The sequence below is a fragment of the Moschus berezovskii genome, chromosome 8 (assembly GCF_049115385.1).
Source record: "Moschus berezovskii isolate FMDL1 chromosome 8, NW_MosBer_1.0, whole genome shotgun sequence".
NCBI lineage: Eukaryota > Metazoa > Chordata > Mammalia > Artiodactyla > Moschidae > Moschus > Moschus berezovskii.
The window spans coordinates 64691124-64762483 of NC_142467.1; the positions used below are offsets into that span (position 1 = coordinate 64691124).

General features: G+C 49.4%; 1 protein-coding gene across 1 annotated transcript; it reads right to left on the minus strand.

Annotated features, from left to right (window-relative positions):
* Positions 1-5759: 5759 nt before the first annotated feature.
* On the minus strand, positions 5760-39089 carry TGFBI (transforming growth factor beta induced). The gene is made up of 17 exons (XM_055430420.2): positions 38892-39089; positions 33769-33867; positions 23784-23848; positions 22396-22556; positions 21915-22079; positions 21539-21685; positions 19345-19486; positions 16204-16416; positions 15218-15355; positions 14476-14621; positions 13518-13654; positions 12557-12687; positions 10041-10165; positions 8468-8570; positions 7818-7897; positions 6858-6882; positions 5760-6397 (listed from the first exon to the last, which is right to left on the minus strand). The coding sequence occupies exons 1-17, from the start codon at positions 39023-39025 to the stop codon at positions 6357-6359; spliced, it is 2052 nt and encodes a 683-aa protein (XP_055286395.2). The 5' UTR covers positions 39026-39089; the 3' UTR covers positions 5760-6356.
* Positions 39090-71360: the final 32271 nt, after the last annotated feature.

Genomic DNA, 71360 nt, shown 5'->3' on the forward strand with positions numbered 1-71360 from the left:
GAGACTTTAACTTTCACTGTGTGTCTAAGCTAGGAGCTTTGGGGCAGAGGACTTGCTTGCTGCCTCAAGAAATGTGCGTTGCTGTGGAACTCAGACCCGCATCAAGGCATTTAGACTAGGACTCAAGAGGGAGTGGTCCTCAGACCTGTGCTGTAGGTCCCTGTGCATTTTTCTGGGGAGAGGGTCCCCAGCTTCTGTCAGGGGTCCCTGCTTTATGGGAGATTAGGAATCCTGGCTCTAGGCTGGAAGCAACTAGGGTCTGAATGAAGGTATTCCTTCTCAGAGTTGGGCTGGGCTTGGAAGCTGCACCTTGGCCCTTCTGGGGCTGTTCTTCCTTTGTTCTCAGGCATGTTGGGAGGAGCTGCCTGAGCACAAGGTTGGAGGGACTGAAGTCACAGGCTGTTTACACCCTGGCCCCGAGTTCCCTCCCCTTCCCCACTGGGGTGGGGCTCACCTCCTCCTCCTCCAGAACTGCTTCCCTCAACCCCACTTCTGGGAGCCCGACTGAGAGCTGGCATCAGGGAAGTGCCCTGCATGCAGATGGCTTCGTTGAACTTGAGTTCTGTATGAGCCATCATCAAGAAGCCATGGGGACTCCCCGGCCCTCCTGACAGGGGAGAAAGTGGCTTTCCATCTGTTCACTCAAAAACTCGTATCTGCTCAAATGAGGATATTTAATCAGAAGTCTTTCTCCTCTCTTTCTCTCTCTGCTGCTCCCGAATCTCAGAAGTTCTTCCTTCTGACAGAACTGGGGGAGGAAGATCCTGGAAGGAAGAGTAGCTCTCCAGGCATAACACTTCCTTCCCAAAGTTGGGAGGGGGTCAGGTCACCTGCTCAAGATGAAGTGATGGGTTCTGCAGTGTGATTAAGCAGCCATTTGTCTGTCCTCTGGACTCAGACGTTCCCACTGACCTGGGACTGCTGACACATGGGTGTGCTCTCTTATTAGGGAGCCTTCCCAGCCAAAGTGGGCTGAAGCAGCCCCATCTGCTTTTCTGAGACCCGAGGAGCATGCTATGCGGGTTTCCTTCAACCCTCATGCAGGAGAAACACCCAGGATCCCCCAAGGGTCTAGGAAGTCTCCTCTTCCTTTTCAGAGAGCAACCAGGGCCTGAGCCCTGTGTGTTGAGTGAAAGGACCATCTGAGCTCTGGGAACCAGGCTTTGGAGTAACACCTTTTGAATACTGCATGCCAGGCCCTGTGCTAGGTGCTGGGACCCTGGGTAGGACAGAGGCCCCTCTCACAGCAGCTCACTCCCTAGCAGGGGAAGCCAAAAAGCAAGTTGGGGATTATTCCAAATAAGTCCTTAGGGCTGTGATGATGGGTGCACAGAGATGGAGGCAGGGGCTTCTGATGCAAGCATAAAGGATGAGGTTGAACAAATGGATTACTTCCAGTTTCTCTCCTTTCCCTACAGGCTTCTCAGTCATTGAAATTCAAAATTCAGCATCCATTCAAAGCACTCAAGTCAGAAAATGTATCCTCTTCACCCCTCTTTCCCTCTCTAGATTTAAGTCCTCCTGCCCAGGTTATTAGGAGAAGGCAATGGCACCCCACTCCAGTACTCTTGCCTGGGAAATCCCATGGACGGAGGAGACTGGTAGGCTGCAGTCCGTGGGGTCGCAAAGGGTCGGACACGACTGAGCGACTTCACTTTCACTTTTCACTTTCATGCATTGGAGAAGGAAATGGCAACCCACTCCAGTGTTCTTGCCTGGAGAATCCCAGGGACAGAGGAGCCTGGTGGGCTGCCGTCTATGGGGTCACACAGAGTCGGACACGACTGAAGTGACTTCGCAGTGACTTAGAAGCAGCAGCCCAGGTTATCGATGACATTCATGTGGCCAGATCCAATGGACATACCAATGATTCAACGTGGTTGATGCTCCCTCCTTCTTGAAAAGCTCTCTTCTGGTGACTTCCAGTCCTCCTCACACAACTTTTCAGGCCCTTTTGCTGGTTGCTCTCCCTTTGCTGAGCCTCTAAATGCTGAGCCAACCCTGGGCTCTGTCCCAGGCACTGTGTTTTCTCTATATTCCCTCGCTAGGTGATTTCACCCGGTCAGTGTTTCTGAATAACACCTATATGATTTGATGACACCCAGCACCCCATCTCAGGCCTGACCTCCTCCCTGAGCCTGAGGCTTGAATACTTAAAAGCCTCCTTGACATCCCACTTGGCTGTTTAATGACTTCTCCTATGTAAAATACACAAAGCAGAAATCTTACTTTCCCTCCAGTGGCAGTTTTTCTTCTATTCATTTCTTGGCATATACCAAAAAGAACAGAAATCAAGGACAGACGTTGGTACACCCACATTCATAGCTATTACTCACAGTAGCCAGAAGCAATCCAACTGTCCATTGAAGAATATAAGGAATAAACAAAGTGTGGGGTATACACAATGGAATCTTATCTAGCCTTAAAAATGATGGAAGCTCTGACACACGCAACCATGAGGATGAACCTTGAAGATGTTATGCTAAGTGAAAGAAGTTGGTCACAGAAAGAAAAATGCTGTGCGATTCTATTTATATGAAGTCCCTAGAGCAGTCAAATTCATAAAGACAAAAAGTCAAACAGTCATTATCAGGGGCTGAGGGAAAAGGAGAATGAGGAGTTATTATTAAATGGATATAGTTTTAGTTCTGAAAGATGGAAAGAATCCTGGAAATTGGTTGCACAACCATGTGAATGCATTTAATGCCACTGGATTATTCACTTAAAAACAGTTAAAATGGTAAACTCCATGCTACATGTATTTTACCACAATTTAAAAAAAATCTGATCATGACACACCTCTCACCATCTCTCTCCCTCAACTAAAACCCCCCATGGCTCCTCATGGTCTGAAGGATAATGTCTAAACTCCTTACCGCAGCCCACAAGGTCAGGCATGGTCTGACTCCCAGATATCTATCTCAGCAGATGAATCTTCTCTACTCCCCTCTGGTCACATGTGCCAGGGACTTTATGCACACTGTTTTTCCAGCTCAAATGTTCTTCCCTAGCCCTTCACTCTTCAGGTCTCAGTGTCAATTCGGCCACCCCTGTGATGAATGGAGCTCTGATGGCAGGGACCTTGCAGCTGCCTGTGGGTGCAGATGGCTCTATGGAGCCTGCCTCCAACAGGCCAGAGCTGGAAGTTTCCCATGGGGAAACCATACCTCAGTTGCTCCCTTCCTCCTCACCCAGTCCTCTGACCACCCAGGGGTAGATGTGAAGAGCAAGTTATCTGTGCCTGAGGCTCTGTTTTGGGCCTCTCAGTCCATTGGGTGTGTGTGTTGTGTGTAGGGGGTTATCCCCTCCCATCCCTGCACTTATTCTCTGAACTGGCTCAGTCTGGGATGTGAACAGAGGACCCCGTTAAATGGATGTGTTCCTTTCCTTGCCAGGCAGGGACAGCCAGGGAGGCGGCCTCATTTGACTTTTCAGGGCAGGGCGTCAGGCCCAATCCTCATTTCGTGGCCTTCACTCCTGGCTTTAGAAAGCTTTCTGAGCACAAGATTCCAGGCAGCTCCACTCAGACCATGACATTGAGTTATGATTTCAAGCACAGAGGTACTCTCCTCCACAGGGGAACTCCCTCTTGTCTCCTTTCTAGGCTGACATCCACGTGGCGGGGGTGTCCACGCTGGTACTGACCCACTCCCAGCCCCCCAGCAGCAGGTAAACAAGCGATGGTCTCGGCTGTGCAAGGAGATCCCAGGCCACTGGGGCTTCTCAGGAGGCCCCCCGGCACCTGTGTCCCACTTGTCCATGGCTGCCAGGGCTCCTCCTCAGTGGACCCCAGGGTGGGTGGGGCACAAGGGGTGGTTAACTGTGTAGGGTCTGGTTTACATTTCAGCCATTCCTACGCTGTGACCTGGCAAACTACCTCACCTCTTTGAGCTTCCTTTTCCACAGCAGTAAAATAGTCTATGAGTCCTTGGCATTCTCAGGTGGCGCTAGTGGTAAAGAACCTGCCTGCCAATACAGGAGAAGCAAGAGATGTGGGTTCGATCTCCCTGGGCCCAGACGATCCCCTGGAGGAGGAAACGGGAACCCACTCCAGCATCCTTGCCTGGAGAATCCCGTGGACAGAGGAGCCTGGTGGGCTATAGTCCCTAAGGTCACAAAAGACTCGGACATGACCAAAGCAACTTAGCACACACACGAGTCCTTACCTATTTCACTGGGCTGATGTAAGAAACAGAAAAGAATGCATTTAGGAGCATAGCCATGCATTTGTCCCTTCTTTGCCCCATCACTGAGCTGGCCTCCTGTGGGGAAAGCCTGGAAAGCCCTGGGGCTTTGATCCTGAGGGTCTTTGTGTTTTCTCTCTAGCTCGGAGGCCTGGGAGCCTCAGAGTGACAGTGGGGCGTGAAGGGAACCAAGCAGAGCCCCTTTCCCTTCTCCTCTGCCTTCTTTGCCTGCTTGGGCTCAGAGTGGCCTGAGCAACCTCCTGGCTGCTCTCTTACCTTCTGACACAACACAGGGCAGCGCACACCTTCCTCTGGGGCTCACCCAGGGGCCGACCCTTTGGCCCTGGGTGTCCATCCTCAGATAGCAGCACCTAAGCTTAGCCTGAGTCTCTGGGAAATGCAGGAGTGGGGATGTTTAGGACCCAAAAGGGAACTCGATCCTCTTTGGCTGGGAGAGGGGCGGAGGGCCATGGTTGTGCACGGTTCTGTCACAAGGAGGACTATCCAGCTGGTAGAATGGACAGAGCCCCCCCCTTATGGAGGAGGCTGGAATGGGGACAAGGCTGGGGTCACAGGGACAGATGGTGGGGTTTGGACATTTTTAAGGAATTGTGTGGTGATTTTTGTTTTCCACGAAAGGCTCTTTAAAAGTTACGCTAATAGCCTCTTTGGGTTCTGATGGCATCTTGTAACAGGCAGGTGTGTGGATGTGGGTGCTCAAAGAGCAGCGCAGCCCGAGCAGGGCATCAGAGGCAGCAAGCCTGCAGGAACCCCTGGGGGAGGGTGGCCGGACCAAGCATGTACAGAAAGCTAACCCTCATCTTTTGGGACATCTCCCCAACCTCCTGCAGCTTGACCTCCTCCCCACCACCCCCAGGTCAGCTCCTTCAATTCCTCCTACTTCCTCTACTTCCTGGAGCCCCCACTTGCTCAGATTCCTTCCCGCCTGTCACAGAGTCTTTCAGAGTCCACGTGGATGGGCAGGCAACAGGCAGTGCCATCAATGAGTCTCTTCCCCATGAGAACAGGGCCCTGTCTGCTGGCCAAGCCTAACACTCATATCTAAGGAATGAAGGCATGGATGACTGTATTGGATGACGTGTAACGGCTGTCTTTCCCCAGACGTGGAGCCACACTGGGGAGGGGCTGGGTCTGCTCCTCCACGGCTCTGTCCCTGGCAGCACCATCTGTGGGTTGTTGGGTCCCTTAAGTCAGCCTTGACCGAGTGAAACGAGGGAGGGTAGGACTGTCCCAGTCTCCAGGAAAGCGGGATGCCTTTGGGAAAGACACTACAAAAAGGCTTCCGGTTGCCCCAGTCCTGAGCAGTTCCAGATAGCATGGTAAGAATAAGGAAACTTAATGCTATGCTGAGTATTTTATAAGAACTATGTCCTTTCATTCTCACGGTGGGTCTCTGAAGTCGATGCCATGGTCATCCCCATAGACCATCTCTCAGGACTTCTCGCCTAGCTGCTCCTGGTGGAATTTCAGTGGGAGGAACGTCACAGCCCCAGGAGAAAGAATCCCAACCCTGTGAATACCCAGGCCGGCACACTGGTCCCATCCACGTACGCGTATGTTTCTGTGGTTTTATTATTACAAACACACCATGGCTCTGCCACACCTGGGGACTCCTGAGCTGCGCGTGCTCACCGACCCTCTCTTTTGTAACTGGACAGGGTCACACAGAAGGGTCCAAGCCACATGGAGGTGTGAAAAACATTTGACAGAGCCATTCAGCTCATAGCTTATAAGGATGCCATTTCTCCAACCATGAAAGAGCTTTACAAACACCGTGCCACATCTTCCTCATGATGCTGGATGGCCAGATTCATGTTTTGTGAGCTTCAGAAACTTTGGCTCCGTTTTCCAGTGTACGTGGCACAGGCAGGAAATTCCAACAGGTCCTTGCTGGAAGTCAACGTCAGGCAGTGACATCCAGGACCCTGCACTGCAGTGGGCTAACTGCGATGTTTAGGGGGCAAAAATGAAAAGTCTCTCTCTCTCCCTCCTCCCCCCGCTCCCACCCTCCCAAGGCTCAGATCTCGTTACGGTGTGACCCATGGACATCAAAGTGTGATAATTTGGTTTCAAAAGCATTCAGTCTCTTTGGCAAAGTGAGAGAAAGTGGCAGGGAGCTGCTGAAATGCATTCCTCCTGCGGGCCTCCTCACTAGTGCTTCATCCTCTCTAATAGCCGCTGATAGACCGGGGCTGAAAAAGAGACATTGGACAGGTGAGAAAGGGGCAGACTTCCCACGTCTGCCTAGGACACTGTCACGAGGACCAGCGGCCTTCCTCTGCCCCCCTCTCCTGCACAGAGCAGACGCTTTCTGCTTTGTAAAACTTCCGATCTGACTCAGTGACGATCGGAACTGAGGTATCCTCCATTTCCCAGCTTGGGACCACATCCTCATCATGGGCTCCTGCCAAGCCTCTGTGCAATATTCCCAGGTTCCCAAAGCCAAAAACTCATATCTACCCTAAAAAGCTGGTACTCTTATCATCTCCATCTTATGGAGGAGCAAACCAGGGGTTCTGTGTCTGACCCCAAAGGCCGTGTTTTATGGCACCATGATATTCTTTCTACAGACAGCAGATGGCAGGTTTAGCCCTGTTTAGCGGTAAGACTTACATTAAGTCTATGAGAACGTCAAACCCAGACCAGACTTACCTAGTTTCACAGAGCTCTGCGTAGCCTGAAAGAAAACACAAGGTGTCAAGGTTTCTAGTGGCAGTTACACCTACACTTGCTCATGGCAGTGGCTTTGCTTATGGCCATCCGTACTCAGAAAAAAATGGTGGGGAAGAGGAAGGGGAATTGTGGAACTGCTGGGCCCTGTGGAGCCCCAGAGCCAGGCGTCCCCCAGACTATCATCTGGACCTTGGGGAGCTAGGACCACACAGGGGGTGGCAATCACAAACAGGAACTCTGGGCCAAGAACCCTCCTCAGGGAGCACTAAGGAGACCCCCTCTGTCCAATGTAAACTGACATATTCCAGTTCCAGATCTTTGGGTTAAGGACCACCTTCTGCAGCCTTGTGTGTTAAAATGCAAACTTCCTGCAACACATCCCATATTCCCAAGGGACTCCACCTGACCCAAAGCAGCAGGAGAGCCTGCATGGGATCCCTGGACAAGCTGGGGAGCAAGAGAAGCAGCACAGAAAGTTAGAGCAGCTCTGAGAGGGAGGTGGGGCTGAGGGAAAGAAGGCAGGTTTTTTGAGCTCGCCCAGAATCCAGAACCCACACCACTGCCCAGCAGAGTGTGCTGGGCCGTGTCACAGAAGATGGAAGAGTGACCTGGGGGCCCAGGTTCAGAGCAGGCCAGCCCACTATCAGGAAAATTCAGGATGGGCTATCCTTCTTGGTCAGATAGATTCTTACCAGCTGCGGCTTCCCCACAGATAGAGGCTTGAAGGCCTGGGCTGTCACCCACAAAGGAAACAGGCTGCCTGGGTTTTTATTCCAAACGCCCCACAGGCCAGAGCTAAGGATACTCCGATGGGAGTGGGAAGAAATGACGGGAGAGCCCTGGGATGACAGCCAAAGGAGACAGGAGAGTCCCCTCCACAGGCCCAAGCACAGGACCCACAGCTACTCAGGCCAGGGGCCCACATGGCTGGCATCATACCCTGGAGAATGCAGATGCCTGTTTGAAGATTTCTAGTGCAGAGTCTGCAAGTTCGTCACCTCGTTCCTGAGGTCGGTTGGCTGGAGATAAAAGAAAAGGCAGCTTGGATGAGAAAGATATGATTAGCATGTCATTCATAACTGCCAGGACTGAGGGGCACTGTCGGGTTTTCTGGTTTACATCCTCAGATGAAGTCTGCCTTCATAAAGTTCCTTAACTCGTGGAGGAATTTAGCCCATGGGGAGAGGTGGATGCACAAGTGAGGCGAGAGGCCGGGCTCCACTGTAACTTAGTTGGAGGTTCAGAGAGCTCAGCCTGGGTGGGATGCTGTGGGAGGCGCGTGCTCCGACCCACGTTCACAGCACCAACATGTGAAAAACAACTGGGCTCTGTTCGCGTGGGGCTGGGAGCGTGAGCAGTTCAGCGGAGAGCTACCTCTCCTTCAGTTACTCGTGTAGCGCATCCGAGCCGAGAGTTTCTAAGTTGCTTTTCAACCAGCCCCAGCCATGCTATTCACGGATGCTCAGTCTGCATGTTCCACACTCATTCTCATCTTTGCCGACAGCAGTATTTCTACTGAGCGCTAACAACCATGTGCAGAGACAGACAAGCGGTAGGCTGAGTGGGGATGTGGTCCTTTAGCGCCTTACCTGGAGGCTGCAGGACACTGGAGATGGTGTGGACCACGCCATTGGTGGCCATGATGTCCACCTCAGCAACAGGTTCCTTATTGACACTCACCACGTTGTTTTTCTGGGAGAAATAGAGACAACAATTGTTGAACGTGGAGCCTGTTTATCCCATCCAATCTTCAACTGAGCAAACCTTTACTGAGCATTTCTGGATGCCAGATCCTATGCAAATCGCTGAGAACACTCTGGTAACTGGAACAGACCCTGCCAGTGATAGACCACCACTGGTCTAGTGGGTTCAATGTAGTTATTTATTTTAAACTTTTAATCTGGTTTCTGAAGCATAGCTGGTTAACAATGCTGCGATAGTTTCAAGTAGACAGCAAAGGGACTCACCCATACACATACGTATCTATTCTCCTGCAAACTCCCCACCCACCCAGGCTGCCGCCTAACACTGAGCAGAGTTCCCTGTGCTACAGAGTAGGTCCTTGTTGTGGTGGGTTCAATTTAATCCCTTATGTGCACTCAGCACGTTGCAATTCACAAACGCTCTTTTGTATGACTCATTTAGTCCTCACGGCAGTGCATGGTGAAGAGGGAGATATTAAGGCCCCACCTGACCGAATGGGAAACTCGAGAGAGGCCAAGGGCCACCTTTAAGCTGAGGAGGAGAACAGCTGGGGACAGAAGCCAGGTGTCCAGCTCTGGGGGCAGGGCTCTTTCCACTTTTCCTCCATGTCTGACTTCAGATTTTCTCACAGGGTAAATCTGTCTCAGGCTTTCCTGAAAGACCCACGAATCAGACCCAAGGGGGACAGGGAAAGTGAAGCCAAAGACCGACAGGACCCCGACACCCCAAACCAGGTGCTGAGAGACTCTCAGATAGCCTGCAGAAGTCACAGGTCAGCCCATCCCTGCCCCCTGCCTGCCTTCCCACGCTCCCGAGAGAAGCTGATGAGCACAGGGATGGCTGGAGGTGAGGAGAGAGGCACGAGGAGCAGAAGCTAAGCTGACCACACGCTGCAAGGTGGTCTGTCCACCGGGTGGGGCAGGGCGGGGCGGTCAGTGGCCTTGGCCAGTGTAGGCAGGGAGGCCCCAGCAGCTTCACTTTGAGGTAGGGGCTCTCTGAGGTGGCTCCAAAGGGGAATGGGTATCATCAATGTGCAGAGTGAGGCAAGGGGCACAGATCAAGTATCAGAATAAAAAGCCTCTTGTGTTTTCCTTCTGGGCTGGTTTGGTTCATGGTACAGCTCAGTGAGGCCCTGGATTTGGGGGCGATGGAGTGGGAACGGATCTTTCAAGACATGTAAGTATTGCTTATCAGTTCCTTAAGCGGTGGTTATATTTAATAGCTTCTCTCAGATGCCAATCAGATGCTTTATTCCCCTGCGAATCTGGAAGTGCTTATTCATGTCTAAGCACAATCTCCCTTAATTTCTTCGGAAGACTCTTTTTTCTTTTCTGATAAAATGCACTCAGAGATTCAAGATGCACACAGTGTGTGTCTAATGTCAACCTAGGGATGAGCTGTGTCCTGGAGCCCCAGTGGCAGGGCACTGCCAGCCTTTTAAATGTTACACACACTCACTGAGCTGACTTCCAGCTTGTCGCCTTGGAGAGACTTCAGCCGCACCAGGGCCCCAATGCCTCCGCTGACCAGGATTTCATCGCCAACGTGGTATTTCAGGATATTGGCAAGCTCCTTGGCATTGCCTGCAGGTGTGTGGGAAAAGAAAGCAGAGTGAATCCTAAGGCTGGTAACTGGTGTGGTCAAGAGGCCCCAAAGGAGAAGATGCAGGTGGTCACCCCTGTAGCAGAGAACCCCCTGCCCAGGTAATAAGTACTTATTGAGCACCTACTGTTTGCTCAGCCCTCTACCCCATCGTTTGTATAATGATCAGGGAACAAGTCACATGACGGTGGCCATGAAGCTACCTGTGCATTTGACAGGCTGCTAGGTTAAGTACACGCTTCTGCGATGCTGAGAAGGAGTTAATCCATACTCCTCTGTGACTATGACTCATGTTTCCATGACTAAATAGTTGCTTGGAAAGCCAGGGGTCTTTCCAGCACAGGCATCTGAGACGTTTCATCATCAGCATGGCTCCCAACAGTTATAACACAGTAGTGAAATGTTTACACATTCTGCCCTCAAATGCATATTCTGAGACGGCTGTTTCCTGAAGGGAGAACTTAAAAAGAGTCGACAGCTGCAGTCTGGAGGAGCTATGGAGCCGATGAGGTCAGGGCCGAGGGGGGTATCCCTCCACGGCGTCCCTCCTCATCACGTCTCAGCATTCTTTCCAGCCCACATCAGCTTCTCCACCAACTGGGGAAAGCAGCCAATTGCTCATAAAGGTGCACAGGCATTTCCCCAATTAAGTGTGGGAGGCAATTCTTAAAGCCGCCAGCTGCCCTTGCAGCTTCGTCATGGCCTCCCCAATACTCATATTACCAGCCAAGTGGCTGGATACCCCCAGGGCTCAGGGATGGCTATTTCCAGCATCTTGAAACTGAGAACAGAGGAAGCTTGAAAGCACTGTGGGGAGTTCACTTGGTTATTGACGAATTCACATGAGTGCCATGGGATGGAGCCATCAGGTACCAAGTGATTTCCAAACACCCGCAACTTGGAGCTGACAAGTTACTCTTCCACAAAAATACAGCCTGGAGGTGCCGAGCCGAGTTGGCTCCTGGGGTGGGAAGGGTCTCCTTCTTTCGAGATCGCTAACATCTGGGTCAACCTCGGACACCTGGCTGGGTGCCATCACCCCTCGGCATGCTGGGGCCTAATCCTGCCTGAAAGCCTGGGGGAGGGCATGTTTGGGGAGCCTTGCCCAAGCCCTCTCTCAGCTCCTGTACAACTGAAAATGAAAGGCAAGCCGAGCAGGCTGGGCTGCCTGGGGAATATTCCATCCCTGCCGAACAGAGAGAGAACGGGCAGCTCATGTTCAGAACGAACTCCTCTCTCCTCTGGAACACATGTCAGCACTGTAGACACAGGCGTTCATTTAGCAGGAAAGAAAATTGAACGGGACACAAACTCAGTTACAGCTGCCAGAGCTTTCTGTTCTCCACTCAGGAGTGTGGGGGGGAGCTACAGATGATGTGGGCCCCAAAGTTCGGCTGAGGTCCTTCCTCGTCTCCCTCCTCCTCCTCGGGCTCACCTTTCCATGGTGGAGGGGAGGTCTGCTTCCCAGGCACGCATCAGCGTTCACACCGCAAGCCCACCCACCTCCCATCCTCAGGGCCGTGATGCCGTTACTGATGGGGGACGCGTGCTCAACACCACAAGCAATGTTTATTTAATCCTCACAACACTCTCAGCAAGGTATTCTTACCACTCTTACTTTTCTAATGGGAAAACTGAGGCCCCGAGAGGCTAAGCAACTTGTTAGAGGTCACTTAGCTGGTAAATGCCAGAGCCAGGGTTTGACCTGCTTTCGGATAATCCGGGAACCCAAACTCTTAACCACTAGGTTGTCTCTCAAACATCCCAACTCAACTGCTCCGGGCCCTGACTAGCTTCTTGGTAAAGCTTTCATCTCGAGGATGGGTACATGGTATAGGGCAATGGCTTCATGAGCAGGTTCTCCCAGATCCTCAGGGGAAGGCATGCCCTGCTGATTGGGCTGGTTGTCACCTATCCTCAGTTCCTTTCTACTCTTCTCCATCGTATTTGCTGCCCAGACAGGCTGACCGCTGTGAAATGCATCATTCAGGCTCCCTTGTCCTCATGCAACCAGCTGCCAGGAGGTTGCTGAGGGAGGCCGTGGCACCTAGAGGCCCCCTTGCATGGCTCTGACCCCAGCAGCATGAGGCTCCAATCACTGTCCTGTGCCCCTCATCCTGGGATCTCCGGGTCATGCCCTCCCCTAGTCACCCTCTTCCTTAAGCACCCCCAGGTCTGCAGTGATAAACATCAAAAGCTATCATCACCCCTTTGTATCATCACCCTTTCCTGGTTCCTTAACCCTGCCCACACCTCTGCAAATAATCTTAAATTCCTTTCTGTCAAACCCTTTGCCAGTGGTTTCCTGCTGGAATCCTGACCGATATAATTCCTTTAGAGAAGTTGACAAATGTACTTAGGTGTGTCTTTACCCATGAGTTTGTTCAGTTCTCCACGGGGCAAGGCTTGGAAGGCTTCATTGGTAGGAGCGAAGACCGTGTAGACGCCTTCCCGGTTGAGGGTCTCGGTCAAGCCTGCAGACTGGATGGCAGCCACCAGCATGCTGTGGACACACACAAGGAACACGTCACCTGCCGGCGGGTGGGGGGGTCATCACGCACCCAAATCCCGCACCACTGCGGGCAGGTGGAGCCCAGAGCACTGGCACTCGCACCCTTGCTGGCTTTTGTACAAACAGGGAGAAATCCCAGTCTGCATCTCCTCTCCATAAATGCAAAGCTCAGTGAAAAGCCATAAGTCATCAGCTAGAGGGGGAAGGAGGAAGGAAGAGGTCAGAGCAGGACTGACCTACAGACTGATCGAGCCACAAGGGCCCTGGGGGATGTGATTCTGGGGCTGGGGGTTGCGGCAAAGGGGGGGTGGTCTCCCAGGTTCTTAAGCAGATGGCTGAACTCGGTGGCAGGAACCACTCAATGTCACGGCACCCAGTGGTGAGTGAACAGGTCAGAAATTGAGGGAGCAGGGCAAGAAACAGAGTGTCGCTGGGAGTCCGAGGAGAGGCCAGGAAACTGCCAGGGCCTGGAAGCTGACACTTCACAGGGCGACTTATTACGGGCGCAGAGCCAGGCATGCTCGGCTTCCCTGGGACTTTAAAAGAAGAGTGGGAAGCTTTCCTTAAACTTGGGAATAAAATGAAGCCCCTCCCTGTTCCCATGGACTTGAAGATTACCCTCCAGAAGCAACCCTTCTCAACCTAAGCTTTCAAGGTGACCCTCATCCTTTCTGAATCCCTAGCCAGGGAGGTCACATCAGTGTACGGCCAGTGTTCATTAAACCCCCGAGGAAGTGGGAAGCTTGACGGACAACTGGCACCCAGCATCCTGCCCTAGCGTGACCACGTGGCAGAAATCCCCTGGGGATAGGGCCAGTTACCTGAAGCGATTGTCCCCCTTCAGGACGTCCATGACAGTCCCCATTGGGGGGGTCAGCACCCGGTCCATGGTGAACAGGGTCCCGTATCTCCCCCTCTTGTCATGGGCTGCAATGCAGCTGTTCTCAATGCACAGGCTCTGTAAAAGGGGCAGAGAAAGGCCAGGTTACCCCCCCATCCAAAGCAGGGGCCTCTCGATTTGTTCAGGGCATATGCTGGTGGCTTCATCCACAGAGATCAGTGAATATATATGGGGGGCAGCCTTAAGACTAGGATAAAAGGATGTGCTTTCTCCAAGAAAGAAAAAATTAAAAATGGTGTTCCTTAAGGTAAGTATAGCCATCGAGGCCCCAAGAAATTTACAGACAGGGTTCATAATGAGATTATTGTGTGATACGAGAGGGCCATTGACAATTATCAAATGAAGTGACAGAGTCTACTGATCTATTCATTTAACAAATGACAACCATCTTTAGCCAAATGGTGCTGGCTCGTCCTGAGCAAGGGCTGTTGTATTGTACTTCCTGTTTGCTAGGCTGGGGTAATAGGTGGGTTTAAAGAGGGAGAAGAAATAGTTGAAGAGAGAAGAGAAGCTTTTGGATCAAGAAGGGCTGTATGGTTAGTTCAGGTGACCTCTTCACAAAAGCTAAGAAGGATCCAAACCCTCCATACCTCCTCCCTTCGTTCATCACTCTGGGGTCAGGGTGGACAGCTGCTTACCCAGCCAGGCCAGTCAGATGTGCATTTCTTTCCACAAACGGGGGTTAGACATTTTTGGCAAAACCCCATACTGATACTTTGATATCAGATATTCTTTCTAAAATTCCTCTCTTCCTTATTAGAAACTAGTTCTCAGGCAAGCTCCTACTTATTAAGCACTTTTTTTTTTAAACAGTAATATAGCTTCCATTGCTTGGAGCTGAGATAAAGAAAGAGTATGATTTAGGACCCAGAATTTACATTACGATAAACGAAAACTCTCAGTTTCTTGCCACCCAGAGTGTCCAGGGTCTGTCCATGGTACAGATACTTGGAGGCCAACTGATCTTTAATCATGTGGTTCAGAAGCAAATTCTTTGTCCGGGCATTAATCGGAGGGGTTCCATCTGCAAGAAAAGGCGTTGTCAGGTCCAGAAACTGACTCTGGAAACGAAGAGAATCAGAGACCATGCTGCAGAAAGCCTGACCCCCCTTTTGGAAATGGAGATTGAGAAACCCAGCAAGGCTGCCAATATTCCTTAACATCTGGCATCTTCTGCGAATTAAAAAAAGAAAAAAAAAAGTTTGAGATCATCAAGTGTGTTTGGAATTTTGCCCTAAGAGGGAAGGGAAGGCCTGGACACAACCTGGCCCTTCTCTGCCTTCCCCATGGCCATGGTTCAGCTGTATCTTCACTATGGCCTCCCGACTGTCACACTGGCAATCGACCTCACAAAGAGAATGACAAGGGAGCACTCTGCTCTCCCGACAGACGCACACTTCAATTCTGAGGACCAGATCCCCACACGCATCCTCTGCTCTGCAAACGAAACAGCAGTGCCTCTTCACTTTCTAGTGAAGTCACATTTGCTTTCGGCTGAGCTGGGTGGAAGCACGAACGGTCCACGGGGAGCTATAAATCGGGCAGAGTGCCACGGAGGTTGACAGCAAAGGGGCGGCTGCCCCCAGGGACACATGTGCCAGGATGCCTTCCCAATGATACCTTTGAAGACAGAATTCATGGGGGCCAGGAGGGTCAACCGCTCATTTCCAGAGAGATGAGAGCTGAGGCCAGCTTGTCGGAAAAGGTCAATGGCTGTGGAAACATCGGAGTCTGCCGCCAACTCAAATAGCGTCTTGGCTACAAGAAAGGAGAAAGTGGGTTCAAAAGTTAAAAGTGCTGTTTTCATTTACCATTCATCCACCCCAGAGTATGACACACACCAGCAGGAATGTCATCTCGAGTCAACAGCCCCTCTAAAACACTGCTGGGGCGCAGAATGTTTGTGACATCAGGGGAATGGTCCCCCAGAAACCTTGCTGGATGGGGAAGTGCGATGAGGCTCAGGTGGGCAGGGGGCCTCTGTCCCAGCCCTTGGTCAGGGTCCTGTCTGCTGCTGGGGAGGAAGAAAGCACATGGTCTGTGCCAAGGCTTCTGAAGAGCTGACAATGCCAGTGACCACACCCATGGAAAGCTTTCTTCTGGGTTGGTTTTTCCCCTGTGAAATCCTCTCACTTCTTAGGAGTAGAACTCCCTGGAAATCCAAGATGGCACGAAGAGGCTGAATGGAACCCAAACCAAAGTCCACTCGCTCTTTTCTCCCTGGGCCAGTGACCCTAGGATGCTTGAGCACAACTGCGAAAGCAAATGGTCTAAGGTCAGCAAATGGCCCTCTGTGCCCAACCAGGACAGGCAGAACTTCTGAAAGGCTCCTGTGGCTGAGCCTCCCTACTGAAATGAACTGAGACACCTTCCATGGCTCTCCCCTGCTCACAAGATAAAACCTGGACTCCCAAACCTGCAGCTCTAGATTCTTCACAATCAGGCAAAACCTGCCAGGTGCCCAGGCCATCTCTCCTGGGATGCTGTGAGCCAGGTGCAGACAGGGAACAGCTCCCAAGATCCCTGAATTCCCCCAGGCACACCACCATGGGTGGCACAGGGGACAGCGGACCAGGCAGTTCCAAGGCCCCCGAGGCCTGGCTCACCTGAGTCAGGGATGAGCAGCTCGTCGATGAAGTGGATCACCCCGTTGGTGGCCAGGACGTCTTTGTTGGAGATGATGGGCTTCCCGTTGATTGTGAGCATGTCCCCGCTGCAGCCCACCTCCAATGTGGTGCCCTCCAGGGTCTCCAAGGACAACCCTGCCACAATGGCTTCGGCACACATGGCCGACTTCAGGATGTGGTTGTTGAGCAGGTCTGGGGGCCGAACAGGACACAGGTCAAGTCAGTGCCGGCCAGGCTGACCTCAGGCGTCACCTCGCCACCTGCCCACAGCTGGGAGGACTCATTCATCTCTGAGGCTAACAATCAGATGAGCCTGGGGCACCACATGGACTGGATCCTTCTCCTCCTCGCTTCCTAGCCTAGCCTCTAAAACTCACCAGGACTCTGCGGTCAGACTGCCTGAGTTCGAATCTCCCCTCAGCCACTTAGCAGCTGTGGGACCCTGGGCGAGTCACTGAGCCTCTCTGAGGCTCAACTTCCTTACTGGTCAAGAGGAAGCAAGCACAGCATTCATCTCTCAGGGCTGGCGGAAGGATGACATGAAGCTGAATCTGAGCACCCAGCACAGTGCCTGACGACAGAGTAAATGCCCAGCAAATGCTAGTGATTAGCTTCTTAGGTGGAGCTAGTGGTAAAGAACCTGCCTGCAAAGGCAGGAGATGTAAGAGACGTGGATTTGATCCCTGGGTCGGGAAGATCTGCTGGATGAGGGCACGGCAACCCACTCCAGTATTCTTGCCTGGAGAATTCTATGGACAGAGGAGGCTGGCGGGCTGCAGTCCACAGGGTCACAACAGTCGGATGTGATGGAAGCAACTTAAGACACAGCACACACCTGAACTTCAGGGTGAGTTCTCTTATGTGTATCTGAACCACCCGGATGGAAAACCGCAAATGTGTTTACCCTGGGATTTTTTAATCTACTGATCTTTCATAAAAATGAAGTGTGGTAGGAAAAGATGAAAAACTGTAGCATATGAAAGTTCTGAATTATCTGAAGATCTTGTTTTTGTTTGTTTGAACCCAATTCCCTGGTAGTTCACACGGTAAAGAGTTTGCCTGTGATATGGAAGCCCCGGGTTTGATTCCTGGGTCACAAGGATCCCCAGGAGAAGGGCATGGCAACCCACCACAGTATTTCTGCCTGGAAAACCCCATGGACAGAGGAGCTTAGCAGGCTGCAGTTCATGGAGGTACAAAGAGTCAGACACGACTGAATGACAAACTCAAACATGAGAGTCTACTTAGCTGCTGTGATCTGTGAGAGGCTGGGGATGGTGATCAGTGAGCCATGATCTCTGCTGCCCCACTCACCCCACCCGTAAATCAAAAATAGAATCGTGCTTGTTCAAGTGCCGCGTTGGCAGCGGAGGGCGATGTGCCGCAGCCCTGCCAGGCAGAGCTCGTTCCGGGACTGAGGGTCACGGAGGCCCTCTGTCTTGTGTTCTCAACACAGAGGCAAGTTTCAATGTGTCCTGAGTGTGGAAACCAAAACCACACTGTCACACACAGGAGGAAGCTCTGAGACCCAGCACAAGTGTTGAAGACCATGACGGCCAGCACGGACCTGCTTCAGCCAGTGGGGAAGACAAAGGACTGCAAGACTGCTATGGGAATGAGGCCTCGGGGATTGAGTTTCTCCAAAAAGGAAGGGTGGGGTGGGGGGACGTGACGAGAGGGTGAGCCAGGCCAAGGCTGGAAGCCAGTCTGCCAATGGGCACACCAACCCAGGGCCACTTCTCACCAGTCTGCTAACCTGCTAGTAACCAGCCTTCTGTAAGGTGGGCCAGGACTGCCTGCCTCCCCGCTTGCCACCACAGCCCCTCACATGGGCCCTGGCTTTGAGCAAACAGTTTCCTGAGTGGGAAAAGGCAGGAGTGCAAAAGGGATAAACCTGGGGTGTTTTCTCACTTTATAATAAGGTGTTCTGATACTTACAAAAATAAAAAGGTACTTGGTACAAAACATGTTTTAGGGGGAAAACAGTTCTAAATAAAAAGCTAAAATGCTGCAATGAACCCAAGTCCCATCTCCTTGGAAGCCTTCAGGACCCCCAGGTTGTGGGAGCCACCCCACCCCCACCCCCCTCCGTCCTCATCCCCGTGACCTTGGGAGCATCCCCGTCATTGCACTCAGCACATCAGATCCCAACGACTTGCTTTTAAGCCGTCACGCCAACTAGGCTTAACCTTCCCTGACCTGGACCTCATTCACTTTGGCAGCCTGGATTCCTGGCCCCACAGTGTCTGGACACAACAGCTCCCCATCTGTGCTTTCAGAAATGTGCCCTTTCCCATCCCTATAGAGCTGCAAGGAGAACGTTTTACATTTATGGGATGTCTGAAATGCATTAGGCATTTTATATAGCACATTTCAAAGGTAGGTTTAAATAGATTCAAAAGAAGTGAAGTCATCCCTGGATTATATTCAGGAGGAGTAAGTGTGGTTGGAGAGCTGGGGTGCAGAGGGGACTGGGGGCCTACTTCTCTTTGCAGGGAACTCGAGGACCCTCAGGCAGCATCTCAGGAGTCCTGGAGTTGGGGGAGGGTGGCAGAGCCTGGCCTCCCCTCCCAATCTCCCACACAAGCTTGGTCCTTCACTCTTCTCTAGGAGTAACCAATGCTCCAGCTAACTTACCAGCCTGAGAAGGTGAGCAAGGACTGAGCAATGAAGAATCAAGAGCTGACTGTCAGTGGTTTTTAATGACAATCTTGGACTATCCCTGAGGCCCTTGGCCAGACACAGCAAGAGTTCAAGGGTCAGCACGATGATTCCGTTTCAAGGATGCCAGGACAGGCCACCCTCTCCCCACACCTCCAACCTGCTGCCCACGCTGGCAGTCTCACCCTGGCTTTGATCATCTGGGCCTTTAACTGTTCCTGACTCTGACCAGACCTTACTTTGGACCTCCAGCAATGCATCCTTCCTCAGCCCAGCTGTCCCCCTAGACAAGGCTGCTGGACTCCTTAAGGGTTCTGCTCTGACCTCTGTGGAGACAGGGCCAGCCGCGAGCAATGGGACAGGATGGCAGGCAGCATGTCTTCTTGGACAAGAACCAGCCTGGGGCTCAGTCTGGCTACTCTAATGAGGCAGCTGCGGCAGCAGCCCAGGGGTGCTCACCTCTCAGGGCCTCTGGGTCCCCCAGGATCCGGTTCAGGGTCTCAGCGGGGATCTTCTCAAAGGCTTCATTGGTCGGGGCCAAGAGTGTGTACTGGCCATCACCTTCGAGCAGGGTGTTGAGCCCTGATGCAGCCACAGCAGCCTGTGGGCAGGGAGAGATGGTGCATTCCCTGAGGGCTCTGGGAATCTCCGCACACCAGAGACACACGAGGTCTCACCAGTGCACCTCTGGAGGGCTCCCGGCTTTTGGAGAAGCCCCAGATGTAAAGACAAGCCGAACCAAGGCTCGCTTCTTCCCATCCCTCCAGTGAGCTCTGCCCACTCTGGTCATCCTTAGCTGCTGCCCTGTTTTCCTCCTTTCCAATCCTGGGCCTTGGCCCTGAAGTGTTCTCTCTGCCCTTTCCTTGCTTTTCTGACTCCTATGTCTTCTTTGGGCTTTGACTGAAATGTCATTTCTCTAGATAGTCAACTTGGCATTGCCCTCCATCCCTACCCCAGCCTGCCCCGCCTACTACCCCCTGATGAAAACAAGTACCTTTCTATTAGACACACTTTCACAGCTTGCTGTCTTCATGTTGCAGTTCAGTCGTTGGGTGATGATTATTTGTGTGAGCTCTGTGAGCTTAAGGATGACATAACCCCTTCTCTACAGAGCAACCAGATGGCTCTTCCAAAAGCATCCTACAGCCATCAGGATAAGCCACAGTCCTCGCTCAGTCTCCAAGGCCCCACAGGGTTTGGCGCCTCCAGGCTGGCCGCTCCTACCTCACCTGTTGGCTCCCGAGTGCTCTTCACTTGGTCCTGCAGGCCTCCTTGCTCGCCCTGCTCTGAGCCTTCCTCCCCCTCTCCCTTCTGCCAACTTAGCTCTTGCCCCCATGTCTCGTATAACTGGCCATTCCCAATATTCAGGCCTCAGCTCAAAAGTCACCTCTTCCAGACAGACCTTCCTGGACCAACTAGACCCTATGGGTCTCCCCTGCTCATCACTCACTGCCTGACTTCATAGCACTTAGCACCATCTGTGATGGCCTTGAATGTTTCTTGTCTGTGTCCCCCAAGAATATAAGTGCCAGTGAAGACAGAACTTTGACTTATTCTCCTCTAGTCCTCTGAACACACTAGGGAAGTAGCAGGGGCTTAATGAGTACATGTCAGCAGAAGGAAAGACGGGTATTAGAGAGAGCCAAAGGGAAGAAGAAAGCAAGGAATATTTGCAAAACCTGAACAGTAAGAGGAGGTTACTCAGTGGGGATCAGCCACCACTCATCAAAAGCTGTGCCACCAAGTTTGTGGGAACAGCAGCCCCCTGCAGACCCCCAAACTTTGAGTGACCCAGAAGGAAGGCAGGGGAAGAAGGTGGACAGTGGGGTCCCCAGGAACCCCCAGAGCCTCGTCCTGAGTCTGCTCAAGTGCCAGCCCAGCCTGGGGTGTTTGTCTCTCTGTCTTAGAGATCTCCAGGGGAGGAACCACCCCACTCCCACTTGGCATCCTTTGTGGTCAGGAAGTTCTCCTTGAATCAGGGCAAAAACCCTGACGGGGCAGCCTGTAATAACTTCCTCTGGGCAGCTGTGGCTAAGAGGAACGCCCGCCTGCCACCATAATTGTTAGATAAATGCCTGCTGGGTAGGGGGGCTGGAGCAGCATTCTGAGACCCAGAGCAGGCAGAAGCCAAGTCAGATGTCAGTTCCCAGGCTCCCATGTCTATACTCATGGCCTCTCTGCTGGTCTGGGCTCCAAGGAAACAGGGGGTATGAATGGAACAAGGATCCCATGGTGGGGCCATGTGATCCAGAAGACCATGGAGCCTGAAAGGCCATTTCTCTAGTCCCACAGGTAAGCACCGGCACCTGGCAGGAGGAGACTTCCCACTCCGGAACACACCATGCATGCCCAGGCTGCAGTGCTGCTGCAGCCACAACCTTGGAACTTTCCAGCGGAGTCAAGGAAAAGAAACTTTACAAGGTGGAAGTCCGGCAGGGGAACGTTCCCAGCACAAGATTATGATGTCTTCCTGTGGTCAACCTGACTGCCTGATTAGTGAATTCACCATGTTTACGGGCATCACAGGAACTTGCTCCATGGTCACCTAAATGCCCATGAGCATAGAGACATCCTCCACCCCTCCCACAGAAGAACGCCCTCATGGGAGGTGGCGTATCCCCAGGCCTCCCCCCACCGCGGGGTGGTGCCTTACCCGCAGGGTCTCGAAGGTGTCCTCGATTTCAATGATCTGCTGGATGTTGTTGGTGACGGTGGAGATGACCTTATCAATGAGGTGCACCACGCCGTTGGTTGCGTGGTGGTCCGCTTTCAGCAGGCGGGCACAGTTGACGGTCACGATCTGCCCAGAAAAGGAATGAGCGTGAGCGGTTAATACCCTGGAGGCACAGCCTGTGAGCCCCAGGAAGGGAATCCACAGGACGGAATGTGGAGAAGCAGGTGCAGGAGCCAGAGGACTGTCCACAGGTGACCTCGCCTGCAGGACACGATGCCAGAAACCCGCCCACGCATGGGCCAGGTGCGGGCTCAGGGTGGGCACGGGGCAGAGCCGTGGAAGCGGGACTCCCTACCCCGTTGGGATAGTGGTGGATCTGGATGTTGGAATTCTGGTACATGGAGGTGAGGGCCATGCCGTGTTTCAGCTCGTCCGTGAGCACCCGCCTGTCCACCATGTGATAGCGGAGGGCGTTGAGCAGCTCGATGTTGACGTTGCTCACCAGGGAGTCCAGCACTTCCTAGAAGGAGGGTCAGCGTTGCCATGAGGGGGTTGCAGGCCCCACACTCAACAGATGGGTCCCTGCCACCCTGGGAAAGGTGCCCCGGGGACTCCCATTTCTCCAGAGACCTCTCCTCTGTGAGCACTGAGACCTGTCTGGCCACTTAAATGGATGGAGCATTGGTAGCCACCTAGGGAGGCATATTTTAGCTCAAGTGCCATGGCTTTATCTGAGGGCTTAAGGAAGATGTGTCCTGAGACGGTAGAAACCACCACAGAGTCTCAGTAAGATGGTCCCCGGGATAAGAGCCCTGGGCACAAGGAGGTCATCTCACAGCTGGCAAGGAGGACCAGGCCTCGTTGCTGGGGGCGAAGATGGTGAAGCTGCCGGGTCCTTCCATCTCGGGCCTCAGCTTCTCCGTGCGGTCCGTGTACAGCTGAGTGGTGGTCGCGCCGACGACTCCCAGGGTCTCGTACAGGTTAGAGAGCGGCAGGGCTGCAGAGGCAGACGATAGAGCAGGGACGGCCTGAGGGACTCCCCCGGCCAGACCACACCCTTCCTCGTCTGAGCACATCCACCAGAGGAGGCCAGACACAGCCTGCTATGGGGAACCAGAGGGGCCAGTCACCTGCTTCTTAGAAGAGCTCCGCAGCCAAGGGCTTCCCTATGTGAGCTCAAGGGATCGGTCATTTTTAACTACAGCAGAGCAAAGCTTTTGTTCATAGACAATCAGATAACACAGGTAGGAACATACACCAGAAACAGATAGCCCAATTACAAGCTAGTCTTACGGACTTATCTAGTTGTTTTTGAAACTGGTTCCCTAATGGCTTCCACTGGAATGAAAGAGATCTCGGAAGTGCTTTGGGTATTTGCAAGTAATAAAATGTTATTTCCTGAAATAGCCTGAAGCTCTGGAGGACCTTCCTCTCACACCCAGAGTTTCTCCTGTTCCTTTTAAAGGAGCTGAAACTAAGGCCCTGAGGCACCCCACCCCCTCCAGCTCCTTCTCTTCCCCATCCCACGCTTCCTGACTGTCCTGCTACTCAGAAGGAAGGCCGTGGCCCCTGCCCATGCCACCCTCCTTGTGACCTTGGTACCAACGAAATCACCCCCTACCTCTTAAACCTCACTCTCATACTCTCAACTAATGAACTAGCAAAGATTTCAAAGTTAAAAAAAAAAATCTTCCTTGCACAGTCCCCAGAGGTGTGCAGGACTAAAGGAAGGGATCTGATTTCACACAGGTGAATTCACAGGTACCACACTGTTTGTGGGCCCAGATGGCCATTCATGGTACCCTTGGCTGACTCTGGGAAAGCCAGCCTGCTACTTCCATCCCTACAAGTTTCAACAGGCCAGGTTCCGACAGTTAGGTGGGGTGGCCTGATGTGCCTGGCCCAGTCGGAGGCCTGGCCGGCCCTGTCTGCTCTCCAGCAGGGCTGTTCAGCAATGCCAGATGTATTTAGAATCTCTTGCAGCCAGAAACAACAAAGGCAGGAGCCTGTGCCTGGTGTAGAAGGCACAGGCAGGTCAGGACCAGAGTCTGTTCCCCCAGCATGTTAAGGAGGTCGGCTAGCACAGGAAGGACAGCGTGGGAAACTTGTTGTTTCCAGCCTTCATCCTCTGGATCCCCATTCAGACTCTGTTGCCCCTCACATGGGTGCTCCTCTCTCCTTCCCTCCTCCCCTCCATCTGCGCCAACAGGCAAGGCTTATTCACCTGCAGGACAGCCCTTCTCTCCCGGGACCTTCTCATATCCGGGACAGCACTCGTAGCTGATGACTCTGCAATGAGACACATGTGTATTAGGCAGGGCTTCCCTCCCCTCCTGTGTCATTGGTCCTCGCTCTGGGAAGGGACATGATGGGGTGAGCACAGAGCATGCTCCTGGAGGAGATCACACGCTCGGTCATCTCTGCACCTCTCATTGGCAAGGAGCTTGTCACACCTCCTCAGCTTTGTACACGGTACCAGCAATGCTGTCACTTACAGTCCGGCAACTGGGATACAGCCAGAGGACTGTGGCAGCATATTCACAGTGGCATTAATAAACATCCTCACCTAAAATTTATCTCCAGCATAACTGACGAGGAACCCAGTGGGAAGAATTGCTGAGAGGCAGCAGGAAGGAGGAGGAGCTCTGGAGCTTTCTGGTTCTGAGTCTGCCACTAACTAACCAACCCAGGCCTCGCCAGCCAGTCCTGTCTCCTCTCTGGGCCTCAGTTTCCTCATCTGCAAGACGCAGACACGTACCGTGTGATGGTCATTGAACTAAATAGCCTATGAACTTCTAGCTCTCTGACTTAGTAACCAAGAAGGGTAGCATATTTATGATCAAGTTTTATTCCATCTTCATGACCAAACTTTACAATAAAAACAAAGCTCTTTAAGATGCTTACTGTTTCCTTAAATTAAAAACAAAACTTTAATCAATGAAAACCTTTATATGGTTTCAAAATCTACAAAGGATTCGATAGTAAAGTGTTCCCCGTCCACCCTCATCCCTCAATCTTCCTTCCAGGAGGCAACTGATATTGCCAGTTTGTGAGATGCTTTGTATTTGGATGAACAAGACTGGCAGTTTATAGTTCTAAACTTTGATGTCACCTGACATTAAAACTCAGACCAGCCCATCATGGCATACTCACCACCACCTTCTGGAGGTCTGAAACGTAAAGCTTCAGTCAACCCAACATCCCAGGGAAACCCAAAAGACTGAGGATTTCAAAGAGCAACACAAGGAAGTAAGTGTTCCAAGAAAGTCTAGCTTCGTATCAAACACCCCTGTCCCATCGGAGGCCACTCCTGCACCAACGCTGTGAGCACAGCCTCTTCCTTGGCAACCCTGGGACTTGAAGCCAACAGCCATGTCCAACCTCTTCCTTTCTTGCCCATTTGTCCTTCAGGACAGGAGAGAACACAGCCTTGAATCACAGCGGGTTTACTACAGAACTGTTCACCACGGCCTCTCACAGGCCGTTTAATGACATTATAGATAGAAGAGGAGCAGGCAGATGGGGCAGAAGTCTGGGCTTTGGGGGTAGGAGGCAGCGGGTGCAGCTCTCGATGAGCCGGGAAATTCTACTCTCACTAATTCCACTGGAGTTGTCTAGGGGAAGCCCGGGGAGTCATGTGAACAGGAAGCCTGGTTCATCTGTCCCAGGGGGCTGTCTCAGAGACAGACTAGGACACTCAGGCTGCCAGGGAGCTACAGGTGCCACTGTGCCAGAAACAAGCCCCTAGGACATTTCTGAGCAGTGACATCACACGCACTCTTCTCTGCCCTTCTTTCTCCACCCTTCTGACTCCTTCCCCACTTGTCTCTCAGCCCTGCCCCCACCCCGTTCCTCTTGAACCTTTCAGCCCTGCTTAAAAGGGTGAGACAGGCTGGTGGTCTCAGGACTGATCTCGACTGACTCACAGTTTTATTTTTGGAAACCAGTCATTGTCTGCAACAAAAGTGAGATCTGACTGCTTTTCAAAGGCAACTAAATAGGATTAGGAGACTAGGCTTGTCATCTATCAGTAACTCGCAGGGAAGCCTTGAAAGTTAATTTCTCTCTCTGGGTCTCAGTTTCCTGATTAACAAAATAAGGTGAAGCTAAACTAGATGATCCCCAAGGTTCCTTAAATCTCACACTCACAATTCTAACCAACGGGATAATTTCCAGGGAGCAGAAAAGCAGTCTTTCAAAGAAGGAGAGTGTCTGCCAGCATCTCGTAGTTAAACGTAGGGAGAGCCTCAAGCCCACAGGACTGGGGACACGCATGCATGGACTCTCAGGCTTTGTCTGATAAATACCGGGGCTCTGTGGTGGGTGTTGAGGAAGTGGGATGGGGCCAAGCCTCACAAAGCTTAGCTTCTTTCTAAAAGTGCGTGGGTGACACCCCCTGCAGTTGGAGGAGGAGTCTTCTCCTCAAAGGATTCCTCATCTCTGGGATCCCCTGAGTGCACAGGGCTGACACTCCATGCCTTGGCACCTTCAGTCATGCTGGTCAAAGACTCTCTTTCCACGGGGTCGGCATCGGAGTTCCATCCGAAAACACCACAGGAGAGCTCAATGGCTCACCGGGATTTCACTGAGGACAACAGAAAACCAGCTCCCCAAGAGTGAACTTACCGGTGGCCACATATGTGTGGAGGGGAAGGAGGGTGACAGTGACAGGAGAAATGGAGGCTGCCGGGCAGGTGGGGGAGCAGGGACAGATGGAAGCAGGGACATCTCAGCATGAAGGAGGCAATGAGGGATGGAGTCAGAAAGCTGCAAATGTTTTGGGGGTGAAGGCACTTCCAAGGCTTCAGATCTAGGACTCTCCTCACATTTCACCAAGTCAAGACCCTCTCCATCGCGGCTGACAGCGCACACATTAGGGGGGAAGTGGACTAACTGGAAAAGTCTAACATTAAAAGGACACTGGGGGTCTCTCCGATGTGATGAAAGCTAACCCCTGGCAGCACTCACTGCCTCTCCTCTCCAGGTGGGCTTTCTGGACATGGGGGACACACCAACCCTTGTGGGGGCACAGCCCCCCAATCCCCCGCACCCTCCAGCCAAAGGCTCTCTCCTGGTTAGCCCAGCGTGGGTGGCTCCTGCCAGGACATCTTCTGACCGTCTCCTCACCCTCTCATGCTGCTGGCCTCTCCCTCCTCTTCCTGAGTGCCACCCACAGCCTGGCATCCCCAGCACTTTCTGGGTGCATGGGGTGAGCAAGCCTCTCACCTCAGCCTAGTGGCCTTCTGGGTTGAAACACCTCCATAGCTGGCCGGTTCCTTGCTGAACCATCCCAACAACACAAGCTCTTAGAACCAGCCTGCCTGGCCCTGGAGAGGAAGGGGGCAGCTGGAAACTGCAGCCCAAGAAGACAGCCCATTGAGATGATCCTGACCAAATCTTTCAGGACTGGCACACCCTCTTCTGAGCCCCGTGTGTCACCTTCCTGGGGCTCTGGCCCTGGGAACACACATGCTATGAACACACACGCTGTGCTGTGGGAGGCAGGGCTGGGATAGTCACACAGTTGTGGGTCTGAGGGTGAGTGCAGGAAAGCATGAGAACTGCAGGGAGCCCCTATCCGTGTCTCCCCAGTTCCCTGGCTTTCCAGGATAGAGGGGACCAATCTGCTGGTTTCTGACTTGAATCTTATCAGCAAAAGCTGCTCTGACTAAAGACTCCTGGCTTCTCCTTGGCTTGACACAGTCCAATAAGCAGAAACCTCAGAAAAAGCATATCCTCTAGGGCAATGAGACACGAATTTTCTTGTTCCAGCTTCCCAGGTCAGAAGAGCAATTTGAGGAATAAAATCAGACAAGGTGCATGACTTAGAAGGAAATTTGAGGGAGGCAGCGGGTGTGGGTACAAAAAGTAGTGCCAATCCAAGGTCTAAGAGTTGAAATAGAGTTTGAGAGTTCTCCTTCATTCCCCCCCAAAGTTTTACTCACAACTGGATAAAGAGAGAAGCATTATTTTTTTTTTTCTGTTCTCAGAATAACTGTCCAAGGAGTTAACACAATAAGTTAAAACAATCACTCTCTCCCAAGCATGCTGCACAGTTTTGGCGGCTGGGAAGGCTGTAAATGCCCAGGGACTGACGAAACTCTGAAGCAGTGGAATAAGGAATGGGGCCTGAGAGCCAGCTTCCTGTGACCGAAGGTAAACCATCCAGCACGTCATGATTTCCGAGGGACTCGCAGAGCAAATGCATACTGAGGTCGTCTAGATATGCGTCTGTCTGGACGGGGGTTCATTTTCTGCACTCAACTGAGCTCTCTTAAGCCTCCCAGGAGAAAATTAAACTCTTGAACTCCTGGTAAGAAAGGGTTTGTTTTAACCTGCTGTCCAGCAACAAAGACTCCACTACCACCCCATTTGCCAGGGTCCAGAGTGAGTGATGAGATGGAGCCGCTGGAAAATACACTTATATATTTGGTGACAGTCTGTATGTGGCATGCGAGGGTCTTTGGGGGGATCCTGGCTGCTGGCTGTGTCTCTTCAGCTCCCATGTTCTCCATCTGATTAGAGAGGGAGCACCCTTGCAACAGGGCTTCAGAATGACTGCCAGGCTGGGGGTGAGTAACCAGGAAAAGGTGGGTGGCTCTGGGCCAGAGGACCTCTGCGAACTCCAAGGAGGCCTTCTCTTCTCCCTGTGACCCAGAGTCATAGGTTTCAGGGCTGAAGAGACAGACCGGGGCAGGTGACCCAGGTCCTCCAGGGCTGCTCACTTGACCACTTGACTTCTCCCCATGTCACCAACGCTAGCTGCTGTGCTCCTTGGGGGCAGCACATATCAATAGAATAACTGGGCCGCCTCCACATGCCAGCAGATGACTTAGGCTTTCTGAGCCTCAGTCTTCCCCTCTGTAAATGGGCTAATGATCACACTGATCTTAAAGGGTGACTGTGAGAACCAAACAAGCTAACCTATGAAAAACACTTACCAGATGCTTGCTACTTACTGGGCGATCAGTCGCTGAGCTGCTTCTTAAAAAATCCCAGGTATAAACTTTAAAGTTAGGTTAATAACTTCATTGAAAGCCATGCCTGGCATGAAACCACTGATCAAATCACATGGAATAAATAAATTCCCCATAACACAGCTATCTAAGTTAATAGATAGGGCCCATCTGGAGAATCCCATGGACAGAAGAGCCTAGTGGGCTACATACAGTCCATGGGGTTGCAAAGAATCAGACACAACTGAGCAACTAAGCACATTGCGGTTATAACAAATTATCACAAGTTTAGTGACAGTGACTTAAAACCACAAAAATTTATTATCTTATAATTCTGGATGATAGTGTCAAAAGCTGGCCTTATGAGACTAAAATCAAAGGCCGTATTCCTTCCTGAGATTCTAGGGGAAAATCTATTTTTGTCTTCTCCACATCTGAGAGGATGCCTACAGTTCTTGGCTTGTGGTTACACCACTCCAACTTCAGTTTTCACTGTCATATCACCTTCTCTGACTCTCCCTCTCCTGCTTTCATCTCATAAGGACCCTTATTATTAGTCTCATCAGATAATTCAGGATAATCTGCCTCCTGTCACAACACCACCCAGTGCCTTCACTTAATCAGATCTGTAAAGCCTCTTTTCCCTTGTAAGGTAACATCTTCACACATTCAGGGTGAGGATGTAGACAGTATTAGCGTGACATCATTCCACCTACCATAGGGCCTTACCCAAATGGTACATGGACTCATGTACATACTCAAGAGAACAAGGTTTCCTGTCAGCTAACCTGCCTCCGAAGAATTGATGCCTTCCAACTGTGGTGCTGGAGAAGACTCTTAGAAGTCCCATGGACAGCAAGGAGATCCAATCAGTCAGCCCCTAAAGGAAATCAGTCCGGAATAGTTATTGGAAGGACTGATGCTGAAGCTGAAGCTCCAATACTTTGGCCATCTGATACGAAGAGCTGACTCATTAGAAAAGACCCTGATGCTGGGAAAGATTGAAGGCAGGAGGAGAAGGGGATGACAGAGGATGAGATGGTTGGATGGCATCACTGACTCAATGAACATGAGTTTGAGCAAACTCTGGGAGATGGTGAAGGACAGAAAAGCCTGGTGAGCTGCAGTCCATGGAGTCACAAAGAGTCAGACATGACTAAGTGACTGAACAAGAACAACAAAGCTGCCTGCTAGGAGTGTACAGAATGGGATAGAACCATCAGGAAACCCTGCACAGTAGAGGCATTTAGTAAAACCCTGGTGTTTGGTGTATGTCAAATCTCAGTTATTTCAAAGCAGGTTGGCCATGGAGATCCAGGGGGGTGCACAGGGAACAGGAAGCAGGGGAGGGATGATGCTGTGGGTCTGGGCAACAGCTTGCCATCCCTAGATGGCTTCTCACCATCCTCTTGTTTTTCCTTTTGGGACCAAGGCTGTGGGATACAGGAGGGCAAGGAAAGGAAGGGTCTTGCTCAGCTTCATCACAGATGTCCCTGGGTGCCCTGCCCGAATGAGATCAATAGGAAATAGCTCTGCTGTTTTCTATAGACTGATGGAAAAGTTAGACCATACACTGGCTGGCTTCAGTAGAAGTGAAATGTCTAAGCCTGAACACAGTATTGAAGAAGTGTTACTATTTCAGCCTTTGGGCAAAGCCATGCTTGCTACTGGGGAAACGGGAGTGTCCTGCCAGCTCATCTTGGCTCTAGAGAATGGCTACCGTTGCCTGTGAATGATGTTGCCTGTGACACAGTGGCAAGCTGTTGGAATGGAGAACGGCCACCCCCACCTGCTGGCTCCTGTGCTGGCCCTCCCTGTGCCACGTCAAGGATGCCTGGGCTTCTGCTGTGATTATTACATCTCCATGATGTCAGCTCTGACCTGGCTGTTAAATGGGCCTCGCTTTCATGGGGGTTCATACAAAGGAGAATTGTTGGGCTTCCTGAGCACCATTTCCTGCACCATTGCTTCAGCTGCTGGATATAAAAATGTTACGGTTACTGATCAGATGGAGACCCCAAATCACCCTCTTTGCTTGATGAGCTGCTGTATCACACTGGTGCTCTTTAGGATCTGACATAAAATGAGTTTCTAAGAAATAAAATTCACTTGCATCACTGAAGAGGGGCCCACTGGTAACTACTTACTGTAATAAAACCCATGCACCAGGCTTGACAAGTAGCACCAGGACTCTTTTGGGACAATGCAGACAAGCTATAGTCTGCAGACGATGGATGCAGTGGCCTGACAGGAGTGCTGAGCACACACGTGACTATGCCCCTCTCTCCTCTATTGGAGGTGAAGTCAGGGCCTCCCAGCGGCAGACACTTGGCTCCAGCTCCTGGGTCCCTGTGTGACCTGAAATGGCAAAGTCTTCACGCCTTGATCCTGTACTTAGTGCTACTTATCTGCTTCCAAGTTTACGCTCTCCTGTGGGTCCCCTGGGGACCTGTGCAACCCGTTTCCTGTGACACTTGGCTCCCTTTCACGCCCACACACACCCCTGGCTGCAGCCTTGCCCCTGAGAAAATTCCCACTGCCCAGGCTGGCCCCATGCTGGGATGGCCCTCTTTGCTCCAACCACCACCGTGTTTCCCATTTCAAAGTTTGGTCCTCACCCAGGCAAATGTACCATAGGGCCCATTCTCACCAGGATGACATCATCTGCAGCCTGCACAGCCCTCTCTCCTCCCCTGTTGACCGCCTGTGGGCACTGAATTCCCAGGACCCAGATGGCAGCTCCTTCATGAGTTTCGGCCCTGGGGCACAAGCAAACGGCAAGGTTGCTTCTCCTTAGCTCTCTCGGGGACAACAGAGATGAGTCCATCCACTTCCCCTTTCCCTCCCCAAGTTCTCTGCCCTTCCCCCTCAGTCAGCTTCACCTTCCTGCTGCTGCACATGATGTTCCAGGGAGGGATGTTCTTATCCTGGATCATAAGTTTTTTTAATCAACTCATGATTTTCTATCCCCATTTCCTCTTTTTAAAGCTGCCCAAAGCAACAGCACGTGGTAGAGTGGTGGGTTCAGATTATCCCCTGTGGGTTTGTAAGATCAGCTCTAAGGCTGGGGCGGGCCTTGGGCCGCACTCTGCACTGACTTTCCCACCCACACCTACTGTCTCTTCCTCCCCCTGCAGCCCTGGGCTCTATGGTGCTGCACCATCACGTCTTCAAAAACGTGATGACCCGTCAGCAAGAACATTTGGCCAACACACAGCCGTGCTGCCTGCGCCCATCCTGATACATCAGTGGAGGAGGAGGTAGGTGCCAAGAGCCAATCAGCCAAGGCGACTCAGACCAGTGTCAGCCGGGGAATGCTGAAAATGTCCCCACGCTACTGTTAACTGGTCAGGCAAACGCTTCAACACGGGGCCACGCTGAAATACCATGGCCAATGCCATCCCACTGTCAGCTTGACATTACAAGTGGGTCCCATTTTTTCAGGGAAATCAGGACAAACAAAATGTCCTGATCAGAGCTCTGGTCATCTTCCAAGATGCAATTATTTGGGGCCTGGCTCTGTGTTTAATTAAGTGTTTATTTTAGTTGATAATATACCCACATGGGAAAAGTCAAAAAGCACTGAAAATTTTCTTTTTTTTTTTTTTAACTTGGGTACCAGAGGAGGACATATAATTTGCATAATCTCTTCTTGTCCACAACAGCAAGAATTCTGGCTGGGGGTTTGTTCCCTCCCTCAATCTGGGAGGTGGATCCTCTTAGCTCACTTAACTCTTGGCTTTGGGGCTGGGCTTGGTCAAGCAGGGAACCAACTGTCATTGCCCTGCCCTTGACAGGCTAATGGGATGCTACTGGTCTTGCCCCACCTCTGCCTGATCCACAGTTTCCCTGATCCATACTAGGATTGACAACTGTGTCACAAGTTGGGATATTTATTTCCATGTGCATTTCACGGAAAGAGTGTTTTCCCTTCCTTCAGTTAGAGGAGACATCTGCTCCAAAGCGAGTCACAAGCCATACGTTTAAAAACCCCTAATATGGGAAAGGGTTCAAGACAGTGGCTTAGTATCTCTTAATCCTCTTATTACACAGACAAGAGGAAGGCCAGGTCCTCATGAGTGTCTCAGGGAGCTCTGCGCAGCACATTTTTCCATCTGTAGGAGAGAGACAGCTTTGCGATCTTTTGATGGTTGGTGCCAAAACAGATTAGGCTTCCCTGGAATTCTGTCAGAACATGCAGGCTGCAGGGCAGTCATGGTGAATGCCACCTCCCTCCATGCTGTTCATGATGCTAGAGGCACCAGAAGGCTCTACTGTAACCACAGGGGGTCACAAACCCTGGCGTCTCACTTCTGTTTATGCCACTGAGATTTGCAAATAACAGCAAGTAGCATTTACTGAGCACTTACTGTGTGCCAGCCTCCAAATTTAGCCTCTTCTGTGTATTATTTCATTCAGTCCTCAGAGTAATCCCATAAGGTAGTCCTATTGTTATACCCACTTTATGGATGAGGCAATTGAGGGTTCCAAAAGTGAAGCCAACCGCCCAGGTAGGTGGCAGAGCCAACCTTTGAATCAGAGAGTCTGAGCCTGGGTTCTTAATATGTTATGCTGCCTCATTATGTGCATATCTCTATGCACTCTCAGTCTTTTGGGGAGTATTTACTTTGAATGTTAGTGGTAAATAACCTACCTGCCAATGCAGGAGACATAAGAGATATGGGTTTGATCCCTGGGTCGGTTAGACCCCTTGGAGTGGGGCACGGTAACCCACTCCAGTATTCTTGCCTGAAGAATCCCAAGGACAGAGAAGCCTGGTGGGCTTCAGTCCACAGGGTTGCACAGAGTCAGACATGACTGAAGCGACTTAGCATGCACGCACTTTGAAACGCAGAGCAGGAACCCTGTATAAGTTCAACAATGGGTTTTCTTTCCCAGAGTCAGAGGCTGGTGGCCTCTACAATGAATCATTGTATTTGTATCATTTAGTGAGGATTAAGAAGCATGCACGCACACACAGTTTCATGTTTCTTGCGATCCCAAGTCGGCCCTAAAAAACATATCCAAGTCTTGTTAGGTGTCTTAAAAGTGTAAAACAAAATCGGCCAGCTTACTGAAAATGCCACTCCCAAGCACACAGTTCTCTGACATGTGTGCACACGCATCTTCGTGGCTCTGCACACGGTGCCACCTTCCAAAAGGCTGGCCCATGCCCAGGGGCACCTGCAACCCACGCATACCAAGGGTAGCCTCCTGGGTGGCTGGTGGTCATCAGTGGTTACAGATACTCACGTTGATTTGCCACAGATCTTCCTCTGGTACCACTGCTTGCAGTTGGTGAAGTACTTCTTGTTGGTACCAATGAGCTTCTGCACAGCACACACATTGGGGCTGAAAACAAAAGCTGCAGTGTTAGCAAAACGGTCGGCATGTCACCTGCCTCCTCATCCTTCCCACCACATGGGCCCTCCTGGGTCACCAGAATGTTCTAGATATGGAGAAGATACAGTCATTTCGGTCAGCTTGGGGATACATTCTGGTCCTCGTGATCCAGACTTTCAACATCCCTCCCAAAAATATCCCCTGAATTTCAAAAACTGTCAAAGTAGAGATCATACAGTGACATCATTTCATTTAAACATTCTTCTTTGACACTGACATTTAGTAAGTATAAATAAAAACATTAAAAAATTTTTAGGCTACATGTTATATAGATGGAAAACACCAGTTTAAAAAGAAAGTGGTGTTTGCTAAGAACAGCAGAAGCTTTGAGAGAGGCCCCCAGACTTTCTTTGTAGCCCCACTCCGCACTGAGCCCAAACACCCACAGGATTTAACCTGGCCTCCCAGCAGGCATTGCTGGTCCTGTGGTCCGGGCCCCAGCACTCCCCCAGGCAGCTCCACACACAGACATCCTCTGCATCCCTAGGCAGATGCCTGGCTCCCAAACACAGCCTATCTGGGGTGCCCACCCTGGAAACTAGCAGGCATGGCCACGCTAGCTGCTGTCAGGACCTCAGAAGGAGACAGTCACTCACTGAACTAGGTCGTTTATTACTCAGGCCCCAGTTTGCATCCCACTCCCCCCAGAAAGCCCTCTTTCGGCGTCCCAGGTGATACGCTTCTGTCCACCACTGACCTGTGTGTGATACAGCCCTTGTTTGATGTTGGGTACCGAACACAACCCAAAATTAATCAGGGTGTGTGTGACCTCCCTTCAGGTACCCTCCAAAGAACCCTGACGGCAGGTGTTCTGATTTGTTGTTTCTTTTATATTCTAGGGGGACTAAGCACCAGATTGGATGCAGAGGAACTCGGTATAGCCTTGTCAAAAATACTGCTCCCAGGACTTCCCTAGTGGCTCAGTGGATAAGAATCTATCTGCCAATGCAAGGGACATGGGTTCAATCCCCGGTACAGGAAGATCCCAACATGACACGGAGGAGCAGCTGGGTCCATGCACCACAACTACTGAGCCTGGCTTTAGACTCCTCGAGCCGCAGCTGAACCCGCCTGCTGCAACTGCTGAAGCATGCAAGCTCCAGGGCCCGTGAGTTACAACTAATGAGTCCCTGTGTCACAACTACTGAAGCCCACGTGCCCTCGAGCCAGCGACTTGCAGCTAAGTCTGCCTGCTGCAGCTACTGAAGCCTGTGTGCCCAGAGCCTGAGCTCCACGACAAGGAAAGCACCACAGTGAGAAGCCCATGCACCGCAACGAGGCGCCGCCCCCCGCCGTTTGCAGCTACAGAAAGCCTGCGTGCAGCAACGGAGACCAGAGAACTGCAGGTGTATCAATTCTAAATGTCAATTCCTCTGATACTTTACAAATATAATCAAGAGCCATCATTTGAGATGCACGGTCTTTTCCAGGAACTTGGTCAACTCTCAAATACTCAGAGTCAGCTTACTGGGTGGGAGTGAGGGCACACGGACCCTTTAATTCTCTGCCCTGTCTCTTCCACCATGTGGATGTCACCTCTTGTCCAGTCTGTGGTTCACCCCAGGAAAAGCTGAGTGGGCCAAGGAGGCAGAGCAAATATCTGTGAGTTACTCCAGGGACCTGAGGGCAAGAGAAGCTGAGGCTGGAGAGGAAACCTCAAGCCAAGGGGGAGGACAGCTCCGACCTGCTTACTCCCTGCTGGATCTGACCAAATGCCCACAGCCTCCAGAGGATTTTTACAGAAGCCACCTTGTTTCTCAGTTTGCTGCCTGGTATTCATAGGTTACAGCAGTCCCCAAATAACCCTGAGAGAGTCCCTGCTGGCCACACTCCAGCTGGAGGTGCTGTTTATTTCTGTACAATTTCAGAAGTTCTATCTGACCAAGCAGGAAATAATTACTGTCGATGAATTCTCCGCAACTCTCTGTAGGCGTCTGGCGAACCTTCAGAGTCTCTAGTGGATGTGGTTCCAACATTCCTCTGCGGACTGAGTTTCCACTGCTGCTGCCCTCTGAGACAGGAGCGGAGGCTGGGGGTCTCTGTGACCCACTCCCTCTCACATCAGGGTGGGAGGGGTGGGCTGTGTACATAGGAAATTTATACTGAAGTTTAACTGACATGAGCACCCGGTTTCTGGGCCTTCTGCCTCAAGCACAACAGCTCTGCTATTCAACTTGGATTTGAAAACCAAGTGCTTCAGAAAATGCAGTCCAGTTCTGGTTGCTGACATTTGGAAGTGTGACTGCATTTTTACTTCTCTTTCAGTATTGCTGTTTTCCTTCGCTATAGCAACACAGATAACAACCGGGAGTTAAAAGACAGCGTCACAGTCTCCACTCTCCCAACAGCTTTCTGCCTCTGGACTATGTCACTCGGCGTCACTAAGCCACAGTTTCTCTATCTGTAAAATGGGAACAGCTACCACAGAGCTCGCTGTGTTGCAGTGAAGATGAAAGCAAAAGCGGTGATGGACAAAGGATGAGCATGCCCGCTACGTCACTTCCGTCGTGTCTGACTCTGTGTGACCCCGTGGACTATAGCCCGCCAGGCTCCTCTCTCCATGGGGTTCTCCAGGCAAGAATAGGAGTGGGTTGCCATGCCCTTCTCCAGGAGATCTTCACAACCCAGGAATCAAACCCATATTTCTTACGTCTCCTGCATTGGCAGGCAGGTTCTTGACCACTAGTGCCACCTGGGAAGCCAAGTGGTGAGCAGGACCCACTTGTTATTTCTTCCTTCACATCTTGTGAAGCACACACACTACATTTCCTTAACAAAAGAGTTTCCCTTTCCCGTCCCACCAGTTCTCACTTTGAAAGAGGGCTGGAGTTTGAACAAGGTTATCCATTTTGCACAGGGTACCACCCCCATGGGCTAAGCCAGGCAGCCTGTGAGTTTTCAGGGACCGTTAGATCAGAGTAAATGCAACTGCATCTGCAACCGTTTGTCACAGTCCACCTGCCTATGTGTCCAGACTTTACGGGGTGGGGGGAGGGAGCACACCTGGGACTGCTTAGCCCATCCTGCCCATCACAGACCACTATAGGCTTTTCCAGTAGCCCTGCAAGCCTGCAGGGTGGGGGAAGGGAGGAGAGGGAGAAAGTTGATCTAATAGCTGAAACGTATAATAAAGAGCATTTGCATTAAAAAAAAAAAAAAAAGCAACAACTATTTTCCAGCTGGTCCATGACTTTTCTGGGCTTCAAAGGGAAGGAGGTTTGTTACAGAGGTGGTTCCTGCTGCAGACCCATCAACACCTTTGGGAAGCTTCACTGTGGAGTGCCGGGAGTCACCATTCTAGGTGACAAGAGAATGCTATGGATGCCTTTTCCTGGCTGAGTGCCTAGGAAGGTACAGAGCGAACAGAAACTTCCCAGGAGGGACTGTGGCACCCAAACAGGACACACTCCATTGGTAGGAAAGGCAGGACAACAGTGAGCTGGGCAGAGACAATGAACATGCCAGTGGCTCATTGACTCGATGCTTCGTTCCCTCCTTGTCTTTCTATCCTGCCCCCCTCACCTTTCTGTACCCAGCAGAAGTCAAAGGGGAGTCTCTCACTTCCTGAAAGACCTTGGGACATCCCCTGTGCTCTCCTCTGTCCTGCAGGGTATGAGGCTGCAGCATGACCCGAATGGCTTTCACTCTGCAGAGGGGCCAGACTCACTGCCAAGACAGTCCCCTCCCCACAGCCCTGGGCATCTGAAAGGCCAAGTACGACCACAGGCACACACAGGCAGAGGAACAAGGACGCTACTCCCAACAAGGGGCCACTTCTAAGGGCAGGGAGTCAAGGCTCTGTAGAACCCTATGAAGTCAACTCCAATCACTTCCAACACTGAGTTCTGATCTAAGTACAGATCTGCCCAGTCAAAGGGTGGTCTGGACACTAATTTGGAGCAAATGCCAGACCCAAGGGCATTTGGGCTGTGACACAACTCTATCCACATATGCACTAAGTCGCTTCAGTTATGTGACCCCATGAACTGTAGCCCACCTGGTTCCTCTGTCCATGGGATTTTCTAGGCAAGGATACTGGAGTGGGTTGCCATTTCCTTCCTATCCACATAGAGTTCTACCTGCCACAGAGGAGTTGGTGCACCCAGGTAGGCAGCAAACCCTGGCTACATGTCAAGCAGGATGGTTGAATTTGGGATATAGATACAAGCCCACCTATGCCTGGGTCTGGGCCAGGGTCTTTACCAGGTCAGACCTGCTGCCTGCGTTTGCCCCTGGAAAACCAACACATCTTCAGTGTCTCAGAGGAATATATGCAATGATAATGTCCCAAATTTACAAACTCAGCCAGGGTTTTAAGAGCGGTTCCAATCCCAGCTCCCATACACACTGCAGGGCCATGAGGAAGTGATGTGTCTGCTCCAGACTCAGTTTCCCTATCTGTACAGTGTGTGTGACTCCCAGCACATTCTCCTCTCTTCATCCAGCAGGGGAGCACACGCTGCCCTTGCTGTGCCTGGAGGACCCTGTCTGGTGCTGGGAGGTGGGTTTAGGGCCTGGCAGGGTGACCAGGGGCCTGAGGGCCTTGGATGCTGCCAGCTTGTGTGGTCCCAGATACGAAGGTGCTGGACAAGGACCTGGCTGGACTGGAACCCGTGCCCTGCTGGGTGGGCTCCCTGTCTGCCCTGGCCACCTTCCCACGGTGATTCTGCACAGACAGCCGCGAACTCCTATCCGCCTGGAGAGAAGTTCCAAGCCCGGGATTCCGCTCACGCTCTCGGCCTGAGCCGAGGTCCCGGGTCAACTCTTCCATCCGTTTCCTCCGCACATTGCCTCCTGCTGACTTTCCTCCACCTTCCCCACTTCCCTCCCTCCATCTTCTGCAGGGCTGGTCCCTCCAAGCGTCCCACGCATTGGCCTGCTTTTGATTCGGCCTTTGTCCCCTACGCCCCCAGTCAGCTCCGACTGTCCCCCCGACGCCCGGTCCCTCCGATCCCGTCTGGGCGCCCGCTTACCCATGCTGCCGGCCCCGGAGGCGGCTGTGCTGCAGCACGAGCTGGTAGGGCGACCTGGCGGGGCCCGCTGGGGTGGCCGCGGGGCCCAGGGCCAGCGCCAGAGCGAGGGGCAACAGCCGCCCGAGGAGCGCCATGGAGAGAGAGGACGCGCGGACCCGACGGGCAGGCGAGCGGTGGGGGAGTGCGGGCGCCGCGGCGGCCGCGGGCAGGTTAAGTAAGCGCAGCGCGGGGAGCCGCCCGAGGGGAGGGGCGGGAGCCGAGGAGGGCGGGCCGCGGGCTCCCCACGCCCCGCCCCTGCCGCCCCGCCCTCCCCCGGGCGCGGGCCCTTCCAACCAGCCCCTCTTTCCCTAGTTCCCGGCGTTCCCCTACGGGTTCCGGCAGCCAGGACTACGGGGCCGCACTATTTCACTCCCTCCTCGAGGTCTGTAAGGTCCCGAGCTCAAAGCTGCCTCACCGGTCTCAGGCCATGCTGATTTCCACAACAGTCTATCCATCACATCTGCTTCTGCATTCCACAAGCACCCCTATTCTCCCCCAGGCCTGCTAACTTTAAGATGGATAAGGAGTAAGTCTTATGACTGACAGAAGCCAAAGCAAAACAAACAAACAAAAAAGACAGGTTTTGCCAGACTTCAACTGGAAACTGTGCTGGGGGCGCGGGGCCGCGGGGCGGGGGGAGCGGGAATGCCACCTTAGTACACACTCATTGTCTGTTTTATTAAACATCTGTATAGCACTATATGCGAGAAAGATGCTGCAAAGAGATAGCAAAGATTTTTGTCCTGGAGGAACTCAGAGCAAGTAAACAAATAGTCACCTGGGAGGGAGGTAATTCACTCAAGCGCCTATTAATCACCCACCAATTATCTGGCACTGCTAGCCCCAGGAGACAAAGATGGATGAGTGAATGAGATCCAGTTTCTTTTCTTAAAACGTTCACAGTTGGGAGAACTGCGGGCCAGACAACAAAGTACTCTGCAGAGGGGCATCTACGGCTTTGGGTGGAGGGGCAGGAAGTGACACCTGTTCCTCTCTCGGCTGGAGTGGCGAGAAGGAACCAGGCAAAAGGGGGACATTCTGGGTTCTCAAGGTGTCCTATTGGCTGAAGCCTGGGGAGTCAGAGATGGAGAGAAGGGAAGGCATGTCACAGGACGCAGACCTGAGCTCAGAGTCCTGCAGGGGTGATAGAGGAGCAGGTCAGTGTCAGGAGCAGGCTGGAGAGGATGACATAAAATGAGGCAGGAGGTGGAGGTGGGCGTGAAGAGGTGGGCACACTGGGGTGTGTCTAGGAGGTACCAGCCTTGGCAGAGCTTGGAGGCTGTACCCAGGGAGTGTGGGAGGAGGAGGATTCACGGACGACTAAGGTGCTGTTGGCAGGGGCCTCTTGGTGGCTGGTGGTATCCTTCTCAAAATGAGAGCTATGGAGCAGGGCATAGACTCACCAGGAGAAGGTAAGTGGCTCTGGACACACTGAGTTTGAGTGCTTGTAGTTCATCCAGGTGTCCTGTGGGCAGCCGGATAGAAAGATCTGGGGCTAGAGTGAGGGTTCTGGGGTGGCAATCCAGACATGGGAGTCCTGTGGGAGTGGGTGGATCCTCTGGGTAGGCATGTGGGAGCAAGAGGTGGGTGATGACAGATGATGGAAGGGAGGCAAGGCAGAGAGCAGCCAGCAAGGAGGGGAAGGGGTGCTGACAGAGAGCCCCAGAAAGAGGGGGCTGTGAGCAGTGAGTACCGCTGGATACCAGAGAGATCTGAAGGCAGTGCTGTGAGGCAGACAGGCACTGAGGACTTGGCTGTGGGGAGCAGGAGGAACAGAACCAGATGATGGTGGTTTGATGGAGGGGTGGGGTTGTGGAGAGTGTGGACGACTCTTCTAAGAAGACTGTGTGAGAAAGGAAGGGGAGAGTCAGGGTGGAAGGCAAGGGACACCGTCCACAGAGGCTTGGACATGTTAGGATGTTGATGGAAAGGAGGGATAAAGGAGGGATAAAGCAATGGAAAAATAGAGATAATCAGAGTGGGGAGAGGGTAAGCAAGGAGGGGCTGGAGCAGAGCCGTTTGGGGCTGGAGGAGGGCAGAGTACAGAGGGAGTAGAAGCTATGGAAGCCCTGACTTGGGGGGATGGTAGAGGGAGAGAAGAGGATGGGTCAGGTTTCAGGGCAATTACAGTGGGCAGCAGGACTGGGAAGCCCCAGGGCAAGGAGGGGAAAGGGGGAGTCAGGGCCAGCAGAGGGCCACCAGCTGGGATGATCAGATGCAGGACGGGCTAGCTGCCTGGGGCTGCCCAAGACTAGCTGCCTGGGGCGGCAAGCTGATCTCCAGGTGTGTTCACATGTCCTTGACAGGCCGTCCCAGGGGAGATGTGCCGGCGCGCGCTGTCTTCAAAGGTCTTGAGTTCAGAAGAGAGGTGAGCACTGGGGATGCGGGTTGGAGTCACCACCCTAGCCGGTGGTGGCTGAAGTCCTGGACTTGGGCAGGTTCCCTTGAGCACGTGTGTGGGAGAAAAGAAGGAGGAGATGGCAGGCCCTGGGAAGCACCCATCTGGAGAGACTGAGGGGAGACAGAGGAAAAACCCTGCCAGGACGGAGGCCCAGGGAGACCCCGAGGGGCCACCGGAGAGGAGGCTTTCAGAGAGCCGCCAGCACCACCAGGTGGGCACAGAGCCCAAGCTGGGCCCCGTCACTGAGTGATTCCTAGGCCACGGTGGGTGCTCAGGAAACTAAAGACCACGAGACTAGGGAATGTTTTCTGGAACATTCTAATTCCAGCTTGTGTCTTCCTCCTTGAAGACGAGGAGGTGTTCTGGGGTGGTTTGACCTTGGAGAGAACCAGGTCCTTTCCTGATAGTCTCCCTCTTTCCTCCCCTCCCCTGTCTCCCCTGGAGGGAGGGCTGGAATAGTCCCTCCCCTGGCCACCTATGGAGGCTGCTCCCTGGCTGCAACTTCCACCACTTTGGGAGAGACGTTCCCTTTGCTTGTCTCTGTTCAGACAGGCTCATTCTGCTGGCCGAAGAGGACTGTCAACCACATCCTTCAGTCTGCAATGAGGGGACTTCCCTGGAAACAACTTTCTGAGGGAGCAGGATGTCTCTCTTGTGGCTTTCAGTGCAGCATCCAGGCGCCCAGGATTTAACTCCACTTTATCTATGAGTCCTTTTCTTCATTGTGGGGTTTATCATCATTTTCTGTTTTTCTGGAGCCTCACAAAGCAAAGCCAGGGATAGGAAAAGCTGTTTTGATGATTTCTACATCAAAAATCCTATCTGCTGACTTTGTTCTCAGACAGTGATCTAACTGTGCAAAGAAAGAGGTGCCTTTATAATGACTCCTCAGTGAGTCAAGGTGGATGGCTGTTAAGATCATAAGCTGGGAAGTCAGGCTGAGGTCTAAGAACGCAGCAGCCCCCACGAATGGTCTAGTCAAAGCTGCTGTGAAAGAACTCCTTTATAAAATCGAGGTGATCACAACCAGGGTAAGGAAAGAAAGGAAGCTTTTGGGAAGGATACATGCTGAGAACTGAGGAAGCAGCCTTTAGCAACTTTGCTTAATGGTTTTGCTTCAACTTGGGTCCCCCTGTCAGGGTCCATCAAGTAGACTGTCAGCCTTGCTTGAGTGATGGCATTGGTAAAACGAAGTTGCCAAGTATAGGCTCTGGAGGCAAAGGACCAAATCCTAGTCCTCTTACTTACAAGCTGTGTGGCCTCAGGCAAGTTGTTCAACCCCTCTGAGCCTCAACTGCTAGTTTTCTCATAGAATTGATAATAAAACCTACCTCACAGGACTCTAGGGTAGATTACATGATATAATTCAAGTAAAGTGGCCAACAGATATGAGTCGCTTACCTCTTCCACTATTAACTACACTATTTAATAAAGATCACTGAGATGATGTGACAGGTTAGCAGCTACAGAAGTGTAATTGTCTGAAAATAATCATTTAAATGAAAGCAAAACATTTCTCCGTTTCAACACGACTATTTGGCATAGGACATTGGGAAGAGCTCAAAGAGGTTCAAGCTCAGGCTTGATGTCTCCCTTGAGGATAGAGCTCTGGCAGCAGCACAGTTTTAGGAAAGATGCCCCTGTGTGTAAAAGCCTGGGAGCCGAGCATTCTCCAGCCCAGCTCTCCCTCTAGCAAGATTTACAGGCTTCAGGGCAAGTCAGGTAATCTTGTTATAAAACCTCCCTCATCTGTAAAACTAACATTCTGATGACTTGAGTTTTTCCACGAGCTCAGGAAAGAGATTACAGTCAGACTTCATTTACTATTTAGATGTTTAAAAAAAAAAAAAATTCCACCTCTGCATCCCACCACTCACTCCCCTCCAAAACCAGAAAATGCAGAGCCCTGTGAACATAAACACATTCTTCCACCAGAGGCCGCTTCTGGGGGTTGTTTTTCCATAGGAAAAATGGCTGCCGGGGGAAGGAACAGGGGTCCCCCATCTCAGATGGCTTGCCACCAGCCAGGGCTAGCCCCGCTCACTCATTTAGGAAAGGTTTCCCTTCTCTTTCCATGTTAGACCAACTAAAGAGAAAGAGAGTCTTGTCTGGAACAATAATTACTAGACTTTTTCAGACACTTTATAAATAGGACTCCTTTCTCGTCTTGTGGCTCATACGAGATCACCACGAACAGTTTAGTTTTTGAAAATAACCCTGTTGTGCTTGACAACAGGGCTTCAACCTCAAGATGAGTGAGTAGTTCCAGCAAGTTCTCCACAAAGGAAATGCGGAAAGAAATTGCTTCTGGGTCTGAGGGCAGGACAGCTGGCATTTGCAGCCTGAACGACTTCAGGCCTCCCTTGTGCCATCCTCCCCAAAGTTGTGGGTGATGTTGGGCATCAGTGAAGATATATGACATGGTTGAAATAATTTCCAGAGGACACTCAGACTTTCTAACCTGCCACCACATAGTAAATCAGAGAGCTTTTACAATTCAGTTCCCTACTACTTGCCAGGGAGAAAGAAGGGGGAGTTTTGGCACAAGATATCCAATTTTTAAGAGTACTTAGATTAAAACTGGGGGGAAATTTCCCATTCCTTGCACAACATACAGCACGTAGAACATTACTTTACACACTGCAATTATTCTATCCAGCTAACAAACAAGTACAAGAAATATCCCTGCTTACTAAAATTAAGGAATGATTATAGGGGATTCAGATTTGGCTTTTCAAGGATTCCCCATAACCTTGACACTCAATGTGGTTTGCAAACAGGAGCATCAGTGGCAACCTGGAACTTACTAGTAATGCAGAATCTTAGACGATGCCTCCTGTGGCCCCCACTAAATCAGACCCTGCATTTTAAATTGGCTTCCCTGGTGGGTCAGACAGTAAAGAATTTGCCTGCAATGCCGAAGACCTGGGTTCGATCCCTGGGTTGGGAAGACCCGCTGGAGAAGGGAATAGCTACCCACTCCAGTATTCTTACACAGAGACTCCCCATGGACAGAGGAGCCCAGTGGGTTATATAGTCCATGGGGTCACAGAGACTTGCTAAGTCATCTGTGGGCACTTCAAAGTTTGAGAAGCACAGGCCTATAGGTTTCGGTTAAATAGCTAAAGCTCAGATGAGTTTAAAATAGGATCCAATTTATGTAAAGCTTTTTAAGAAATATAGCCATTGACAAAAAAAAAAAAAAAAAAATCTGAAAATTTGTACCAGCAACCACACTGGAAATCTCTGTTCTCACAGAAGCCCAGCTCACCCTGTGGATGGCAGTCAAGATGCCTGGGTGACTGGCAAGTGGCTTTTTCTCTAGGTCTAGCTGCTGGGTGCTTTGTGGCTTCCACACACTGACCTGGGAAAGGAAACCGTGTTCAGTCCAGGTCACCTTCATCTCCCCTTTCAAAGTCCTCAAAAAGGTCATGTGTGATCTACAGGTTTATAACAGTAAGAACTTAAAATAAACCTGCGTTTTCAGACTCTACAATCGATGGAGGCAGAACTACTGTCATAGCCTGAAAATGCCATTAGGGGCCCCAATGTTTACTTTCCTCAATGACTTGCTATTTTTCACAACTTCTCTAAACACTGGCTTACTTAATCAGGGCTTGCCAAGTGCTACTTGCTGGCCAGAACCCAACTTTATTTTCCAGGGAAATTGATTTTTCACAAGAGAGTTGCATTGATTTGGCTCATATAAAATATCTTAAGAGAGAAGAAATCAGAGGCACTTTTGAGGTTACTTCAATTGCCTGACCGCAGATACTTTCACGGAGTGATGCCCACTGTAGGGAACTGACTAGACGCTTGTTGACTTGAGAAGCGAAGCTCACCCATGCCTTTCCTCTGCTCCCCTCATTTTCCAGCATGGAGGGCAAAGGCCTCAGAGAAGCACCACCTTCCCAAATTCACTGGCCCTCGTGCCTCTTCTGTCCAGCTCCTTTCATTTCTTTCTTCTTGCTAGTGGCTGTGCCGAAGGTTGGAAAGCCTGCCTCCAGTTTTGCCTCTCCCCTAACCCCGCCCTTAACCCGCACGCACAACTGGTCACCAAAACCCTTTCCAAATTGCTCCTAGACGCTTCTGTTCCCCCATCGAGCACTCAGATCCCACCAGCAGCCCCCAGCCAGTCTCCGTGACATCAGCTCCCACCCCTCCTCTGACCCCCAGCCATCCATCTATCCCAACACTGCTGTCTCATCTTCCCCAAACACCACTTCCACAAAAACAGTGCTTTCCATGGACACTCCCAAAGGTTTCTGTTGTTTATGAAAGAAAATCCAGACATCTCTATTTTCTTTTTTTTTAATGAACATCTTTCTTCTCCTGATTTAAACAGAAATACACACACATTAAACAAAGCTTAGAATACACTGAAAATGCTACATGAGAGCATAAACTTGATCTGCCCATAATCCCTACACCAAAACATTTCCCATGTGTTGCCCTCCCTCTGCTGTGCCTGGGCTCTAAGTCCTCAGTAGAATTCCTCTTTGTCATCCCTCTCTCCTGTGTCCCAGGGTTGGCTCTGGCTCCAGCAGAGCACATGATTCCTCCAGCCTCCCCACACACAGCTCACACAGCCCCTTTCTACATCCTCTGTGCAAAGCCCTGGACTCCTCTTTTACTCTCCTGACCCATATAATTCTCCTCCTTCTAGACCAGCTTTGTTACTGTGAAGCTGTGTGTCCTTAGGCAAACTCCTTAACCTTTCTGGGCTACTGTTCTTTCAGCTGGTTGCCTTTCCATGACCTTCCCACTTCACAGAGACTCTCTTTTGCCATGTCCAATACCTCTAGCTTTTAGCCCTTGGGTCTGCCATCAAAAGTTGGCCCGCGCATTTACGTCTGTGTTTCTTTTATAACCTCATTATAACTCAGCAAGGAGCCCAGTTAACATTTACAGATTCATTAAGGTTGTGTTTTGAAAAGTCTAGCCTAAATCCCTGCTGGTACAATTCACACCTCTTCTAGTGGATTCTAGACAGAAACTAGCATTGCCTTAGGTGACTTCTCCACCCCACACCCTGGGCTAGACTGACTTGTGTGGCCCTCTGGGTCAGGCAGAGACTCTGATGGGCCTTAAACGATGTTGGTCCTGGGTCATCTCCCCACCTTCCCTAGCCAGTCGTTCAGTTCCCTAGCAGTAAAGCATCAGCGTCTCTGGGGCTGGTGCGCTTCAGTTCACAGAACGTTCCCCCATGTCAGTTGACAAGAAAGCCTCTGCTTCCTCAGCTGCAGAGTTGCGCCGGCATCAGAGGGCAGAAAGAGGAACCTGCTGGCTGTGTAGCAGCCATTCTGAGAGTCACATTGAAAGTGCCTAAGAAACTTCTCTGAATCTGACACCACCCAGCCCCCACCAAAAAGCCCAGACATTTGAATCCATGGTACAGAAAGCAATCTGTGCAGGCTGGGCAGCTTGTGAGGCGACAGCCACACAATTGAGACTGCTGGTTTTAACATTTTGGGACAAACTCACTCTCCTCTACCCTGGAGTGAAAGGACAAAATTACACCCCATACATATGTCCCATGATACAGACCTCAACTCCTTCACACCCTCTGTACACCCTCGCCCAGCAGGCAGGGTCTAGGCCCTCTAACAGGACAGGCCCAAGGGCATGCCTTGCAGCATCAGCAAGTGCCAGCACTTCTTCCCCAGCCTCTCAGCATTTTCCTCCTCATTCTTTCATTCAGAGGGCTCCTGATATTTCACCGATATCAATGGGGTGTGTGCTAAAAGGAGGCACATCAAGGGGCTTGGATGGCTTTTTTGTAAGGACAGCAAAAGCAGAGAGATCTCTGGCTCTGAGCTCCCCCAAGGTAAGGCTGTGTCCAGAATGTCTGTGAGCTTGACAGTGAAGCAGGGACGCAATCAGAGGAGGGTGGACACGTGCCTACAGGTGCACACAGAATCTGAGCCTCGAGCTTACCAATGGCAGGTGTTCTTCTAAGAACTTTTCATACATTAAATCATTCCATCCTGAAAATAATCCTGTGGGTTGGGTATCATTATTTCCCGTTACAGATGAGGAAGGCAAGGCCAGGAGAGGTGAAACAGCTTTCCAGAGCAGTGAGGAAGACAGGATTCAAGTGGAAACAGCCCAGCTCCCAGCACCTGCCCCAGCTCGCAGCACTGCATCACGCCCCTCTCCAGGTACTGTAGTCGCACATGTTCAGAAAACCCTGGAACCTTCTCTCCCTTGCACAGATGTTCATTAAGCAAACCCCTGCAAGTCCCCAGAAGCCGCTCTGGTGGAGGAGGAGGCAGCCTTGGTGAGGGAAGCAGTGGGCACAGACACTCCCCACTCTCCTAGACAGGCAGGGGAACCGAGCTGCTGGAACCGCGACTTATTTTCACCAGGAAGTCAGTATTCCTTGGAACAGATCTGCTAGAGTTATTTAGTAATCCTTAACAATCTTGCCACGCCACTCCCAGCCTGCAAAAATGGTGCTCTGTATCTACCGCTCAGTGAATTTGAGGGGCCAGTGCTTCTCAGGCACAGAGGAGGGAGGGATGGGGAGTCCAACTACTGATGTTCTGGCAGCCTTGACTTTCAGCTCCTACAAATCAGCCAGTTGCAGGGTCGCCCGGTGATGAAGTCTCTAGGATTTGAGTTAAACTGATAACAAATGCTCCTCAGCTAGTCTTGGCAAGAGGGGAAATTTTTCCTTGAATGTATGGGAAGTGCAGCCCTGTCTTATCCCAGAGATACCCGAGGAAGCCTGCAGCACTGACCCTCGTCCCCCCAGCCACACCCCATTCAGGTCTCCTCTGGGCTCCAAGGGCTCATTTATGCTCTCAGCTCACATGGGAGTCTTAAACCTACTGCAGCAGGAGCTGGCAAGTTCCCACCCTTCTGCCTTAACTATCTAGACCTCTCTTACAGCCATCTATGCTTCCACAGAGACCCCTGTCTGACTCTGGTGGGCAAGATGAGTCACTGTCTTTCTCTTTTAGTTTTTTGACTGTGAGGTCTTTGACTCCAGAGCTCATGGGCTCAGCAGCTATGTCTCTCGGGCTCAGTTGCCCTGAGTCACATGGGACCTTAGTTCTCTGACCAGGGATTGAACCCAAGTCCCTTGAAATAGAAGGCAGATTCTTTTTTTGTTTTTCTTTTTATTGAGTATAGCCAATTAACAATGTTGTGATAGTTTCAGGTGAACAGCGAAGTGACTCAACTATACATATGGAAGGTGGATTCTTAAGCAATGGACCACCAGGGAAGCACCCACGGGTCAATTTCTTTCCTAATCTATTTCACTTTGGTGATGGACTAATGTGGACTAAGGTGTTATTGTTTATCTTAAAGCACCCTGAAAATGTGTAAAATAAGAAGTGAAAGGTAATTTTCTTCTGGTAATTTGGCACAACTCCATGTGACAACACTTTGGCAAGACACATTAAAAAAAACTTTCCTTTTATTCCCTTTTAAATTACTGATCAAATATTAATTATCTGTACCCAAGAATTCTTTAAACAAATGATATGATTGCTTTAATTATTATAACATTTAATACAACAAAATCCCAGGATGACAAAAGAATTAAAATGACCCCTAGGCTCTGTAGAAAAGATTTGCCTACATTAATTAGCACATTTCTGAAGTCACAGTTGAACTACAGTGTGAGTTAGTCCTACTGGTTTACATCATATAGAAAAATACCTCTGACAATGTACGGACAACCAAATCACTCTAAGACAGTGGTTCTGGACGTAGTCTACAAACACTCCCTAAACACACGCTATGAGCTCGGCATAGATGAGTCAGGCATTCATTCTCTAAACACGAGGCACTCAGTCTGGTCCGGGAGCCAGGCGCACATACAATGAAATAAGTGCTTAATACATGGCTCTATATGGAAGGAACTTCAAAGGGAAGTACCCAACCACAGGGAGGGGGGAGGGGTGCAGACGGCAGAAGGGGACGGGGAAGCGGAGGGCGGGAGGGGTGGCAGGGGATCGGAGACTCTTCCCAGAAGAGGTGATTCATCATCTGGTTGAAACAGAGGCCAAGTCATCAAGGTGGACTGCAACTCATCAAACCAGAAACCGGAGACGGCGTTAGTACCAGAGACATACTTGCTGGTCTGAGTTTCTGGTTCTCGTTAGGGCTTTCCAGGTCCCGAGACAGAAGAGCCTGAAAGAACTGCTCTTCTGTGGGCCCATTCTTAGTGGCCAAGAAAAATGCCATCTTGATTATTCTATTCAAGCTCATCCTGGGGTTTTTTTCCTCCGTTACTGAGAAATCGACTAAATATCCTAAGGCTCAATGTTTGGTCCCTCTCAGAAACAAACCAGGTCTTCTTTGTGAGCCTTTTCCACATTTCAAAACCGATAAGCACAGGAGTGGGCCCCTAGGCCTTTTGGGCTCTATTTCACCTCCAGGGCACCGTCAGCAGCGACTGGCACTGGTGACGTGCAAACATGTTCAGGCTCCTTCCAAACCTTCTACTTGCTTACATTTTAAAGGAAGCGGGGTGGGACGGAGGGCAGGACAAGAAGTGTGAATCTCTGAGTGTGTTTTTGTGATGTGCAAACAGCGGGCTGTGTGTGTCCAGACCCACGAGGTACAAATCCTATGGAGTCCTTGAGACGGATATGGCCAAGTTGTGCCGAGGTGGGGAGAGGGACACCAGGCTTAAGACAGAGTTGATAAAGGCTTGGCTTGATGATTGAAGTCCAACACAACACGCAACTTCAAAAACATTTTTATTTAGATATAAAGTTCATCCAAGACCCCATAAAAAGACCTTGGCCTGTTTTCATAGAGCTTGGAGACAGTCGTGGCCTCTTTTTAACTTTGGTTCCTATAATTTATACAGGGGACCCAAGCTAATCATTCCAAACCAGTAAATTAATAAATAGAGCAGCAGAAAGGAAGACTGCAGGGTCATGAGGCCTGGGCTTTCATGCTTCTTCTTTCTTCGTAACTGTTTCCAGATGTGGGGGCTGGCATAGTGTCAGCTCGATGACAGTAACTAATGAAAGTCCTCCCTCCCCAGCTCACAGCAGGCAGCTACTGGTCCCGGCAAAATGGCCTATTAGTGTTTTCCTTTCAGAGGACTTGCTGGGCTGGAAGCATGGCCCTTGCGGGGTGTTTAGTGGGCACAGACCATGGAGTTTATTACCGTCAAACATGAGAACCTCAGGGCAAGGCGTCTCTTGAAAGAACTGCATCCTTATCACAGTACCCTAAATGATGGAGAAAGATGGGAGCTGGATTCGGGACAAACATCTCATCACTAGGGAAATGGCATACATGTAGTCGTCAGCTCAAGACCCTTTCCTTATCATTGATGAAATGTTTCCTCTGTAGCTACTGAGAAGAGAGTAAGAAAGCAGGCTTGCTCCTGACTTCAGGGTGCTTACAGTCTGAGGCGAGGGCTTCCCAGGTGGCACTAGTGGTAAAGAACCCACCTGCCAATGCGGGAGATGTAAAGAGATGCGGTTTGATCCCTGGGTCGGGAAGATCCCCTGGAGGAGGGAAGGCAACCCACTCCAGTGTTCTTGCCTGGAGAATCCCATGGACAGAGCAGCCTGGTGGACTACAGTCTATGGGGTCGCAAAGAGTCGGACACAACTGAAGCGACTTAGCACGCAGCATGCACACACCATGAAACTAAGTCAGAAGTGACTAGGCCAGTTGAGATTTAACAAGGAGGACATCCTAAAGAGCATGCTCATGGAAGGACTCATAATGGACAGCTGGGCCTCTTTCAGCAGCAAAAAGAGGTGTTCTTAGGAAATGGCAGGTTCTGGCTTAGTCCAAGTGGCCCGTCTCCACACACGGGGAACTTCGCCTTGGACCTCAGATCATGGTCAAGGTACCAGTCAGGCTCCAAGAGGCACAAGGCAGTGAGGCCAGTGGAGCCCAGGCTTCTCACATCTTGTTTCCATCGTCCTCTTTGACCTTTTGGGGAAAGCCTCCTTCTTCTGTTGATTTTTACCTGCCAACCTTGCTCATCCAACCACAGGGAAAGTCAACTCTGAATATTTTAAGCTGGAAGCATATAAATTGGTTTGACATCCCATTGGCCTTCTCCTGCAGGCAGATAGGGAGTAAGCTGGACTGCGTGGTCATTGACCACCTTGGGAGACAACTGTAAGAATGAAGTTCATTGCTTTCTAGACCACAAGTAGCACTTACTTGTGGGTTTCCAGGAAAATCCATGACTGGGAATCCTCCAAAAGATCACAGAAAATCCTTGCTTTCATGCCTCAAAAGATATATCTGTTCTCAGTTGGCTTTGATTTGTCAGTGACCTAGAACTTCTTTCCCTGAGTCATCAGCAGGAGTAAATTGTGAGGACTTGAACAGAAAGCCCTGAAGCGTGTGAGGCAGCAGGGGGAGAGTGTGTGTCCAGGGCCAGTGTGGGGAAGCAGGAAAGGCTGAGACTGTCTGCTGGTAATGGGCTCAGACCTGCCAGGGAAGGAGCCAGAGAGTAAATGGATGATCCTGCTCCCCCGTCCCTGCTGCTGTCTCTCTGCCCTTCCCTGTTTCTGACATGAATGGCAAGTTGACTCAAGCCACACATTTCATCCACCACCCAGGCCCCTGGCCTGAGTCCCAGGACCACAGGGGTGCATACTCCCTGAAGATGAAATGTACCTATATCATTCCTATCTTGGACTAATGCATGAAAAGATATTTCACAGCATGACTTCCTAGGGGTTCAAGTCTTAGAGGCCAGTGCATGGGGCTCTGTTAGCCCATTTCCTGGTTAGACTGGGTTCCATGCACTGCCACTCAGGCTCAAGGAGGTATGAGAAGACCTCCAAAGAAGGTCCAGGAGGCCTACTCTTCTAGTCATTTCTGTGCCCAGTGAGCACTTACTCAAGTGTCAGCAGTGGTGTTGCAGAGTGGAGCAAATGTGGAATAAACACAAAAGATGTAGAAGATCCTTTGTGTTTTCCAGAGCATTCCATCATATGGGTGGGCCAACAAAAGGGAAGAAAACACTGTGCAAGCTTCACTTCCACAGCCAAGTGTACTAAGCCTTTTCTGTTCTGAGTTTGGCGTGCTCTTTCTTGCCTCCAGGCCCATGACCCGCTGCTCAGAAATCAAGCCTGCTGTCTGGCTTCCTCTTTCCCGTTAGATTTTAGTTTATACCACACTTCCTCCAAGAAGCCTTCCCTTCCTTCATGCCTATTCTGTGGGCTTGAACAGCCTCTATTTTTTTTTTTTTACTACTGTGGCATGTGTTGGTGTTTTAATTGTCTGGTGACATCTAGACCGTGAGTTCGGTGAGGGCGGGGGAAATGCCTGCTCATTCACTCCCCTGTTTCCAGTACTCACTCACTGATGCATTGACTTATTTATGGTGTACCTAGAGTGAGCCTGTCAAATGATTAAAACGGAGAAAGGTCCATCACGAGGCTTCCTTACTTGAGGGGAGGCCTGTTGGGGGAGATGCCTTGTGAGGTCTTCTTGGAGAAAGTTTGAAAAGGGAAGACCAGAGAGGTTGGAACCTTCCTGCCTTGCACTCCCAACCTCCATGAGACAGCTGGGCTCCATGGGGATAAAATCTGGCAGCCATTAATAAGGGGGAAGGGCGCTCATATTCAAGGAGCCCTGACCACATGCCAAGATGGTTTTCCAGATGCCAACCATGCAAATAACATCCGCCATTCACCCAGAGCTGGCTGCAGGCCAGGCCACTTCTGGGGCTCCCTCATTTGATCTTTCAGCCACCCTGCAGAGCAGAGCTGGTTGGCCCCGTTTTTACAGAGGAGGGACTGAACCTCAGAAAGGGTGGGATAGGGCCAAGACCACAGAGTCACAGAGCCAAATTTTGAAGTTGATATTTAAAGGTTTCTTTTTATCATACGTTTAAGTAACTGCCAAAGATGCAGAATACTGTATTTTGAGGATGTGCAAGGCAGTGGGAGCGGGGAAGCGGATGGGAGAATCAGTATTGTGTAGGAGGGCGCTCAGGCAGGCCTGTGTTGGAGAGTGTACACACAGAAGCTGAGAAAATTGATTGCGCTAACACTCTGTGTGCCCACACACCCCCTGAAGGGCTTCCTGGGGACCCACGGGTCTGTATGTTTCAGCTTAAAGTCCTCATTTGCCCTTGAAGGTCAACGACCAATCAGTGAGCGTGACTGTCCTCCCTCAGCAGGAACCCAGCATCCCAGAGCAAAATGGTGAAAGAGGCAAAAGGTTTCCTCATTTTTTCCTCACAGGAGGGGTAAGCTGCAGGCAGGTGCTCTGCTGATGTGGTGTGGCCAAGTTCTACAGACCACAGATTCAGCCCCACCTCACTGAATCACCATCTGCCACAATCCAGGGGTTCTTCACCTTGGCAGCATCTCTGAATCACTTCTCAGGGGGTGCTTTTCACAAATCCTACTGCCTGGGGCCAGTTAAACCAGAGCTCTGGTCCTGTGGTCCCAGCACAGCTTCGAAGCTCCCAGGGTGACCCCGTGTGTGGCCCATGCTGAGAGTCACTGTCGCGGATGCATTGGTGGGCCTCACTTCTGCACACTCACCTCCTCTCCCCAGGGCTACAGTGGTGGCCACAGCCCTTTCCCTAAGCCAGACTCTCCCAACCTGGCCCTGACTCCTCCATCCAGCCTTTGCTCCAAAGGATCCCCATCTTCCAACAAAACTGGGGACTTGCTCTTTCCCAGGCACACCTCAAAGTTTCCCACATGCTCACCCACTTTAATCTATCCTCTGTACTATTTCTCGCCCAAATCGTGCCCATCTTTTGAGGCACATCTGAAATAGACCTCCTCCAGTTGTCTCCCTGTGTGTGGTGGTTATCTCCCCAATGTTTTATATGGCTTTCACATGGCCTGAATTATTTTCTACTTTGGATTCACACTGAGCTATCTTCTTTACCCTTTCCAAGCCGCCCCCTTAGGCTGAAGGCTTCAAGGGCAGATTGGGGTCGCATGCATCCTTGTTTATCCTGGCTCTCGGCTCGGCACGAGAACCTCTGGTCCACAACTGCACCCCCTGCCCTGCTCCTTTCCCAGGCAGAGGGCAAGCCCAGGACAACTCCAGAGCATGGAAAATTCAGACTGGGCCTGAGAGCTTTTCTAGCATTGCGGGGCATCTCCATCACAGCTGGGGATGATCCGGTGAGCCAATTTGTTCCATTTAATTCAAGCTCTTTAAAATTACTACTGTAAAAAGAGTGGACAAAACCCATATTAGGCAAGCTGCTTTGGTCTCTGCAACATAAAAGTTGCCTAGAAACAAAAAGTTTTCTATCATTTGTAGCAATGTTAATACAGAACTTCAAATGTGGGCTCCCTTCCTTCTAAATAACAGCTTTACTTTGGTGGGATAAGATAGGTTCACTACCACAGCCAGCAGAAAGCTGACCACCAAACTTCAAAAGAAACAGCCTCCATCTTTCTGCCCAGCTCACTCTGGCAGCCTGAGCCTGGCCTCATTTCAAGACCCAAATAAATGCTCTTTTAATGCAGAAACTTGCATTAGCATTTGGGCTTGGACTGCTCTTCTGTTTTCCCTTCATGCTATGGGAATCACTGAGCGATTTGCTCTTATAAAATTCAGGCAGGGAGCCAGATATTCAGTGTCTAGAAACAGGATACGGGGGCACCCCACCTCACATCACTGCCATCCCTATGCTTCTGAGCAGGGCTGACTATGTGCCTTTCCTCCCCAGGGATCTGGGGTCCCAGCTTCTGTTCCTTTAGTGTTCTTGGCCTTCTTCCCTTCATTTCCCACCCTTTGCCAAGCACTCACTCTTCTTTTTTTCTTTTTTGAACTATAATTGACATATGACAATGTATAAGCTTTAGGTGTACAACATAATGATTTGAAATACACACACACACATATATATACACATATATACTGTGAAATGATTACCACAATAAAGTCTAGTTAACATCCATCACCACACATAGTTACATCTTTTTTTCTTGTGATAAGGACTTTTCAGATCTACTCTCTTAGCAACTTTCAAATATATCAAGAAAGTGAAAACACAATTCACAGAATGTGAGAAGATATTTGCAATCACATATCTGGTAAAGAACTAGTAATCCAATGCCATATAGTATCATTGACTATAATCATCATGGTGTACATTAGAGCCCCAGGACTTATTTATTTTATAACTGGAAGTTTGTACCTTTTGACCCCTTTCACCTCCACCCCCACGTTTGGCAACCACTGATCTATTCTGTTTCTAGGAGTTGGTTTGGTCTTATTTTAAGATTCCACATATAAAGAAGATCATACAGTATTTGTCTGTGTTTATCTCACTTAGCATAATGCCCTTGAGGTCCATGCATGCTTTCACAAACAGCAGGATTTCCCTCCTTTTTATGGTTTAATAATAATCCATCATATTACATAAATGTACATATCACATTTTCTGTATCCATTCAACCATCAATGGACATTTAAGTTGTTTCCAGTCTTGGCTACTGTGAATAATGCTGTAGTCAACATGAGGGTGCAGACATATTTTTGAGTTAGTGCTTTGGTCCCCACTCTCCTTATGGCTCTAACAGCCCATTTTTCAGACAAGAGTTCTGATACATATCAGTGTGGGTCACATTCAAAGTTCACTTTTCTCTGAGATTCACATTTGAACTGACAAGGCTGTATGATAGGATTTACAAAAGAGCTAGCAATTTTTTTGCACTTTTATCTTCTTAGCACCAAATCAAAGGTCTCAAGAGGTGTTTTAGAAAAGTATTGTTTCCGAGGAAGAATTTTGACAAAAACTGAAATGAGTCAGTCTCTCCCTGTGTCTTACCTAGACATGTGGTAGTAAGGCACCCCCACAGGGCCCCAGGTTAGAGCAGGGCAAATTGATAGCACGTATTTAAAGGAATCTCTCAAGTATTAGGCTTGGAACAGCTTGCAAAAGCTGCTGGGCGATGCCCTGCGGTTTTTTTTTTTTTTCTAATTATTTATTTATTTGCATTACAATAGTTTAATATGAACAATCAGAACTAATGAACAGTATAACAATATTTAACAACTGAAATAATTAAAATAAACTATAAAATTACTACATAAAACAGGTCTGATCTAGCTTATTTACTTTCTATAATCTCTTCAGTGCTGCAAAACCATTTATTTCTTTTTTTTTTTCATGTTTTAATAAACACTTCGTCTTTTTGTATTGCTTTCTTTTTCATCACAATAATAGAAATATAACACCATATACCACTGTAAAACACATTTCCACATAAATGCTGATAAGCACAAAATATTTTTCATCATTTACATTTTAACTGTAATAATATATGGCAGGATTAAAGCTGCATCCATCATGTGTCTAACTAACCTTGCTGTAATGAATTTTTAAATGTAATGGTTTCTGTTGCAAAGTAAAATCGTACATAATGTCTAGAGACACAGTACGCTGGTGAATGGGTGGTTTTGGAAAATGGAAATGCAACTTCATTTTTAATTAGATTAATAAACTTCACCACCTCCACCTCCACCTCCAGCCAGCTTCCCAACCCTCCCTCCCACCACCATTATTTATTTATTTATTTTAAATGAGGCTTTTAATTAATGTTTGACAGAGCTGATTCAGGTTGAATAGACTAAATTTCTTTAAACAAACTTACTTATACTCCAGAGTCCTTTAAAAACTTAATAGCATTTATACATTGAAGGTATTTGATTTTCTTGTAACTAGCACTTCAAATGCAACAAGCATTTGAAGCAACAAGCATTTGACCCAACAAGTAAAACTTTCTACAGTTCATAACTTTTATAAATAAAATAAATTAAATGTACAGTGAATAAGTTCTCTGAAATATTTCACTATTTCTGCAGGTTCAGTAACATCATAAAACACATATCAACTAAAATTCACAAAACTCTGATGCTGGGAAAGGTTGGGGGCGGGAGGAGAAGGGGACGACGGAGAATGAGATGGCTGGATGGCATCACCGACTCTGTGGACATGAGTTTGAGTGTACTCCGGGAGTTGGTGATGGACAGGGAGGCCTGGCGTGCTGTGATTCATGGGGTCGCGGAGAGTCGGACACGACTGAGCGACTGAACTGAACTGAACTGAACTGAAAAAACCTGTTAGGCATTTTTAGGCATTTTAAGTTGGAAATGAAGACCAATGTTACATCGTAATATGCCAATTACAAATAGTACTTCAAATAGCAAATACTACAGTTTGTCCCAAACTTTAAAAACTATTCATGAACTCAACACTGAACTATTGATGGCTATGAGAATTGTTTCCTAGCCTTTTTGAAAATTTCAACCCATTTACGTTTAAGGTAATTATTGATAAGTATGATCCCATAGCCATTTTCTTTATTGCTTTGGGTTCAAGTTTATACACTCTTTCTGTGTTTCCTGTCTATAGAAGATCCTTTAGCATTTGTTGGAGAGCTGGTTTGGTGATGCTGAATTCCCTCAGCTTTTGCTTGTCTGTAAAGCTTTTGATTTCTCCTTCATATTTGAATGAGATCCTTGCTGGGTATAGTAATCTGGGCTGTAGGGTATTTTCTTTCATCACTTTAAGTATGTCTTGCCACTCCCTTCTGGCCTGAAGAGTTTCTGTTGAAAGATCAGCTGTTATCCTTATGGGAATCCCCTTATGTGTTATTTGCTGCTTTTTCCTTGCTGCTTTTAAGATTTGTTCTTTGTGTTTGATCTTTGTTAATTTGATTAATATGTGTCTTGGAGTATTTCGCCTTGGGTTTATCCTGTTGGGGACTCTCTGGGTTACTTGGACTTGGGTGATTATTTCTTTCCCTATTTTAGGGAAGTTTTCAACTATTATCTCTTCAAGTATTCTCTCATGGTCTTTCTTTTTGTCTTCTTCTTCTGGGACTCCTATGATTCGAATGTTGGAGCGTTTAACATTGTCCCAGAGGGCTCTAATAATGTCCTCATTTCTTTTAATTCGTTTTTCTTTTTTCCTCTCTGTTTCATTTATTTCTACAATTCTATCTTCTAGTTCACTAATCCTGTCTTCTGCCTCTGTTATTCTACTGTTTGTTCCCTCCAGAGTGTTTCTGATCTCATCTATTGCATTATTCATTGTATACTGACTCTTTTTTATTTCTTCTAAGTCCTTATTAAATCTTTCTTCCATCTTCTCAATCCTTTTCTCCAGGTTATTTATCTGTAACTCCATTTTGCTTTCAAGATTTTGAATCATTTTCACCATCAAAATTTGAAATTCTTTATCAGGTAAATTCCCTATATCTTCTTCTTTTGTTTGTGTTGGTGGGCAATTATCTTGTTCCTTTACTTGCTGGGTATTTCTCTGCCTCTTCATCTTGCTTATATTGCTTTGCTTGGGGTGGCCTTTCCCTCTTCTTGCAGTTTGTGGAGTTCTCTTTATTATGTAGTTACTTCGCTGTGTGTGGGGTTGGACGGGTGACTTGTCCGGGTTCCCTGGTTAGGGAAGCATGTGTCGGTGTTCTGGTGGGTGGAGCTGGATTTCTTCTCTCTCCTTTAGAAGACAATGGGCTGCTTTTCTGGGAGCCTGATGACCTCTGCCAGTATTCAGAAGTTGTTTTGTGGCCTTTACTCCACGTTCAAATGTTCTTTTGATGAATTTGTGGGGGAGAAAGTGGTCTCGCCGTTTTATCCCTTCCTCCCCAGAACACTGGATTCTTATATTCCACTTGGTCGTGGAGTATCTCTTCCCAGCTGCTCCAGCAAGGTGCAACCGCTGTACCTTACCTTGGACGAGGGGTATCTCCTCAAGGCCGCCCCTCCTTCTGTGAATGTAGATCAGCTCCTCTCGGCCCTCCGGTGCCCAAGCAGCCACCGCCTTCTGGACGTGGTACAGCTCCTCTCAGACACCGCCCTAACTCTGGGCGCGGGGCAGCTCCTCTCAGCCACGATTCTGCACGTGGTCGGTTGCGCCGGAGCCGGGCGTCTCTCGCGTCTGCGCCGCCGGGAGCCGGGCGTCTCTCGCGTCTGCGCCGCCGGAGCCGGGCGTCTCTCGCGTCTGCGCCGCCGGAGCCGGGCGTCTCTCGCGTCTGCGCCGCCGGAGCCGGGCGTCTCTCGGGTCTGCGCCGCCGGAGCCGGGCGTCTCTCGCGTCTGCGCCGCCGGAGCCGGGCGTCTCTCCTGCCCTGCGGTCTTTAGGAGCACACAGCCACCTTGCACCCTTGGCTGCGGACAAGCACAGACAGCGAAGGGTGGGGAAGGGACCTCTGAAGACTCCTTCTCCCAGGGGACTTGTGACCTGTGCTGCCAGCCTCGTCCAGAGCCAGGTGAGGCAGCTGTCCTCCAACTTTTGCTTACTCACCTGTATTTCTACAAAAGTTTCCAGCAAGCGGTATAATTTCCACTCCACACAGAAACTTCAGCCCAGAGGGAGAAAGAAATTGAGCTTTGTTCCCCTGGGCCAAACACCTAGAAACCTTTGTTTGCATGTGCCTATACATGAGTTGGTGATGGACAGGGAGGCCTGGCGTGCTGTGATTCATGGGGTCGCAAAGAGTCGGACACAACTGAGCGACTGAACTGAACTGAACTGATACATTCAGCTCTTCATGGTTAATAACACAAACATCAAACTGTTCCTTGTTTCCAAAAACTTCTAAAGAAAATGCCACCTCGTGTTCCCGTGGCTCAGTGGTAAAGAATCCACCTGCCAATGCAGGAGACATGGGTTCAGCCCCTGATCTGGGAAGATCCCACATGCCTTGGGACAACTAAGCCTGCGTGCCACAACTATTGAGCCCGTGCTCTAGAGCCCAGGAGCTAAATTACTGAAGCGTACATGCCCTAGAGCCTGTGCTCTGCAAAAAGGGAAGTCACCGCAATAAGCCCAAGCACCGCAGCTAGAGAGTAGCTTCTGCTCGCCACAACTAGAGAAAGTCCTCGCAGCAACAAAGACCCAGCACAGCCAAAAATAATAAATTTTTAAAAGATTATTGAAAAGAGAAAATGTCACCTCAAAATCTCTGGGCACTCAGAAATTTATAGTTTGAGTTCAACATTTCTGATGAGACTGCAATTTTGCTATTTTTCAGGAAAAGCATGAATTAGACACTTCTAGTAAGAAGAGGAAATGGCTTACCAAATATCAGCGTAATTCTTGAGATTCTGTTTAATTACACAATACTTCACTTCCTCTTCTCCATCTAATGTGAGCAAGCAGTTGTCCTAAATACTAAATATACAAAATCACAGTAAACCCTATAATAACTAAGAAATCCTAAAATGATATACATGTGCTCTTTATGGGCAAAGAAAAGCCTATAGGAAGAAGAGACTAGATCACAGAGAGATTCTTCACCCTCCCTGAGTTCCTTGGAGAATCTAGCAGACCATTTTCTAAGTTCATTTCTGATTTTCAAGACCACAGCCTAATAACAATAGTTAGCTTTTAAATCTTTGGCTACAACTAACTCCCCAGAGTAAATTGTTTCTTAACCTAGAAAGAATAATTATCAAGTAAAAGATTCTCTGTTATTTCTCAGCCATGCTTTGTTTCAAAGGCATCTATTCAGTCCACATTCAAGTTTTTACATGTGTGAACACTTAGACATTGGAAAAAGTTTCCTATTAGCTGTCACTGTACACTGCATTTCAATTTTTAAAAAAAGATTTAAAAGATTATCAAAAAACTATTTCAAAGCTTAAAACAAATCCTCTTATTGTATTCCCAAGTACTTAGTATCTCTTATCACAAGGTGAGATTAAACAATCCTTTTGGCCGTTTTCCCAAACACCCAGACATATTTTATGTGAAGTGTGAGTCATGGCAGCATTGCTTTCATGGTTTGGGACAGTCTCCTTGGAACGAAGAATAAATGGCAGTCTTAAGTTATTGGTGATGATGGATTGGGAACTAGACATTTATTCAAGGAAAGAAAAAATGACATAGGAAAATGTTGCCTGCTGATTTTAAATCAAAAGAGCTAATTGTCTTCTATGAGTTGTGTCAGCTAAGAAGTATGGGATGGTGGGAGAGCCTGGAAAGAACAGATGTTGGAGAGGAACTCTCTTGTAAATGAAAGAATTTAAACACTAGCGTGAAATGTGGACTGGTAAGAGTTCTAGGAGGGAAAGATGTAGTGTCTTTCCTCCCTCCAACATTGTTTTCCATGTTGTAAAATTTTATGACAGCAATTTCAATAAACAGTAAAGTCTGTTATTTCCTAAAATGTCTATTTTGATCCAAACACTATTTAATCTATGTGTGGTGGGACAAAGATGATTAATGTGTTTGCATTTCTTAGAGCCTCTGCCCTTTGACATCTCCATCTGAGGAGAGTTTCATTTCTGCCAGATCATTAAGTTTTGTGCTTTTGAAACAAAACATCAGAGCAAGGAAAAAAGAACCAGAGAAGAGGAGGAAAAGGAGAAAGCTAGAAAGGTTTCATTGATCTGAATCAGCATTGTCCAAAAGAAATATAGTATGAACTATGTTCATTGGAAGGGCTGATACTGAAGCCAAAGCTCCAATACTTTGGCCACCTGGTGGGAAGAGCCGACTCATTGGAAGAGGCCCTGATATTGGGAAAGATTGAAAGCAAATGGAGAAGCAGGCAGCAGAGGATGAGATGGTTGGTTAGCATCACTAACTCAACGGACATAAATTTGAGCAAACTCTGGGAGAGAGTAGAGGACAGAGGAGCTTTGTGTGCTGCAGCCCACGGGGTTGCAGAGTCAGACACAACTTAGCGACTGAACAACAATAGCTACAAATATGTAATCAGTTCAGTTCAGTTCAGTCACTCAGTCGTGTCCGACTCTCCGCGACCCCATGAATCACAGCACGCCAGGCGTCCCTGTCCATCACCAACTCCCGGAGTTCACTCAAACTCATGTCCATCGAGTCGGTGATGCCATCCAGCCATCTCATTCTCGGTCGTCCCCTTCTCCTCCCGCCCCCAATCCTTCCCAGCATCAGAGTCTTTTCCAGTGAGTCAACTCGTCGCATGAGGTGGCCAAAGTACTGCAGTTTCAGCTTTAGCATCAGTCCTTCCAATGAACACCCAGGATCATCTCCCTTAGAATGGACTGGTTGGATCTCCTTGCGGTACAAGGGACTCTCAAGAGTCTTCTCCAACACCACAGTTCAAAAGCATCAATTCTTCGGCGATCAGCTTTCTTCACAGTCCAACTCTCACATCCATACGTGACCACGGGAAAAACCATAGCCTTGACTAGATGGACCTTTGTTGGCAAAGTAATGTCTCTGCTTTTTAATATACTATCAAGGTTGGTCATAACTTTCCTTCCAAGGAGTAAGCGTCTTTTAATTTGATGGCTGCAATCAGCATCTGCAGTGATTTTGGAGCCCAAAAAAATAAAGTCTGACACTGTTTCCACTGTTTTCCCATCTATTTCCCATGTAATAAACATATATAAATATGTAATTTAAATTTTCCTGGTGGCTCAACATAAAGTATCTGCCTGCAATGCAGGTAACGCAAGAGATGTGAGTTCAATCCCTGGATCAGGAACATCCCCTGGAGTAGGAAATGGCAACCTGCTTCAGTACTACTGCCTGGAAAATTCCATGGACAGAGGAGCCTGGTGGGTTACAGTCCATGGGGTCACAAAGAATTGGATGTGACTGAGCACACATACACACATACACACGTGCGCGCACATACACACACACAGAGTAGCTATATCAAAAAAGCAAACAGAAACAGGTAAAATCATTTTCAAATATACATTTTATAAAATATTTTTAAATTATCATTTGAACGTATATGCACTATAAAAATTATTAATCAGATATTTTACTTATATTTTTATATAACAAGTCTTCAAAATCCTGTATGTATATTACACTTAAAGTACATCTCAATTCATTGTAGCTTTCATTTCAAGTGCTTACTAGCCACACATGATTCATGATTACCATACTGGACAGTACAAGTCAAGATAAGAAATTACCGGGAAAGGGGAGGAGAAATGAAGAAGAAAAGCCCTGCAGCCATGGGTTTAGGAGTTCACTGCCAGAGAAATGTAGGGAACAGCTGTGGATTGAACATTGAGAAACCTTTCAAATTCTTCAAAATGTAAAAATGAAGGATTTGAGTTATTTTGAAATTAATTTGGGTAGATGGACTGTGTTTCTTCCAATTGGACCACTAGGTCCTGGCTTTATCAGGGATATATCTCCAACCACGGATGGGGGAGAGGTAAATGAAAATGCAGGGTGGAAAGATGCTGGCAAGCGTGGGCAAAGGCGAGCTGTATGTATATTACCTACGTCTGCACAAGCAATGCCTGTCCCCTGTCTGGTGTGGGTCACAACCAACCCAGGACCCAGGAGGGCATGAAGTTAGCACATCAAGTCGATGCAAATGAAGGTATCAATTGTTGTGGCTCACAACCCCTGAAGGAGGTACTTCCCTGGTGGTCTAATGGTTAAGAATTTGCCTTGCAATGCAGGGGACCTGGGTTTGATCCCTGGTCAGGGAACTAAGCTCTCACATGCCTCAGGGCAAATTAAACCTGCACTCACCCCAACTACTGAGCCTGCGCACCACAACTAGAGAGTCTGTGCACTGCAATGGAAGACCCCTCCTGACGCATTGAAGATCAGCTGTGGCACACTTAAGACCCGCTACGCTCAGTCATGACCAACTCTGCGACCTACAGACCATGGGGATCTTCCCTTGGTGCTGTTTCCTACTCCAGGGGTTCTTCCCGCCCCAGGGATTGAACCTGCATCTCCAGCAATGGCAGGCAGATTCTGTACCACTGTGCCACCTTGGAAGCCCTAAGACCTAATGCAGTCAAATAAATAAATAATTAAAAAAAGAAACTGTGGCAGTGATAGGCATGGCCACACAGCAAGGGCCCTGACACATGATGTAGTTTGAAGTGGTCAAGCTGGGTGCAAAAGCAGGAAACAGGATGAAGGACCCCTGCCACCAACCTGCTGCCCACAGGTACTATAGACTAAAGATACACCACAATCAGAACCTGAAAAGGAAAGACTGACACTCAGGCCTTCAAATGCAGCTAGAGCCCAAGGGTCAGAATAGCCCAGGGCTGAGAACTCATTCTTTGTCAAGATGGGAGTAAAAGTCATCCTGAATTAGCATATTACACCATTCTGGGGGCCCGATCCTGTGAGGTTCTACGGAAGAAATACTGTGCTGCCCTGAGACAGTGATCTATTCCCCAAACCATTTCCTGGAGCTGGGGCCCATCCAGGGTGCCCTCAGGATAATGCCATGGACGGGAGTCCTGAATGTTCTCAGAGCATGTGGTCTCCCCCATGTTTAGGCTGAGCACCCTAAACAGAAGAAATGAGGACTAGAGCTCAAACAGATAGAACCGAGGGCTCCAGCTGGCCCCAGGCATGGGAGGGAACTTAGTACATTTCAGGGAAGCTACTCCAAAGCATGGTGTTCAGGACACAAACCCTACTTCGTAGGACTAACGGCATTTGGGAGCAAGCTCTCCTGGAATGTGAGTGAATAAAGCCAATACAAAGAGAAAAACAGTGGGGAAACCAACAGAGACAATCCTGCCGACGCTGAGGCCTGGAGGCCAGTTCAAACCCCGAAAGTCAGTTTTGGCAGGCAACCCATTGCCTTTCTGACTTTAGCAGGTTTGCAAAGTGCCTCTGTCACTTTCAACTCAAAAAGAAGCCCTGGACAATGCAGAGTGTTCAGTGATTTCAAGACTAAAGTTGAGGCTTCCATCCTCAAGAGAGCCATTCCCTTCCTCCCAGTCCCAGGGCCAGGGCCATCCCACTACTGCACAAGTTCAAACATACATCAGGGGCTGAGCAAGCAACACTGTAGAAAAAGTGCAGTAAGAGTCACCTGTCTCCCTGAAAAACAGCATAAGAGTACAAAGGATCATCCCCATAGAAGGATGAGACCCTGGTTTGATATCATTATCAAGATATCAGATGATATCTTCTCAAAATGGCTCCAGGAACTGATGGTTCCACCTTTCTCTACCCAGCTCAAAGCACCTTTGTGCGTTTAGAGTTATCTGTGTGATGTGGTCCTAGCCTGCCTGTTGCTTCAATCTCATGCCATCCACTCCCCACTCCCACTCTGCACTCCTTAGCCATTCTGGACTTTTCCGTGTTTCTTTAGGAAGCCACATTTCATTCTGCCTCAGGGCCTTTGCACTAGCTATCTCCTCCCCTGTAATGCTCCTTCCTCTCTCTCACTTTTTTTTTTTTTTTGTCCTTACATCTTACTTCAAAGGCGATAGGTCTTCCTGGACCCCAATTATTCTCTATCATCCTATTTTCATTCCTTTAACAACTGTTGTTTTGTTGGTTGTTTATTGTCTGTTTCCCCACTGTGTTTAAACTCTTTGTGGGTGGGAATCTTATTTGCCTTATTCACTATGCTATCCTTAGTATCTAAAAGAATATCCAGCACATGAAAGTGAAAGTCGCTCAGTCATATTTGACTCTTTGCAACCCCATGGACTATAGAGTTCATGGAATTATCCAGCCCAGAATACTGGAGTGGGTAGCCTTTCCCTTCTCCAGGGGATCTTCCCAATCCAGGAATCAAACTTGTCTCCTCCATTGCAGGTGGATTCTTTACCAGCTGAGCCACAAGGGAAGCCCAAGAATACTGGAGTGGGTAGCCTATCCCATCTCTAGCAGATCTTCCTGACCCAGAAATTGAACTGGGGTCTCCTGCATTGCAGGCAAATTCTTCACCAACTGAGCTATCAGGGAAGCCCTATCTGGCACATAGTAGGTACTTAATAAATAATTATCCATCACATAAATCAAATGTACACAGGGTGCTCTGATTGACAGATACAGCTTGTCTTCTGGGGAATGTCATCCTCCCAGCTCCTTAGCTAAGTCTAGAGCTGACATTTATCTGGCTTAAAAGGTCACTGCTGAGTGTGCCCTCTGCATACGCTCTTTGCGAGGTGATAACTGGATGTGGCTCTTAACCTCCGAGTGCAGACTGATGGGAGATACAGACACATAGACAAACACGAGTCGACGTGGGAAATGTGCTCCCGCTGCACAAACAAGGAGGAGAGCACCGTCCTCCTGCTGCACAGGACATTCAGGCAGTGACATCAAGGGACGCCATGGAGGAAGATCCTATGGAGTGTGCATATTGTCCTCTCTTGCAACATTTCACAGATATGAACTGAAAAGCAATTCCTCCACCCTTTGTCTCCCTAAAGTACGGAGATATATATGGGCTTCCCTGGCGGCCCAGGCTGTAAAGAATCTGCCCGTAATACAGGAGACCGGGGTTCAATCCCTGGGTCAGGAAGATCCCCTGGAGAAGGGAATAGCAACCCACTCCAGTATTCTTGCCCAGAGAATCCCATGGACAGGGGAACCTGGCGATCTATAGGGTTGCAGAGTTGGACCTGAGTGAGCGACTAGCACACACACATATAATGGGTTGGCCAAAATGTTTGTTTGGGATTTTCCATAAGATGTGACAGAAAACCCCAAATGAACTTTTTGGCCAATCCAGTATATATGGCAGGAGTATCAGCAGTTTGTCCTGAAAGAAGGGAGAGCTGGAACACCATGTACTTGAAAGGGCTTGTGATCATCTATTCTGTTTGCATGTCAAGCACCAATTAGATTATTTACGCCTCTCAAGTGGATTTTGTGTTAACCTGAATATCTGGTTTTGGCAGTGTTTTATAATCTGCTAGATTCATTAATTGCGCCTGCTCTCCTGGCTCGGGGTAAGGAGATGTTACAGGAGGTAGTAGGGCCTTGTGCCTGTGGAGTACTCAGGAGGACAGCTAGCCCACAGTGTCCCTGCAGGGAGTCAGAGCCCAGGAGTCCCCGAGGTTCCGAGTCTCCATCCCCTTGCCCCAAGGGGGTTCACACCCGAGACCAGCCTCATGAGATAGCAGGGTGCCACCCTACTCCTCACCGTGGGTGCTGACTCACCTCTGCCCGTCAGACACTCACACAGAATATGGAGTTCCCAATACAAGTCAAAAATCCACCTGGAGCACAGGAGGCTCTGGGTCCAGTCCTGAGGTCTTTGCCCACCCTAATGTTCCAGACGTTACTCACTCTTGCCTTAGACCCCTTGTCTAAACTTGGTCTGACAAAAAGATCAAGGTTCATTGTTAACGTGAAGCATCATCCAACTCCTTATGCTTAAATTATGAATCAGTCATGAAAGGGCTTTTCACTTGGGGGAAAAAAAGCCTGAGACCCATTTTCTGCTATATTAAGCACACACATACAAACAAGTTGGATGAGTCAAATAGACAAGACCTTTGTAAACTGCAAAGTCATACACTTTATGCACTATCTTTTCTTTAAAAAAAAAAATCTAGCAACAAAGAGATGAGCTGGAGAGGCTGGAGCTAGGCAACCCTGGTGGGACACATGACACTTCCTGGCCCTGAGGGGCCAGGCTGGATCCTGGGAGGCATCTGTAGTTTCTGTTTCTTCGGTCCCTAGAGGAGGTGAATCAGCCCAAGGTCAGCAGCTTCCTCCTTTCTACAGTGTTCCCACTGAATCCCAACAGTCTAAAATGATGATGAATGTTGGAGCTGGAGGCATGCTAGAAACTCTTAAGACCAATCCCCTCATTTGTAAACAAGGCAAGAGAGTTCCAGAAGGGAGCCCTGCCTCGTCCGAGGTCACGTAGCAAGTCCACGCTGGAGTCTGGAGTGAGAAGCCAGAGTCCCTGACTCCCAGCCCAATGGGCTCCCGGTGTACCCGTCACAATACACAATACACAATACATGGTGATGCGAGTCACCGTCCATGCGCATCTGTCCTAGTGCCCTAATGGGACTCTGGGCACCACACGCTGCTTACTGTGCTTTAGTCTTTGATCCCTGATAAGTCCCTTAATTGGAAGCTTCTTTAGAATTTTCATTTTAATCAATGCTTGATTAATAGCCCCCTACTGAGCCACTCCCAACTTCTCATGAAAATGAGACTACACTGAAAAAGTAAAAATCTCATTCTGCAAATTGGGATCAATATTCAACAAATGTGAGGCAAGAAATTGGGGAGCCAGCCCCTAAAACCAGGAACATGAGGGCTAGCACTGTCTAAAACACCAAGACGCTGTCCAGAGTGCTCTCTGCATCCGAGGGCACCCTCTCCTCACGCCTGTGAACAGCAGATGTAGAGGAACTGGGCTCCATAGTAGCCCAAGAGGGAGCCTTCACCGACATGGCACTAGAACTCCAGCTTACGGATGGCAGAGCCTAGAAGCAGGTGTGCCAGGACACAGTTCTCTCTATATGCTTCATTTCTTTAATGTGTCAGAGAGCTAGCTATACAGTGATATAGGAGAATGAGGATTTCAGCTAACAGATGTTCAGTAAATAAAAACCTGCTGGACACCAGGAACAAGGCCAGAAAATTGCGCCACAATCTATGACTCAACTACTGAGCAGGGCTTTTAACAGAACCCCCTGAAGACAGAGGCAGAAACAAGCATGAGCCCCCACAACGTCTCTATTGGAAATTAATAGAACTAGAAAGATGTTCCAACTGCTGGAGGATGAGTGGAAGGGGAAAAACAACAACTAGAAAGTAATCATGGAACATCTGAAATAAAAGCACTCAACGTTTGCAATGGGAAAGTTTTACATGCAACACTGAAAAAAAAAAACACACACACCACCAAAAAAACAGCCCTGTATTAGGACCATAAGAAGCTGAGCTGATACCATAGAAAAATGCTTCAGTAGCACTGAGGAGGGCTTCCCTGGTGGCTCAAATGGTAAAGAATCTCCCTGCAATGTAGGAGACCTGGGTTTGATCCCTGGATTGGGAAGATCTCCTGGAGAAAGGAATGGCAACCCACTCCAGTATTCTTGCCTGGAGAATTCCATGGACAGAGGAGCCTGGTGGGCTACAGTTCATGGGGTCACAAAGAGTCGGACATGACTGGGCAAATAACACACACACAAGCACGAAGGATGAGCATGAGACCAGGAGAACACAGGGGAGAAGGGCAAAGTGGTGGCAGAAACAGGGATGCAAGGACAGATTCTTTTCTCACTCTCCTCTTTTCCTGTCATGTCAGACCCAAGAGGCACAGAACTGCCTAAGGAAGAAACACACACACTCAGAACAAAAGCAATAAGGAAAGACAACTTTAGTATGCACATTGAAAAGGCTCACTGTAATGTAAGTAAAATTAAATTTAAATGGGGATGCATAGGAAAGACTTCACAAAACAGGCCTAAAGCTGCTATCCTTAGACCCGCAGCTGCTTCCTGGGATCTGAGAACTTGACTGGTAAATAGCTCCCTACACTGATATAAAATCTGACCTAAATGGTGCGTTCAGGATCAGTTACTAATTTGTGTCTGACTCTTTGCAACCCCATGGACCATAGGCTGCCAGGATCCTCTGTCTATGGAATTTTCCAGGCAAGAATACAGGAGCATGCCGCCATTTCCTCCTCCAGGGGATCTTCTTGATCCAGGGATCGAACCCGAGACTCTTGCATGCCCTGCATTGGCAGGTAGATTCTTTACCACTGCACTACTTGGGAAGCCTAAATGGTAAGTAAGAGTGACTCACTGTGCCTGAAGTGTTTTCACAAACACTGTGATTTAAGCTGAACACCTGCTTTCCTGCTGGGAATCTGGACTTCCGATACATGCTAAGTAGAGTGCCTCTACGATCAGATACCAATCAAAAAACTTGAGAACCAAGTCTCTAATAGGACTCCGTGGGCAGACACATCACACATGTTCCATTTTACTCCCTGGGGAAAAGTGAGTCCAACTGTTTGTAACCCCATGGACTATGAAATTCTCCAGGCCAGAATACTGGAGTGTGTAGCAGTTCCCTTCTCCTGGGGATCTTCCCAACCCAGGGATCAAACCCAGGCCTCCTGCATTGCAGGCAGATTCTTTACCAACTGAGCCACAAGGGAAGCCCAAGAATACTGGAGTGGGGAGCCTATCCCTTCTCCAGGGGTTCTTCCTGACCCAGAAATTGAACCAGGGTCTCCTGCATTGTAGGTGGATTCTTTTCCAATTGAGCTACCAGGGAAGTCTTGATAATGGATGAAACTAGAGCCTATTATACAGAGTGAAGTAAGTCAGAAAGAGAAAAACAAATATCATATATTAATGCATGTATATGGAATCTAGAAAGATGGTACTGATGAACCTTTTCACAGGGCAGCAATGGGGACCCAGACATGGGGAACAGACTTGTCGACACAGCAGGAGAAGGAGAGGGTGGGACGAATGAAGAGAGCAGCATGGAAACATGTATACCACCATATGTAAAACAGAGAGCCAGTGGGAATTTGCTGTATGATTCAGCGGCTGTGACAACCTAGAGGGGTGGGATGGGGTAGGAGGTGGGAGGGTCATAGGGAGGGACACATGTATACCTGTGGCTGATTCATGCTGATGTATGGCAGAAGCCAACACAATACTGTAAAGCAGTTATCCTTCAATTAAAAATAAATAAATTTTAAAAAGAATAACTTACTTGTACATTATAAGAACCAAGGGAAAAAAACAACTTCTTACATAGAATATAAAGACTTTTCCTCAAGCGCTCTATATGCTGCAGCCTTCAGAGGGTTTTGAAGGAAGAATGTTGGACTCAGTAATTTTGTAGCCTTCAGAATAAAGGTAACAGACAGATATTCTTAGATATATAAGCACTCAGAATGACTTAACCAGTGACCAAGATCATACACTTGAAGGATGTGAGAATACGGAATTCTGGGTATGCACTTCTTTTACGGATATTCCCAATTCAAGATCCAGTCGGATTGTTTTCTTGGAGAATTCTGCAACCTCAGGCTTAGGCCTTCACTATTTCCCTCAGCAGTTTTTTTCTGCTTCTGCCATATTACTGAGACCAAGAAGTGAATTTTTCATGCCATATCTTTCACCCCATAATTTAGAAGGAATCTTCTGTCACAGTTGATAGCCACTTAAACTACTAGGCACTACAGTTCTAATCTTAATGACTGCTAAACATATGGGACAGCAATATGTCTCACCTTGAAAAAGTCAGTGTATTGAGGGTTGCTGAGTAGGATTCTGAACCACACCTGAACTCCATGGGAAACAATGAGAGAATCAATGAGTGATCACTGGGCTGGGGAGAAAACAGAGCAGGCAGTATACA

Bases quoted from the DNA above. Each gene is read 5' to 3' on its own strand.
- TGFBI (XM_055430420.2), bottom strand. From the start codon at position 39,025: ATGGCGCTCCTCGGGCGGCTGTTGCCCCTCGCTCTGGCGCTGGCCCTG. The intron at 33,868-38,891 runs GTAAGCGGGCGC...TTTTGTTTTCAG, and splicing joins CTCCGGGGCCGGCAGCATGG to CCCCAATGTGTGTGCTGTGC. The intron at 6,398-6,857 runs GTAAGTCTGGTC...TCTCTTTTTCAG, and splicing joins GCAGAGCTCTGTGAAACTAG to CCCCGGTCTATCAGCGGCTA.